Consider the following 71,738-nt stretch of genomic DNA (forward strand, 5'->3'; position numbering starts at 1 on the left):
TGATGTTACCTGCCCGACCAACCAACCAACCAAACAAACACTGACAGGAAATGCACGATTCCATAGTTAGCAGGAACATTTGCAAAAATATTGAATAATTTTTAAAACATTTCCACAAATTCTCAATATTTAACATTTGTCAAAATGTGAGCTTGTAGATCTTCTATTTCCATCTTGTCAGTTTTCACATGTACACACATTCAGATGGATCTTCTTTCGTCCATATACTCCTTCAGTTTGTTCAAAGTCATGCCGTTTATGGTCTCCGTCTCTCTCAACGGCCTGAGGATGACCTCCTTCCTGTAGGAGAAGCGGGTGAGGTTGATCCTGTTGGACAGCCTCTCTCTGCACTGCAGCAGACGGTACAGAGAGAGGGTGTGCTTGGCCAGCACCACCGTGAAGACGACCTCCACCACCAACAGGGTGGCGTAGATCACCATCTGCCTCTTGCACTGCTGCTCTTTGCTCACAGCCGCGTGAGTGTGAGACGGTAACGCCTGCTCCAGGGGGCAGGTGAAGATCACTGGAGTGGTGGGAGGTGGGGCTAGTGGTGATGTTGCTCTCCTGGTGGTGGCTGGGAGAGTTGTCTTAATAGTGGTTGTTGAGGTTGTGGTGGGTGTTGTTGAAGTCGTCGTGGTGGTTGGTAGTGTAGTTGTGGTTGGTAGTGTGATAGTAGTGGTGGGTGGTGCTGTAGTTGTGGTAGGTAGTGTAGTGGTGGTTGGTGCTGTAGTTGTGGTAGTAGTGGTAGTAGTGGTGGGTGGTGGTGTAGTTGTGGTAGGTAGTGTAGTGGTGGGTGGTGGTGTAGTTGTGGTAGGTAGTGTAGTGGTGGTTGGTGCTGTAGTTGTGGTAGTAGTGGTAGTAGTGGTGGGTGGTGGTGTAGTTGTGGTAGGTAGTGTAGTGGTGGGTGGTGGTGTAGTTGTGGTAGATAGTGTAGTGGTGGGTGGTGGTGTAGTTGTGGTAGGTAGTGTAGTGGTGGTTGGTGCTGTAGTTGTTGGTGGTGTAGTGGTGGTTGGTGCTGTAGTTGTTGGTCGTGTAGTCGTGGTTGTTGGTGCTGTAGTTGTTGGACGTGTAGTGGTGGTTGTTGGTGCTGTAGTTGTTGTTGTATATGGAGTGGTTGTAGTTTGAGTAGTTATCAGTGCTGTGGTTGTGGGTGGAGCGGTGGTTGTAGTTGGAGGGGGAAGCGTGGGACATATCAACTGATCCTCTGTCAGCAACATGATCTCCAGCCCCTTCAAATCCTCTGGATGCTCACAGACTTCAGGCGAGGTGGACTTGATTTTGTCAGAGTTGGCCTTCATCCACTTGTACAGATGAATCAGTTTGCAGTTACAATGCCAAGGGTTGCCGTTGAGATAGACTTCGGTAAGTTTTGGTAAAGGTGTGAATATATCCTCAGGAAGATTCTGTAGGTTGTTGTTAGCTAACCTCAGGGTGGACAGAGATGCTAGTTTTTCAAATAAGTCTGCGTCCAGTGACTTGAGCCTGTTGTTCATTACATTCAGCTCTGTAAGCTTTTCAGGGCCCTTGAAATATTCAACAGACAAGGTTTCAAAGTGATTTTTAGACAGGTCTAGCTTTTTAAGGTTCTTCAAAGCACTGAATATTCCATTAGGAAGAGTGCTAAGGTTATTTTCTTTAAAACTCAACTCAGTCAATTTGGGCATTTCTCCAAAGAGCACTGGAGGTAAACTAGTCAGTTCATTATTGTATAGAGTCAGTGTTTTAATCTGTGGGAATCCCACAAAGAACTCTTGAGGTAACCCAGTCAGACGATTGCCGTCCAAATACAGCTTAGACAATTTAGCTTTATGTCGAAACAAGCTGGGCGATAATTCCATTATTTGGTTTGCCTGCAAGTTAAAATCCTTCAAGTTGGGAATGTTGTCCAATATTCCCTCAGGAAGGGAGGTCAAGTGATTTTCATAGAGTCTTAATGTCTGTAGTTTTTTCAGTTTTGAAAACAGACTTGAAGATATGGCAGTGAGATTGTTCCTAGCCAAATGTAGGAACGTAAGGCTTTCTAGATCATCAAAAGTCCCTTCCTCTATGTATTCTATCTCGTTAATATGCATTTGGATATCAATTAGGTTTTTAAGGCCATCAAACAAGCCTTTCTCTAGGCGACGGATCTTGTTGAGTTTTAAGATAAGATGTTCTAGATTGTCGATGCCCCTAAAGACTCCCACTGGGATAGATGTTATTGGAGTACTGGAGATCTCAATCTGTTTGAGGTTCACCATGCCCTCAAAAGCACCAGGCTCGATGGATATGAGTGGAGTGTCCATGATCTCCACCTTTTCCAGCTGGGGGCTTTCATTAAAGACTCCTTCGGGGATGGCAGTGATCTTACTTTTCACGAAGAACACTTCTGTCACCTTTGAGTCCAGAAGTCGTGGTATGTCAGTTGTACGTGCATCAAAAACCTTCTGATGTTCTTTGGGACAGTCAAAGTCAGTTTGACAATCTTCAGATGAAATTGAATATTCAAACAACAAAGGCAGAAAAAATAGGAGAATTTTGATTCCACGCATGCTTCTTCTAGAGAGAGAGAGAGAGAGAGAGAGAGAGAGAGAGAGAGAGAGAGAGAGAGATTGAGTTGGTTATTGAGTTTGGGTAAATCCAGTCATTTCAATGATGGAGTTGACAATGTAAACTGTTCTATACTGTTCTATGAGGCAGCTTAAAGCACATCTTTCTCTCACTCTTTTAGACCGAAATCACAAGCCATTATAATTAGTGATGTCCCAATCACTTTTTTTTGCTCCCGATCAAATATTTATAACACGTTTATTGGCTCCCGATTCTGATCATTTGAAAATGACGTGATCGGCCCCGATTTCCGATCGGGACAACCCTAATTATATTATAATAATATTAAAGCGTAGCAAATGAAGATTAGATCAAATGTAACCATTACACTTTTTTTTTGTTATTTCAAACACCCAACATATCACCTACCTCATTATCATTTGCTGCCCCAGACGTGTAATGGAACGTTATTTCAGTTAGAGAGAGAGAAACAAACAAGTGCAGGGCTATGTTATCTATTTTATGTACTGTATCGGGTCAGAGGGCCTGGAGTGTGTTGGATGCCACTGTGAGGCGTGGCCTCTGCTGTGTGAGATAAGAGCATTGAAGGAACATGTGCAGCACTTTCAGTATTCAGTTCATTTATCTGCCTTATTTGCAATAATCACTATCAATTTCAATCCCTTTCAATGTATTTAAAGAAATGTAATTAACCTTTACATTTGTTGTTGTTGTTGTTGTTGTTGTTATTATTATTATTCAGTAGCAGTTGCAGTTCCTTTAATGAATGTTTGACCGTGTACATTTTAATAGTTTACTAAGCTTGAATGCTATTCACACTGAGCACGATAGAATATAGTATAAAATCATTCTATTAAGTCAAGTGGATGGCACAGTTCACAGAAACAAACAAAAAATACATGGGTGAACTATATAGTTATTGTAATATTTATAGTTATATAGTGTTTATTGTGAGTGTGAGTTCTAGAATTGTGTGTTACAGGTATCCAATCCTCTCCTACAATAAATGGAAACAATGGGTCCATTTTAAAGGTCAAGCTCTTTGTGTCATCCTCCATACTGTAATGACCTAGTCAGCTTCCGCAGCATGCTGTAAACAGGTCTTATCATGCAGAACAGAAACAACAACTTTAATTCCACCAGCTCACAGGCGTGTGTAATTAGTGTGAATGATTGTTTGGGGGTTTTACTTCCTGCATGGTTCTCCACAGGCCCATTTTCCATCAGGGTTGAACCAGTTCAGTTATTTCTTCCTGCATTGAACCAGTTTACTAGAGTGTTTCTACTGAAAATGAATTGGTTCAGAACCCTAAAAGTTTGTGAAAGCACCAAGGTTCCAAGAATTTAGAACGGAACCAGTTCTAGAACCAAAGTTCTTTTGGTGGAAAGGGGGACACAGAGATGTCTTCAATAATTAACATTTACATATCACGGTGTGATCGCTATGGCGTTTTGTGTGTAAATAATGCAGATAATCAACTATGCCGAAAAGAAAAAGTTATTTTAGTGCGCCATAGAGTCGCATTGACGATTTTCATGCATTTGCAGTGTGTAGAACGGACTTTGACATCAGCAGCAAAGGAAGTACGTAGCCTACAATAATTGAAAGCACTCTGTGAAAGTTGTACTGGCACCATTCTCTGTCCCACACTGAAGACTCCACTTCTCCCTGGCTTCTACTAGTCTACTTTATACTTCAATTACATAGTTTGTGATTAGATTAGATTTACATTGGGACAAGTTACGTTGAACTGTATAAAAAACCCACAAGAATAAGATTAAACATGAAAAGAAAAGGAAAGAAATTGATTATAAAATGATTGGACATTGTGGTTCCCTAAATAAAGGTTAATTTAAAGTTAGCAAATATATGTTTTCTGTCGACACAGTGCTGGAGAGGCTGGTGGTGAAGATCAAGTGCAATATTATTATTATTATTATTATTATTATTATTAATAATAATAATATCTGGGATTTATATAGGCCTATATCGCTTTTCACACAGCGAGCCCCGAAACATTGTCCTCCTTTCTGAGGTCTTGCTGGTGGCCACCCTAGTTATGATACAGGGGGATTCTAACAAATTCTTCTCAAATGTTTTCATGTCAAAGACACCCAAAGTGTTATTTATTTGGGACCCCACTTTAAGAACCACTGGTTTAGGTGAAATATTATGCATACATTATTTCAGTCACTATTCTTTAAGTGTCATAGGAAGTACTGCATCATATTAAATACACTTTTATATTAAGTGAAATGTTCTGTACTGTTAATTCACGTATATTGAAGCAAAGTATGGGACTTGACAACATTCTTCCTCTAGATGGCAGTCTTTTGCATCAAAATCATAGTGGTGATTTCTGAGACCAGAAATTGTGAAACCAATGTTTCACATTGTAGTAGTACTGTATGTTGTGCTTATTGAGTATTTCCTGTGATCCCTGGAGGAATGAAATTAAAAAATATATGGTCCATGTGTTTTAGAGCAGTTTTTGGGAACCAGCATTTTAGAGAGTATAAGTTCAAATAATATAATTTCTGTTGGCTGTTACCTCGTTTATTTCACAAATTGTACAGTAGGCCGGTCTGTCTAGTTCTAATGTGCTTCTAGTTTTTAGTTTGATAAAGAATAACTAAACAGAGCGGACAATGGCTAGATCATAACACAGAAAATTACATCACCGCCAGTTTACTAACAAAATACAGTTGCAAGAGTGCAAATTGAGCATGTATAGTATCGTGTCTCTGAAGCATTTGGTGTTTTTAAATGAAATTTGTGGACTTTCATTGTGGATTCCAAAACATTTCCATGCCACCCTAATACATTATGACATTAAACATTAAATGCACAATCACCCCCCCCCCCTTGCCTTGCCCCTCTGGTGGACCCCTGGTGACCATTGACCATGGCCCTCACTTTAAAAACAACTGCTCTATTAGAGTGTAGATATAGACATGTAGAGATAACTGAGATGGGTGTGTGGCCTACTACAGTACATTCCTTCACTTTATGTATGCTATAAACCATTCTGACATTGTAAAATGCATTAGAGTAGTACCAGGATCCTCCTCGCGGAAAGGTCCAGTTATAATATCAGGCTGTCATGTGAGGCTTCCCTCATCCTCAGCATGACCCATTGAGATGTAAACACACTGAATGTGTTTGAACGAAGCAATTACTCATATCTGTATAATGGTGTATATAAAATGTGGATGAAATTAATGTATTTTCTATACAGTCTTTCCTTGTAATATCCATGTAGCATTACCCTGATTCTATGTTTTGTGCTACTTACCATAATTATCAGAGAATACTTTATAGCTATAAACTATCATTACAAAAACAAAAGAGTTACTCCACATTACTGTCCATATGTGATAATACAGCTGTTACAGCATTATTTCATAATTTCAATCGGGTAACTCTTCCAATTTAGGTATTTAAAGTAATTATCTAAGTTTAGAATCATTTTAATTTCAAGACATAAATGAACACACATCTGTTGATTTCAGAAATGATTTCAGACTGATAAAATGTTGAGCTTTTATTCAAAGCATGGAATATTTTTGTTAAATATTAAAACCATTGCCTGCATTACATCATGGTTCATTGGAAAGGGAAAATAAAATTAGTAGTTCCATATGTAGAACCATATCAATCAGCTTGTTCCATAAATCCAAAGATTTATTTTTTCCTTTCTCTTTTTCCAGTTCTAATGTTAAGGAAAAGTGGTTGTAAAAATGTGAGACCTGTTGGACAGTATATGAAAGCAGTCTTATTCAGGTACAGTGTCCCGACACATCATATAAATGGAAATCCAGACTAAAAGCGATTGAGATTATATCCAAGTGAATGATATTACAGTTCATCCAATGTCTGTTATGGATTATTTAGATCTAGACATTAAATGCTAATCAGAAGCAAATCTGTTTTCTTGAGCTGTGTAATTATTGGTCATGCTGAACCGATCCGCCAGGCACTTGTGTTATTAAAAATCATGGCCATTTAGGTTCTAAAAAAATATGCATTTTATGGTCCTTCTCGTCTCCAACAGGCCACAGCACTAATGATCCTTAGCCACAGTAATCAGAGAGATGTTGGTTTTAAAAGTTCACTGTTAGCTGAGCTGTAGCCTACTTGGGTGGTCTGGTCTACAATACAGAGTTCTTGCTTCTGCGGCCCAGATTGCGGCTTTCTTGCTTGTTCTTCCGCCAACACACAAGGCCAATGATGATGCTGCTGATAATGGCGGTGCACACCACCGCAATGATGATGATCTGAGTGTTCCTGGACACGGCCCCTTCTTCCCCGTGTCCACTGCTGGTGTCCTCCCCCTTTTCTGCGGTAGGCGTGGCCTCAACGGCAGGGGAGACGGTGCTCCTCTTGGGGGGAGGTGTGCTGGGTTTCCTCCTCTTATCCGTCGGGATCACCGTAGGCTCGTCAGTAGAGCTGAGAGGTGGCAGATCCTCGTCTGTCAGAGCGGTGATCTCGCCACCGTTCAGATCAAGGGGCGTGTCGCACACCACCAGGCTGTGGTTGGCTTTGGAGGGGTGCTGTCTCAGCCAGTCCCTCAGCGGCAGGATGTCCCGGTCACACCTCCAAGGGTTCTGATGCAGGAGAACCTCCCTTGTCACATTGAGCTCATCCAGGATCGCCCGAGGCAGACTGGAAAGGGAGTTGTTCCGCAGGTCAATCTGGCCCAATTGGCTGACGCCCTGGAGGAAGCCCAATGGGAGGGTATGGATGAGGTTGTGCTCCAGGGAGATGTTGACCAGGCTGGGTAAACCTCGGAAGGTGCCGGCCTCCAGCTTTGTGAGCAGGTTGGTGTGCAGGGACACCTCACTCAATTTCTCCATACCTCTGAAAGCCCAGGGAGACACGTAGCTGATCTGGTTGCGGCTTAGCACCAGCAGATTCACTTTTGTCAGGTTCCTGAAGGTGTCATCCTCCAGCCGGCTCAGCCTGTTGTCATACAGCCATAGTTGTTCGATGGGCATGGGCCCAAACACCCCCGGGGAGAGACTCTCCAGCTGGTTTTCATAAAGGGAGATTTGGGATAGTCCAGGCAGGTTTAGGAAGAGTCCCTGTGGAAGAGCTGTGAGCCTGTTATGGGATATGAAGAGCTTCTGAAGTTTCTGAGTTTTAGAGAACATGTCAGGGTGGAGGTAAGAGATCAGGTTGTCTTGCAAGGACACCTCTTCCAGGTTGACCAACTCATCAAAAGCACCAGCAGGGATCTGCTGGAGTGAGTTTTTGTTGAGACGTAAGGTCTTCAGGTGGGAAAGGCCTTTAAAGGTGTCCCCGGCGAGCTGGCTGATGTTGTTCCCTGCCAACATGAGAGACTGCAGCTCAGAGAGCGGTCGAAACGTTTCCACAGGTACAGATGTAAAGAGGTTTTTGCTAAGGTCCAGGGTTTTCAGAGCAGACAGAGAGGAGAACCAGCCAGGCCGGAGCACCAGGAGCTGATTGCTGCTTAGAGTCAGATACTCCAACCTCGCAAGGTTCTGGAACAAGGCCCCAGGAAGATCTTGCAGTTCAGTGCCAGTGAACGCCAACGCGCCCAGGTTAGGAGTTGAGTCAAATGTGCCTGGGCGTACCTCCCTCAGTACACCATCTTTAACCACAAAGAGTGAAAGCGCATTGGCAAAATCTGTGAAATCCTCTGGTTTAAATGAATAGATATTGCCCTTGGAGATATAAAGGCTGTTGGTGGAAGAGGGCAGAGCTGTGGGGAACTCTGATATGTCATTGCAACGGATTTTGTTCTCATTGCATTGGCATCCATTAGGACAAGCCAAAACAACAGCATTGAGGGAACAGAGAAGCAGGAGCAGGTGAAGGCTGTTTGGCAGTTCCATTATTTCCCTGAGAGAGAGGAGAAAAAAGTTGAATTAGCTTTTCAGTCACATAAAGGAATACCAGTGCTATGTTCTGCTGTACATGATGTGGTACAGTAGTGTGTCTCCCATGACTTGAAATAGTATCCTTTAAAACTTGCTATGTGGAGTATTCACGTTGGGTCCGGGTGACAGTATGCCATAAAAAGTCACACTATATTTAGAAACCTCTGTTGTAACCTGATATTCCTCACAAGCTGTTTTGTGAGACATTTCATAAACTAAATAAAATACAAAGCCATGCAGATGATTAATATACATATACACATACACACAATAACCCACAAAGCATTTTAAACTCAATATTGTTATATTGTTTAATTTGTTTTATATTAGTGTTGAGATCATCCTGTATAACTCACAATTAGCAAAACAAACAAACAAACAAGAATCACACTTTTGTGAAGTGAGCGGCATCTCACTCCTTTGGTATTTATATTATAACCACATGATGTCACATGACGTTTACGGCTGTAAAACGAATTAAAAGTACATGTAGACTTTGGCTGCCTTTTTAAGTGCTCTAAACAAACATTATAAGTCCATATACTTGGCTGCCATATGATGTAATTTCGAAAGAGGGGATAGTGCCCCTCAAAAACAAAAATGTCAGGTAAATATACAAAACAACCCACATATAAACATCATTGTAATTCCCCTTTCTGTGGAACGCGCCATTCATGGGCGATGCTGGATTTCACTGCTGCACCCAAACACACATGTTGAAGAATGTGTGCGTGTTTGTGAGTGATGCGCTACAGTAGCTATTTGCATTGTTTTCATTGTGCTGCTGCATTATTATCTCAGAATGGATGCACAATGTTCCTTTGTTTTCTGCATCGGAAAAGAAAGGAATATGGTGTGGTTGTTTTTCCTCTCCCAAAGGGAACAGTTGGTTAAAAGTAACATCCTCACTGTATCTGCATTTGCTTTTTGCCATGCCATATCTCACTGCAGTGACAGTGAGACAGAAGGTAGCTGAAATGGCCAACAGAACCTATAAGTGTCTTAAGCATTAATTAAATAGGAACCTCTATATTTACCCAGAAATATAGAATTACATTATTTGACATAGTCCAATTTGTTACCTGTTGCTGGAAGTGTTGTACAACATTGTCAAAGCTTTGTCATTTCTTATACAGTAAAGTAACTATGTAAACCTGTCACATGATACTGCCTATGTGGCATCATGTTCTACCGGGCCTGCTTCTTTACACAGACAGAGGATTACTTCACACACCACCCAGCGCTGTTATGAACACACCAAGGGTCTTCTAAAATCACACACTACTCTTGACAATTAACCACAATGCAAATGATTTACTCTATTTTTGAACTGTGCCTAACAGCTCCAACACTGTCTGTCTGTCTGTCTGTCTGTCTGTCTGTCTGCCTGTCTGCCTGCCTGCCTGCCTGCCTGCCTGCCTGCCTGCCTGCCTGCCTGCCTGTCTGTCTGTCTGTCCATTTCAGCACAGACAGCTGCAGTAGCGCTATGTGACCTGGGATGGCACAGTAGTACAGTACGTAAAGTTACACCGCTCAGTTCACACAGGTGTGATTTTTAGCTATAAGCTAAAAAACAGATTCCTATAAAAGAGCTCTGTGATATGTCCTCTTTTAGTCTTTCATCATGGACATGGGGCTCCGTACCCAACAAGTGAACTGATTCTGTGGAATAGCTACATCAGCTAGACACACTAGTCTCTCCGCGCATGCTTGGGCTGTAGCTGTGTTAGTAATGGCACAGGTGACAGAAACGTACACAAAGCCTCGCCAATGTAATGATGCTTCTGGTGAGCTCTGCATTCAAATCCTGCTTGGGCATTAAAGTCTTGTTGGCAGGCTCAAGTTATTTCCTCGTTGACTGGGGTGCTTTAAGGTGCAGACAGATCTGTCTTATGGAGAATTCTAAAGAGGTTACTTTGGCCTTCCATTGAGCTCAATTTTGGATTACTTTTTGTTTTGTTATACATCAAAGATGATGATGCTTATTATTAAAATTATGTACAATGTGTCATTTCAATATTGTAACACATTTCATGATGTCCTTTAACAACAACAACAACAAGTCCAAGAAGAAAGGTTATTGTTATTTTGCTACAGTATCTCCAATCTTTCCTGTATGTCCGTTAAGGAAGGACTGTGTCAACACTGCTTCTCTGACTGTACATGTGATTTGAAAGTAAACAACCGCAGAGATAAGCGCTGTCAGGAATTGGGAATTCTAGAATTTCCGAGGAGCTAAGTTCTCCCAAAAGTGACACACTCCATTCCCAGCTCTGTGGCTGTCTGAATCAGTGGAGGTTACTATATAACCTCCACATCTGGAGGACTGTGTATACTGCCTTTGGGTGAGCCCTCACCAATGTGGATTTCATAAGCCAAAGCATGCTCCCCCCCCCCCCCCCCCCCCCTCCTCCCCCCACCCACCCGGTGTAAAATGTCCCAGTCAAACCAAAACCACTGTCTGCTGTGGACTGGGCCTGCATGGCTGGAATGTTCTATGGTACACTGTACAGTGTAATGGCTAAAGCATTTCCAGTACACCATTAATTGCAGTGATTTTCCCCCTTTCCGTTTCCATAATGACGGATCAGCACTTTGCCTCTCATGACAAGATGGAACTGAGGAAGGGAGGTTGAGGGCTTAGCAACCGATGCCCTAAACTGAGAGGGTTTGTTTTCAACATTTAACTTTATATACTTTAAACTTTTTCCCGCTTTTTAACTACTGTATCTTTAGGCTTCAAGCAAGTCCTGTATTTCCTTTCATGTACAGACTGCATAACAGTGGACCGTATTTAGTTTAAGTAATGTTAGTATTCAGACCAAAGCACACTATGAAAATACAAAATTCTTTACAATGCAACTTTTCAACTTATGTTTGATTGTTTTACTTATATATATATATATATTGCTTCTTCGATGTGTTATTTCTGTCTCTTATTTCTTTACATGATGAAATTCCTTAAGATCAACAAAAACCTAAGTTGCTCGCCAGGCGCCATAAATTCTCACTCTACGAGCTCACAATGGGTCACATCAAATCCTGCATAACTAGATCCACATGATGTTTTGCAGAACTTACCTTACTTCTTGTAGCCAGTGCTGAGTGAACGAGAAAGCGAGTTGCTGTGGAGTGAGTTATCTTTTATCCTCTGGTGAAACTCCCCTCCTCTTCTCTTCACCTTCATAGAGGCTATGATCAGAGCTTCCAGTCCTCTCTGAAACCTCACATCCTCACATTTTTCTGCTCTTCGTCATCACTCTATTATCCTCATCAGTGTTTTTCCCCCTTAATCTGATGGTCCTCCTCAATCAAAACTCTAGTACTGTAGCAGACTGTTTAGAATTCCGTCTGTCTGCCCCTCTGCCCCCTCTGCTTCTCACCGCCTCTCGCGTGCTTGCAATGTGGACATATGCTTGCATGCATTTTTGGGAAATGGTGTGTGTGTGTGTGTGTGTGTGTGTGTGTGTGTGTGTGTGTGTGTGTGTGTGTGTGTGTGTGTGTGTGTGTGTGTGTGTGTGTGTGTGTGTGTGTGTGTGTGTGTGTGTGTGTGTGTGTGTGTGTGTGTGTGTGTGTGTGTGTGTGTGTGTGTGTGTGTGTGTGTGTGCGTGCGTGCGTGCGTGAGGGAGACACCCCACCCTTTTGTGTTACCCTGTTCATGGACTGTGTTTGTTTTGTCAGATACTACATGCGTTGGACTACTTACACTTACACATACACGCTTTGGACCAACTTGGTGTGTGTGAAGTGTTATGTGTGTTTTTACCATCTTATACAATTCAATTATCACAGTCCCGCAAAAGTGATGCTGCGAGAAAGGACCAGCTTTTCCAGGTTTAAGGGACTGCAGGGTCCAAGTTAGATTTCGTTTTTTTGTTCGTTTGGTTTAAGGATTCATATCAGCCATATCAGAGTTATACTCTAGCCAAGGCACTGGGCAATTTCTGGATGTTATAAAGCTGGTCCTGCTATTTATTTGGCCACCCCCCAGATTTAAGGTCTGGGGATTGCATGTTGCAGATCCACCCAAAACATAAACGACCAAAATGAAAAAGCTATGGTGAGATTGTTGAATGCAAGAATATTGGGTAGTTGCAGTGCACAAACTTCATCATGATAGTTGTTGGAATGGGAAAAATTCGACCCCATAAAATAAATAATCAAATTGATTGCAATTCCCCACGGTGCTGAAATGGTGCACCACTGTATGTTCTTCATTAAATCAGTTAAAGAAAGGTTGAACCGTTATTGTGCTGTTCCTATTAACATTCCAGTGTTGCTTTGTAAGTAAATCCATGTGTTCCACATGAAGAATGTCCGGCAACAAACCCTGCTTCACCAGAAATGAGATAGCGAGGGTGGAGTTAAACGTATATTATGTCGCACATGCAGCCTCCGGCACCCAAAACCCTGACTTCATGGACAAACATCTTGCTTAACAGATAATCCTGTAAAGATACTGTAGACCAGGGGCCAATGACCACTTAGCTGAGAGAGAGATGAAGCAGGGACCCCCACTACATGTGTTTTCATAGATTGCTTCGTAGACGTATTTGACAGCACTATATCAATGTGTAGTGTTGGATTCATGTTAATAATTACACCCTCAATAGTCGTTCTGCATTCCCACTACATCAAACCTTTTTGTAAAAAAGGGGGAAAAAATAATATGCTAAAGATCTGCAATGTTTGGCTAATGTTCCCCTCAGAATAGGGATGCTATAGGGTTCAAGTGCTAAATGTAAAAAAAAAAAAAAGTCCTATCACACAAAGATTTGGCGCCTAACTATGCGGTAACTATGACGACCCCCCTAGGGGTCCCGGACCGCCTGTTGAAGACCCCTGCTGTAGACTAGAGTAGAGAATAAGCAGTGGCAAAGTTTCACTGCCAGTCCCGCTTCATGACATTTTGTTTTCATCGCCCGAATGGTCGTCTACAAGACACAACCCACCGTCACAGTGGCATGAAATCCTTTACTGTATGTCACAATACACAATCGGTTATTTCTCAACCTTTCTGCCTCCCAGTTGTGTAACTGACGGATGTTCTCCTATGACAGGAAGCATTTACCCCTGCTAAAATGTACTGTATTTCAGTTGTGGTTACTTAATGTATGCCTCTATGACATTGTTTTTCCACTCCACAGTTTTGGAGTTTATTCAAAGGGCAAATGCAGCCCTTTTAATGCACCAGACAACTCAGCATTATATTACTCTAATAAGTCATATTATTACTTTACTGTTCTCATGAGGACAATCAATCACAGAGCAAAGAGCACTGGATTGATGTCAGGTTAAAAAGGGCGTGAAAAAGACTTCTGATAACAGGTTCACATTAAAGTTAAAGTTCTAAACTATACTTACAGTAGTTATTTCCTGTTTCCAGAAACTCACTCCATTCTTCCTTCTTGTAACACCCTCTCTTGTCCTCTCCCCTGTGTGTGTGTGTGTGTGTGTGTGTGTGTGTGTGTGTGTGTGTGTGTGTGTGTGTGTGTGTGTGTGTGTGCGTGTGCGTGTGCGTGTGCGTGTGCGCGCACACTGTAAAGCCCCTGAGTGTGAAGTGAACTCAGAGAGTGTTAACATGGACCAGTTAGGATCCATCAGAGTACAATTAACTCTCAGTATTTTACAGCACGTGTGTGTGTGTTGTCATTGGTGCCCACCGTTGTGTGAGCCCAGCGTACTGGAAGGGCTTAATCACCCGTTGTCATAGTGATGAACTTGGGATCTGTTCACCAATGCATCCTCTTTTGTGTGCTGTTTGCTTAACAGTCTAATCACTCTTCATGAAATGTATGGTGCTCATTGCCAGGCTGAGCTCGAGGCTCAGTCAAAACCGCTTTGAAAGTTTATTTATTTTACTATAAGATGAACTTTGTCATTGTTATGCTGTCAGATGATAAATGATGAAAAACGCGCTGACCACTTGCCATCCTTGCATAAAGGCACATAATATGAGCATATCAGTGGTGGTGTGACGTAGGTGTGAGGGTCGCATAGCATGCCCAGATATATTTCATAAATCCATGAAATGTAAGAAGATAGTTGAATTAATAGGTGTGGTGTGGAAGAAACCGATTTAACCGATTTAATTGAAATATGCGATGGGTCCAGAACTAAAACAAAAAGGTTGAGAACTGATCTATTCCTATCCCACCATTACCCTTATTCCATTCTCTTACTTTATCCAACCTTCCATTAAGCTCATGTATGTACAGTATGTATCAGTGAGCAGTACACATTACTTAATCAGGAAATCTGGTACACTTCTTGAGATTCTAACTCCCTTTTCTTGACCTCCCTGTAACTGACAACATTGATGCGTCATCATCAGAGGTCACCAGGTCATTTAGTGCATGCCATATATGGACATGGAACCTTTTGTGCCCTTATGTGGAGCTGAATGATTCTCCATATTTGGGCGTAGCTGCATTGGGAACTTATATGGTTATGAGTCGACTGAACGTGATGTCAGAGATATGCCCATCAGCCGGAAAAATTAATTTCCCAAAATCTATTATTGAGGGGCGCCAGTACTTCTGATGCCCAGCTTTGTGTGTTTGTGTGTCCCACATAGTGATGATCTGATTGGCTGTGCATGGAATGTGATATATATGGTGATAAGACCGCCCCTCACTTCACACAAGTGTGATTTTTTAATTACACCCTACTCAACCCGAGGTAAGGGCAGCTAGGTAAAAGAGGCAGTTCACGTTGAACACAAAATCAAGCGTCCTGCTTCTGAGGATCACCAACAACCCTCAGACCACGAGAAAAACAAGTAAAAAAAGTATAGAACAAAGAAACTAACTTGCCACAGATGACCTCCACACACCCAGCCCAGGCGTATGTGCAGAAGAGAATGAAAATGAAATAGATAGCAAGAAAAGTACAAAACGAAACCCACAATGAAATAATGTGTGTGTGTGTGTGTGTGTGTGTGTGTGTGTGTGTGTGTGTGTGTGTGTGTGTGTGTGTGTGTGTGTGTGTGTGTGTGTGTGTGTGTGTGTGTGTGTGTGTGTCTGTGTGTGTGTGTGTGTGTGTGTGTGTGTGTGTGTGTGTGTTCGTGCGTGCGTGCGTAACACAGGCCTGTACAGTAAAACTCGAGATCTTACAGTGTATAAAATATATAACCTGATCTTCTGATCTTTTGTTTGAATTCTTTAAGAGCCCTGGATCTGCATTAAAATGTCTTCTATCATCCTCGATACAATTAATGTCAAAATGGGATTAAGCTTTTACTGTCAGGGCCCCTAAACTATGGAACATTCTTCCCGAACAGCTCATGTGAGATAATCTGAGATAAACGAGTACCTAAAATCCACTCTTTTGGACTGGCTTTTATGTAAGCCTTATATTTTTCCTTTTCTCTTTTGCTAAATTAACTTTTAAGTCATCTTTGTTGAACTGACACTATTTTATGGCTTTGTTGTTTCTGTTATTTACGATTGCATAAAGCACTTTATAATTTCTTCTTTGAATTATCTAAACAACGTTAATCTCCAAGAAGTGAAATTCCAACAGTATGTGCACGTCATTGTCATTGTCATGGAGAATGTGAAAATACAGAGGCCCTGAATCGACCCAAATCATAGCAGGCCTACATATTCCTGAACTTTGGCATCCTGTTTTGAAGATTGTTGAAGATGGAGGGTCATCTAATTCCTCTATCAGACCATTGTGGGTCATGATTAATGCTGGGAAAGGACATGGTGCACACACATCTCAGCGAAGTATGAAGTGAAGTATGACTAACTTCCATCTTTCAGACCTTACTCAAAGGACAGCAGAGGGCGATATAGACACAGCAAAAACCAGAGCATTCATCTGAACCCTTAAACTTCAGTTAAACAATTCATTTCTACACCGCACAACCTTAAAGTGATATGGTTTCTGCATGGTAAACGGTCATTGGAGAATGAGGGATAGCACAACATGATTGTTGGTTAAATATTGGTTAAATATTCATAAAATCCATAAAAGAAGCAAAGATAATCGACCGAAGCTCATCGAGAAGCTGTGAGCTTGTAAATAGTCTATCTTTGGAAATAGTCTATCTTTGCTTTGCTATAAAATCCATAAAATAACAAAGATAGAGTATTTACAAGCTCACAGCTTGTTGTGATATGAGCTTCGGTCGATTATTTTTGCTTCTTTTGGGGCATTAATTTACACAAAAACTAAAAGTTGGTGAAACATGGACGATGAAACAATAGATAGAATATGGTTAGATCAAAATAGACCTCATAGAACTCCTGTAGAGGTAGTAAATTGAAAATGTGTCTATTTTCAAGAAATGTTTATACATATGTAGGATAAGCCAAAGCCACCCCCTATTTTTTGGTTGTTTATTTAATTATAATTCATATTCTACTCAAGAATTCTACTAATGCAGTTAATGACATTACAAGTCAAATACTTAAAAAGATACAAGTTCATGCATAAGTGTATTTCATTTTGTCATTGTTCTATGTAATGTTTAATAGTCTCAAATACAAATAGTCACTGTGTTTCTGCCCTGCCAATAACAAAACAGAGCGATTGCTCCTCTAAGCCACAAGGGGGCAATATACTCCAGTGAGTCAGCATGTTTCTGCCAGTCAGGCAATGAGGAAACCAGTACATCCTGTATATGGTGATTGTGCATATAAGCTGGACAACATGTGTCTCACTCATTTTGTGTGTTTAACTGTCTTGTTGCAGGTGAGATATAAGAGAGTGGGTTAATTTAGACATACTGTATAAAGTAGCTGAACAGGGGATATGTGATAGTGGGAAAAGGTAGCCGTGTGTCTCCACAATGTTTTAGAGTACTGTCTGTAGTCAGGTTTTGCTTAGCAGCTTAGCAGCTTAGCTAATAGCTAGCAGCTAATGCTAACTCTGTGATAGTGACTGCAGGAGGCCCCAAGCTACTATACTGTCTGTCTGATGTTATTGATAATAATTCCAACTCACTGTGATAGTAATATGCTATTGTGGAAACAGAACTATTTGGTGTCATGTCTTTTTGTTATTTTGTTTAAACTGAATGTGTTATTATGTATTATTTTGTTATGTCCAGTGAGTCAGCATGTTTCTGCCAGTCAGGCAATGAGGAAACCAGTACATCCTGTATATGGTGATTGTGCATATAAGCTGGACAACATGTGTCTCACTCATTTTGTGTGTTTAACTGTCTTGTTGCAGTTCCTTGATGTCCAGTAAAACGGTCATAAAATCAAACCACACTGATATGGACTCATTCATTGAAGTGTGTAACAAAAATTGGTGGCAGTGGTGGGATCAGCGGTGCTACTGAGACGCAGTGAGGGATCACAGACTCAACACACGACAGACCATGGAGCTGGAACAACTGCACGATCGTCTGAGTGAGATCCTGGTGAAGTTGAAGTTCGAGCAGCTACAAGAGGTGTGTGTGTCAAGTAAGATCCCAGCTGAGAAAGCGACCAAAAAGCACACGCTGATCAGAACAATAAGTGAAGCAGTCGATGGAATCATCGAAATTGAAGATGAGGAAGTGGCACATGCATTCTTGGACCGTTTAATAGCATGTGCTGAAGACAAAACACAGAGAGATGACCAAGCACAGCGTGAAGGGGAAAAGGCCAGTCAAGACGCTGCAGCATTGGCCAGTCTACGAGGACAATATGCAGACCTGCAGCTCAGCTTCCAGGCCTCTACAAAAAGATTGGAGGAGGAAATGGCGAGGCTGACAAACAGAATGAACTATCCCAGCCAGGGGCCCAGTCCGCTAACTACCTCGTCAACAATACAGCCACCTGAGGTAACTATACGCAGGGAATTTAGAATTAATGGCCAAATTGGGGAAAAGGGTCAGAAAGACAAGTTGTCATATTCTAATTTGACCCATCAAATTGAAATGGGACGGAAAAGAAATCACTGTGAGGCTGAAATTATTGAGGCCGTGGTCAGAGCCATTAGCCCAGGTCTAAGCCTCCGTGATATGCTAGAGCTCAAAACAGACCTCACCCTTCCCCAGCTCCGTACAATTCTAAAGGGCCACTACAAAGAGGATAGCTCCACAGATCTCTATCACAGGCTGATAAATATCACTCAAGAGCAGAACGAGTCCCCACAGAACTTCTTATTCAGGGCAATTGAGCTCAAAGAGAGACTCCTGGCTGCATCAAGAGAACCAGGCGATGATGAACAGTACAGTCCTGCATTGATACAGAAGAAGTTCCAGAGAGCTGTGGGTACAGGGTTAGTTAATGATAATGTCAAATATCAGATCAAAAGCTGCCTTGATGATCCCACAGTGACTGATGATGTTCTGATTGCTAAAACCAATGAAGCCGCCAGCCTGGAGTCGGAGAGACAGCAAAAATTCAGAAAGAGCAGCAGAGAAGCTAAAGTGAGGGAAGTAAGAGCTGAAGTGCAACCAGTACAAGAAGCGTCAGTTGGAGCAGTGGGTGGGCGTGAACAGTCATCCTTCATACCTACCAAAGACAAAATGGCTAGAGCACAACCAACAGTGACTCACAAAGAATCAGAGCTCCATCAGATCATCAAACAATTAAAAGAGGAAGTCGCTGAAATAAAGGGTGCCATGCAAGAGTCACACAGGCCGTCCCCCCAGCACCGTCCCATTAGGAAACGGGGCTGCAGAGACTGTCAGGACAAGAACAGAGGGGAAGAGTGTGACCATTGTTTCAAATGTGGACATAGTGGCCACTTGTCCAGAGGATGTAGGATCCGGAACAAGCCCACAGACAGGTCAGAGCAGGTCCATATGTCATCTAACACTGTAACACCCCTCCCATCCCCCTCAGTTACAGAATCTAGCCAGAGTCAGCACCCAAAAGATGTCTACAAGCTAATCACCGACAGCATTCAACATCTAGAGGCAAAATTGGCAGCTAACACACAAGACAAGAGAAATGAAGTCGTCTGTGTCAGTCTCCTCTCCCCAAAACGAAGAGCAAAGTTACTTAACCTGATTGGAAAGAAATACACCATCACTTGCCAGTTGGATGGAGTGAAGACCAGAGCGTTGTGGGACACTGGGTCACAGGTATGTCTCATGAATGAGAAATGGAGACAACAAAATATGCCCCATACCACAGTTAGGAGTATATCGGAGATCCTGGGGCCTGGTACGTTAGATGGGAGGGCAGTAAACCAGACATCAATCCCTTTCTCTGGGTGGGTTGAAATCAAGTTCAAGTTACCTACAGAAGAGGCCACACAGTTAGAGCTTTTAGTGCCAGTTTTAGTAGCTCAGGAAGATGGGGTGGCGGAGGAGCCAATCATTGGGTTCAACGTGATTGAATATCTGTTGGAGAGAGGCATAGAACCACCACATGTGGTAACAGAGGCAGTCAGCACAGCATTCTCCTTTGATTGTAAGAAAGCTGAAGTTTTTGTAAAAGTGATGAAGAGTGGAGAAGACAGACTAGGAGAAGGCACAGTGAAAGCAGGGAGAGAGCTCACAACTATTCCAGCTGGTCAAACAAAAGCTATTAAGTGTAGTGTGAGAGCAGGTCCACTCCCTGATTGCCAGGATGTCCTGGTCGAGCCAGATGTCCATCTCCAGTTGCCAGAGGGGTTGGAGTTCAAGGAGAGTGTAGTGAGTCTACAGCGAGGTCCCTGGTCCCGCATCACCATCCCTGTCACGAATAACACAGCACATGACATCTTATTGCCACCAAGAACTGTACTCGGGCAAACTCAGATGATCAAAACTGTGTACCCAGCTGACACAAGACCAGTCGAAATAATCCAGACTCAAACAATGATACTCACCACTAACCAAACATTGACAGGAGAACAGAGGACGGAAACGGAAAACAGGAAAAGCGCAGGCAGTGATGACGTCTGGGACCCTCCTGTCCCCCTTGATCACCTTCCCCTAGAACAACAACAGGAAGTGAGACAGCTACTGAGGGAAGAGAGAAATGCATTCTCTCGTGATGACTATGATGTGGGGACCATACCCTCACTACAGCTCCAGATTCGTCTCAATGACCCCATACCGGTAAGGCGAACCTATATCTCAGTACCAAAACCACTCCATAAAGAGGTGAAAGAGTATCTTGAAGACCTGTTAAACAGGGGGTGGATAGCTAAGTCAAAATCTCCCTATTCCAGTCCCATTGTATGTGTGCGAAAAAAGGATGGGAATCTCCGCCTGTGTTGTGACTACAGGGAGCTAAATAAGAAGTCAATCCCTGACCGTCATCCAATACCACGCATACAAGACATGCTCAACACCTTAAAGGGAAGCGCCTGGTTTTCGGTCCTTGACCAAGGAAAGGCCTATCACCAGGGTTTCATGGAGGAGTCAAGCCGCCCTCTCACTGCATTTATTACACCATGGGGACTCTACGAGTGGGTGAGAATTCCCTTTGGATTATCATCAGCTCCTGCAGAGTTCCAGAGGTCAATGGAAGAGTGCCTGGTGGGACTGCGTGATGAGATATGCCTGCCTTACTTGGATGACAACTTGATTCACTCTCAGACATTCGAAAACCACTTAAATGACCTGAGAAAAGTCCTGCAGCGTTACCAGAGCCATGGAGTGAAATTGACATCAAGAAAATGTGAGCTCTTCAAAAATCAGGTGAGATTCCTGGGGAGGATGGTTACCGAAGATGGTCATACGATGGACCCTGCAGACATTGCCCCAGTCCAGTCTTTAAAACAGAGAACTCCCACCACCATTGGAGAAGTGAGAAAACTATTAGGATTTATTTCATACTATAGAAACTACATAGCAAACTTCTCACGTATCGCAAAGCCTCTGTATGACCTCCTCTCCACAGAAAAGGCAGTGAAAGAGAAACAAAAACGAAGAAAATCAGACAAAAGAACAAGCAAAGGGGGCCAGTTGCCATCGTCTCACCCCATTCAGTGGTCAGCTGAACATCAAAAGGTACTCTGTCAGCTAATTGACTTTCTCTCCCAGCCACCAGTTTTAGGATATCCTGACTACGAGCAGCCATTTATCCTACACTGCGATGCATCACAAGAGGGGCTGGGGGCCGTGATTTACCAGAGGCATCAGGGAAAACTGGTTGTGATCGCATACGGGTCCAGGACTCTAACTGCCCCTGAGAAAAACTACCACCTTCATTCAGGCAAGCTGGAGTTCCTGGCCCTTAAGTGGGCCATATGTGAGAGGTTCAGGGACTATCTTTACTATTCTCCACCATTTATAGCCTACACTGACAACAACCCACTCACATACGTGCTCACTACAGCCAAGTTGAATGCCACCACCCACAGGTGGGTAGCTGAACTCGCCGACTTCCAGTTCTCCATTAAATACCGACCAGGCCGAGCCAACAGGGATGCTGATGGTCTCTCACGCATGCCATTGGATATGGAACAGTACATGCAGACATGCACACAGGCAGTGGCACCAGAGGTCATAAGCAGCGTGACCCAGGCTCTGGCCATTCAGATGCATGAAAGTGAGCCCTGGCTGTGTCCTCTGACCATCTCAACAGTGTTAGCAGAAGAGAATGAGGAAGTGAGGATGTCAGGGTTGGAGCTCACAAAAACATCTCTGAAACAGGCACAAGAGGAGGATCCTGTAATTGGAGAAGTGCGGAAGTATGTCATCTCAAATCACTGGCCGAAAGGTGGAAAACAAGCCAGTAACAAAGACATTTCTGCCCTGGTAAGAGAAAAACAGAAACTGCACATTAATGATGATGGTTTATTGTACAGAAAGACGGCCAGCCGGTCACAGCTTCTCCTGCCTAAGAAGTTCCATGGGCTGATGTATAAAGAATTACATGAAGACATGGGCCACCTAGGGGTAGAGAGGGTCCTGACACTCGTCCGAGACCGTTTCTACTGGCCTCACATGCAGAGAGACGTAGAGCATCAAATAACACAGGTGTGCAGCTGTCTGAAGAACAAACGTCCAAACAGGCCAACCAGAGCTCCCCTCGTCAACATAACTACCACATATCCATTCGAGCTTGTCTCCATTGATTTCTTACATCTGGAGAAATGTAAAGGAGGGTTTGAGTATATCCTTGTTGTGATGGACCACTTCACACGGTTTGCCCAGGCCTACCCCTGCAAGGACAAATCTGCCAAAACAGCTGCAGGCAAGATCTATGGTGATTTTATGTTGAAATTTGGATTTTGTACGAGGCTCCACCATGACATGGGTAAGGAGTTTGAGAATAAACTGTTTGCCAAGCTGGGAGAATACAGTGGAGTAAAGGGGTCCAGAACCACACCATATCACCCACAGGGAAATGGCCAGGTCGAAAGATTCAATAGGACACTGCTGGCCATGCTCAGAAACCTCCCAGAGACAGCCAAAACAGATTGGAAAGCATCCCTGGCCAAAGTGGTCCACGCTTATAATTGTACCCGCAGCGAGGCCACTGGGTATGCACCCTACTTTCTCTTGTTTGGACGGAATCCCAGGCTCCCTATTGATCTGATGTTTGGCCTCACGGCAAAAGACCAAAGCTCATCACCCAGAGGCTATGCTGAAAAATGGAGAGCTCGAATGGATGATGCTTACAAGCTGGCCTCAGCCACAGCCTACAAAGAGGGCAGAAGAGGGAAAGCTCTGTATGACAGGAAAGCCTATGGTGCAGAGTTGTATCCTGGATGCAGAGTGCTTATCCGAAAGCTTTCTGAAAGAGGCGGGCCAGGAAAACTGAGGTCATATTGGGAAGATCAAGTACACATTGTGACACAGAGAAAACAGCAAGACAGTCCAGTGTATGAGCTCAAGCCAGAGAATGGAAAGGGCCGTATTCGAGTCATGCATAGGAACCTTTTGCTGCCATGTGAATTCCTGCCAGTGGAGAATGTGGACCCCTGTACAGAAAAAAAGAAGGAAAAAAAGAAAAGCAACTCACAGGGACAAGAGAACCCAGAACAAGAACACAGTTCAGAGGATGAGGAAGAATGGAGAGGAATCATCGGATGGAAAGCAGACGACAGAGAACAGGTGGAACAGCATCTGCATACAGAGCATCAGCAGCCAGATGTCTATCCAGAGGCTGGAGCAGCAGAAGAGGAGGACCTGGATGGAGAGGATGATGCAGAGTACCAGCTGGACAGACAGGAAGAAGAGAATGATACACAAAGCCCTGAGAGGTCATCAGATCATCAGTCTGCCGAGTCTGCATGCAGTGCCAGTGACCAAGACGATGATGACCTTGACCAATCACCTGTCCGAGAGAACCGATATCCTTTGAGACAGAGAAAACAAAAGTTAATGTTTACTTATCATAGGTTAGGGATGCCCACGGTGTCACATGATTGAATAGATTGATTTAACACAGATATTAAGTACTGAGATTTGAGGATTAAGTGATTTTAGTTAGGATAAGAAAGTTTTTTTTTGTGTTGATAATGAAGTGACCCACTATGACTACAGTCTACTGCATGTTGAATTACATAGGAAGTTTTCGCTACAGTATGTAAAAGTACTTTACTCAGAGATGATGCAGATATACCCATTCTCGTGATGGAAGTGGCAGTGGAATGTCATTGTGCACAATGACACCTTCTGCAAACATAAGGCATTAAGAGGAGCTACATGTCATATGGTTTACTGAAATGGACAGTAATGCATCTTCAAGTTCTTGGACTGTTTCTGACTCCTACTTGGTTATACTCCTCCTAGATGCAAGGCATAAATACAACAGGTGGACTGATGATCGTAATGTCGGGACGCCATTTCATTTTGGAGGGGAGAGTGTAGGATAAGCCAAAGCCACCCCCTATTTTTTGGTTGTTTATTTAATTATAATTCATATTCTACTCAAGAATTCTACTAATGCAGTTAATGACATTACAAGTCAAATACTTAAAAAGATACAAGTTCATGCATAAGTGTATTTCATTTTGTCATTGTTCTATGTAATGTTTAATAGTCTCAAATACAAATAGTCACTGTGTTTCTGCCCTGCCAATAACAAAACAGAGCGATTGCTCCTCTAAGCCACAAGGGGGCAATATACTCCAGTGAGTCAGCATGTTTCTGCCAGTCAGGCAATGAGGAAACCAGTACATCCTGTATATGGTGATTGTGCATATAAGCTGGACAACATGTGTCTCACTCATTTTGTGTGTTTAACTGTCTTGTTGCAGGTGAGATATAAGAGAGTGGGTTAATTTAGACATACTGTATAAAGTAGCTGAACAGGGGATATGTGATAGTGGGAAAAGGTAGCCGTGTGTCTCCACAATGTTTTAGAGTACTGTCTGTAGTCAGGTTTTGCTTAGCAGCTTAGCAGCTTAGCTAATAGCTAGCAGCTAATGCTAACTCTGTGATAGTGACTGCAGGAGGCCCCAAGCTACTATACTGTCTGTCTGATGTTATTGATAATAATTCCAACTCACTGTGATAGTAATATGCTATTGTGGAAACAGAACTATTTGGTGTCATGTCTTTTTGTTATTTTGTTTAAACTGAATGTGTTATTATGTATTATTTTGTTATGTCCAGTGAGTCAGCATGTTTCTGCCAGTCAGGCAATGAGGAAACCAGTACATCCTGTATATGGTGATTGTGCATATAAGCTGGACAACATGTGTCTCACTCATTTTGTGTGTTTAACTGTCTTGTTGCAGTTCCTTGATGTCCAGTAAAACGGTCATAAAATCAAACCACACTGATATGGACTCATTCATTGAAGTGTGTAACACATACAACCTGTGAAATGGGCATTCTGCATATAATACTTTTGGTATAGGGGGATACTAGGGGGCATGTGTGTCATAGGCTCAATATGTCAGTTTGTCACCTCCCCTTTCACATTAAGGATGCTAAAATTATTACCCAAGAAAGCCTGGCTTGATGTTTCCATTGGGGTCCTGTGTATTCAATTCATCGAAACATTTAAAGATAAACAATAACACTATAGCCTACACTACTGACTGGACACTACTAAGATAGATACACTTACTGAATGTCTGAACATAGGCTATACACACCGACAAATATGCCTAAAATAGCAGATATATGGCTATTTTGGGAAGTACTGAGTTAATCAGGCTTTTACTGTTATGCTGTATTAGGTTTTTTCAGTTCACTTAAACTGCTAACTTAACTTAACTTAACTTTCCTCTTCTGCCCCGGATTTGAACTCGGTTTTGCTGCAACTCCTGACATTTTTACCATTGAGCTAATGGAGCCTGCCTGCTTGCTCAGGGGATAAATTAACTCTCATGTGTCTATAGGTGAGACATGACCTTTGACACGATCTAAATGTCTCAATAGAAGAGCAGGGAGACCAAAAATACAACCACCTCAATTGTATAAGTTATTGCATTAACATACTCTACCATACAGATACATACAACATTATATTTTATTCATAAAAATAATTAAGTTATATACTGACGCTTTAATTATTCTACAGAATGTTTGCATGTACAGTAGAATACAGTTAAGAACGTTATTGTACAATGGAAAACTATTTAGGAATTAGACTATATCATAAATGTTATATCAATACATTACATTTCTTGCACCATTTCTGGCAGCTTCACGGTGCAACTCTTCTTGCAGTTGAAGACTTAAGGCTCATTCATAGTCTGGATTGGTGAGGTGAGGTTTGCTCTTCACCGCGGCTCGTGACATCATGTTGTAGTTCGGGGGTCACCTCACCACCGAAAATCCAGACTATGAATGAACCCTAGAGGGAAGCAAATACTGTAGTTATACTGTAGCATATAGTAATATGCTACATACTGTATAAGGTTGATTCAAAAATCTACTTCTACTCTATGCACAATTCAAATTTCTTTGCAATATAATACAAAATAAAAATGAAACAACCAGGAAATATTGTATTGTAAAGCATAGACTACTGTACATAATATTGCAGTTTACAGTTCATCTTGACTTTTCTGCATCCGGCCAGATATCAACATGGGTTTCCTTTGTGCTTGTGCACTCTGTGCACCAAGCACTCGTATGGCCTTGTCAAGGCGATACACGGCATATGTGGATGCAAGAATGAGAAATACGCCTAATGCTAACAAAAGGACATGGCAAACCATGAGAAACCCAGTCAAGGCTTCATCTGAAGGCAGAGTCCACACATACACCCAGCCCCGGTGACGGTTATTATGTACATATGCAGGTCCCTGCTCAAACACCAGTTTGTCATGGAAGGGATGGGACAAGTAGTGAGTGGGATACTTGTCAGTAATGATCTCAGTATCATCAGGGATAAGCAACTCCGGAACAGTAGTACCGGTATGTAGATTCCCGAGAGACGTAGATGTTGATGGCATTGCTTTGGTGACCACTGACCTTGTGGTTGGTGGCGTTGTTGAGGTGGTTGGCAATATTGGTTTAGTGGCTGAAACATATTCAGCTGTTGTTGCTTTTTTCAGTGTGGAAACTGAAGGGGTGGTAGGTGGTGGATCAGTGTGTCTCGACGTGTGATATCTTGAAGGAAAGTAGGTCATTTCAAAATCACATGTAAGAATTTCCTCATCATTAAGAGATCCAAGTGTGCGGAGTATGTGGTAAATTGGACTATGACATAGCACATTATCTTTATCCTGAACGACCCTTTGATTGTGTCTTATCCATGCTGCAATACCTCTGATGCTGCAGGTACAGTCCCACGGGTTGACACTCAGTGTAAGAGCCTGCAGTCCTACATTTGAAGAGAAAATGTTCCCTGGAAGATTCCTGAGATTGTTGCGCTTCAGGTCCAGGGTAGACAATCCTCTCAGGTCCTTGAAGGTGTTTTCATTAAGAGACTGGAGCTTATTGTCTTGCAATAACAATGTTCGCAATGTGGTCAATTTGGAGAACAGGTCTGGATGTAGGTTCTGGAGGTCATTGGACTTCAGGGAGAGCTTATCAAGTCTTGGAAGGCAACAGAACAGGCCTAAAGGCAATTCTCTCAGCTTGTCATTGAGATGGAAGTTGAGCCTCAACAGCCCCGTCATGTTTGCAAACAGATTGCCAGGAACAGTGGTGAGGTTGGTGAAAAACAGATAGAATTCTTCCATGTCAGGCATGTAACCCATCAGCTCATCTGGGAGAGATAATAATGGGTTTTGGTAAAGGGTGAGCTTATTTAGCTTGGGCATGTTGTAAAAACTCTTTTCTGGGACGCTGGTAAGCTGGTTGGAGGACAGAGTGAGGACCTTGAGATTCCCCAGGGACCAAAACTGCTCTGGTGGAAGGCTGGTGATGTGATTATTGTGGATTTTGAGTTCCTCAAGGTTGGCAAGTTCATTAAAAGCCCTAGTTTCCAGCACCTCCAGCTGGTTGTGGTAGAGCATGAGTTTCTTAAGACGAGTCAAGGTGTGAAAAATGGTGGGCGGCAGTGTCCTCAGGAAATTTCTTCCAAGGTTCAAGAAAGTGAGGTTAGTCAGACTGTTGAAAACATCTGAGGCCAGGCTAACGATTTTGTTGCTGTTGAGGTCCAGATCCAACAAACCCTCAATTCCTTCAAACATCACTGGTGAAATGGTCTCTAATTGGTTCCCATCTAAATGGAGCTGCTCCAGTATGACTAATGGGCTGAACACCCGAGCTGGAAGGCTGGAGAGATCATTGGAGGACAGCTTGACAGACTTGAGCTGTGAAGCAACATGGAAGGCTTGAGGGTGGATTGTGTGCAGGTGGCTGTGGATTAGGCCAAAACGCAACATGAGATCCAGGTTTGCTAGACTCTCCTCATTTATGACGTTCATGCTTGTGGAGTTGAGAAGCAATAGGTATGTGTGGACATCCATTGGTTTGGGTACATCTGTGATGCTGGAGCCAACACACAGGACAGCACCAGCTGGCGTACACCTGCAGCTACTGGGACAGAGCATGCTGTGAGTCAGATATGGCAGTGTAAAAAGGAGGAGTACCAGCCACATGGTTCCTGTTGAATCAAAACGGATACAGATATTTAATCATACAAAAGTTGTTTTTCTCTTTATGCATTGTTTGATGGTTTCCCTTGCCCATACAAATGTAATTTGATTTGGTTGCTGTCTATTTGTGGAATCAATAAATACATTTAATACAAAATCAAACATCCTTGTGACTGTTCAGATACTATTTATTTCTGCTAAAAATGCAACCTACACACTATTTCAATATGAACGTGTGATACATAAGAACGTTAAATATACGTTAAAGAACAAAGTCCAAATCTTTAGATAATTCTTTGGAAAAGAAACAAAACATACTACTTGCCTCTTAAGTAAGGATCCATCACTGGCTGCATTGTATGATATTGTTATGTCTTTCTCTACGACAATAAGTGGCACAGAGGATGCACGCATCATTTCCTTTCATTTATCTGAGTGCACAATGCTCCGGTCTGAGGTCTGTGGTTTGATCTGCTCTTAGTGAGATAATACCATAGTCAGACATTCATGAGGTTTTGTGGAAGGCTCTCTTGGTCATGCAACAATTCACTGGGATAATGTACATTATTCTCTTGTTACCATGTAGGAATTGTCTCTGGTTATGGTACTAAACTAAATGAAACATACACAATTACTCAGATTTTACAGAGGCCAGTTTCGAATTGCAGCCATCCGTAGGTGCCCTTTGAGAGCGGTTTTGAAGGAGTCAAGGGATTCACATGTCTTAATGACTGTTGGTAGGGCGTTCCACATTTTGGTGGCATAGGAGCGAAAATAATTTAGACCCTTGTTTGTGCCGAATCTGGGTTGTACATGGTTAGTTGCACTCCCTCTGGTGTTGTGGGTGTGGACTTCGTTTACATTAAGGAAGTATTTAGACAGGTACATGGGTATCTTGGTGGTGTATCGAATCTTGTGGACCAGACCCATTGCAAGATGCTGTACTCTGTTGTCGACCCTAAGCCATCCCAGCCTGTCAAAGTGGGCAGGGGTGAGGTGAGTTCGGGGGGTGAGGCCAAGTAGGAGCCTGACCAGTTTGTTTTGGGAGGTCTGGAGCCTTGTTTTAAGGGCCTTTGAGGTGCTGTGGTACCAAGAGGTGGATGCATAGTCAAAGAAACCTTGTACGAGGGCTCCTGTTAAGGTCTTCAAGGTGTTTTTGTTGACCAGTGAGGAGATCCTGTAAAGGAATCTTGTTCTTTGATTGACTTTTTTGATTACGTTGGTGGCCATTTTATCACCGGAAAGATTGGCCTCCAGGATGGAACCTAGGTAGGTAATTTGATCTTTTCGTGTGATAATATTGTCACCCACTCTAACCAAGAAGCCATCTGCCTTGCTGAGATTATTATTTGATCCGAAGAGAATGGATTCAGTTTTTCCAAGGTGTAAGGATAGTTTGTTATCAGCGAGCCAGGTGCAGATTCTACCGAGTTCAGAGCTGAGGGTCTTTTCAACCTGCAGTTTGTTCCTGTCCGAGACCAGCAGTGCTGAGTCATCTGCGAACAGGAACAAGTTGCAGTCACAAGCTGATGTCATGTCGTTAACATATATTAGGAACAGTAAAGGCCCTAGTATGCTTCCTTGTGGGACGCCACAGCTCACTGGGAGGGGGGGGGACAGTGTTCCGTTCACCTCCACCATCTGTTCTCTCCCCTCCAGGTAGGATTGCATCCAGCTCACTGATGTGCTATCAAAACCAATAGCTTTAAGCTTGTTAACCAGTATGGAGTGGTTCACGGTGTCAAAAGCCTTTTGGAGGTCCAGCATGACCATGCCGCAGTATTTTCCAGCATCCACCTCGTGTTTGATGTGGTCGCTCAAATAGAGGAGGCATGTGTCAGTGGAGTGGGATGTTCTGAAACCAGATTGGAACTCGTACAGCAATTTATTAGTGGCAAGATACTTTTCAACCTGTTCATAGACTATTTTTTCCATCACTTTCGAGATGGAGCTTAGAATAGAAATAGGGCGGTAGTTGCCGGGTTCTAATTTACTCCCTTTTTTGTACAGGGGGGTTACTTTGGCCAGTTTAAAATCTTGGGGGACCTGTCCCTGTTTGATGGAGAGGTTTACTATGTGGGTGATGACTGGAGCTATGGAAATGGCTGAGTCTCTGAGAAATTTGGAGGGATTGTTGTCATGGCCAGTGGCCTTGTGGGGTTGGAGGGCACTCAGTTTTTTAAGTACCTCCTCAGTTTTTGAGCAGTGAATACATGTGAATGTCACATGCTGCTGTTTTCCTCCTGTATGATTTATAGCCCGATTACAGCTGTACTTTTGTTTAGAGTGACCCTCTCTATCTATTTTTCTCTCGTCTATAATATGTTTCTATTGTTTTCTAAATAAATGGATGTAGTTCGTATAGCTGGTGAGTCACTTATTTAAAAGCAAAAGTGGACACTTTCTTTCCCGCTGCCGTTTTGGCAGTGAATGCATGTCATGTCAACGTCACATGCTGAAGCCATTCTCCTCCTCCTGTATCATTCAGATAGCCTCATCACAACAGCTGTCCCATTGTGATATAAGACCCAGACTATGACTCAGCTCACGAAGCTTCCAAAATGCACAGTTAGCTGCATATATGTGTCATTGTAGTGCAGTTTCCTGACTTCCAGTAACACTTTTTCCCCATAATTATGTGTGTGTGTGTGTGTGTGTGTGTGTGTGTGTGTGTGTGTGTGTGTGTGTGTGTGTGTGTGCGTGTGTGCGTGTGTGTTTGTGTCTGTGCGTGCGTGCGTGTGTTGTTTTCCCAATGTTATTTTTCTCAACTAGGCTACAGTTGAACATATCTCTGCTGTTGGGAAGAAACCACCTAACTCCAAAATGTAATTCTTTCAGGAAATTAAGAAAACCTTATATTTTTTAAATAAAGCAATACTGCCTCATCAAAGTTGGTGTACTTCCATGAGAGGGGGAGATGTGGAGTTAATTGCTTTAGCAGACAGTTTGAGGGTCCAATGGCGTTAAGATATTTTTGTCCTAAGCGTTTTACTACTTTCCATTGGTTCTATTTACCTAAAAATGGAGTTAGGTGGTTTCCTCCCGACAGCAACGAATCATAACATACTGTATAACTATTAAAATTGCTTAGAAGGCAAACGAAAAAAAATAAAGAAATAACATGTGAAATTCCATTTACTGTACATATTCACAACGTAACTTTATTTTCTTTATAAAATAAAGGGCAATTCATTCCTCAAAGCAATTACATGTTTTGTAAGTATGAAGTGGTAAAATAAAAAAAAGGAAAGCAAAATAAACACTAGAGGGTGACATAATAGCACATGCTCAGTGCCAAATTACTAATCCTTTAGCAAAATTTCTAAAAAACTAAATTAGGCAGAGATGATGAGAGATCTTGGTCTCTGGTCTATGTACATTGTCTTATATGGTAAAGGATAATTTCCTGTAGTTGTCTCAGTAGTCAAGTATAGAAGTCACAACTGAAACTCAAGTATTCCCAGTTTATAATCAAATTTTACAAAAGAATGTTCTTGAACCAACAATCCTTAGACTGCCCAGGCAAGCACCACAATGTAGAATTAATAAAATAACCAATATTGACATAATGGCATAACTTGTTGGAATAGATGCAGTGGGTGTTTACAAGTGGTGTTTTATGTCATGTGGTGTGAGTCTTAAGGCTATGTTGGATTCTGCAGCTTGACTTCACCGCTGTCCTCTTTGTCTCTCCCCCCAGGGTTCAGACACAGTACTTCCAGAAACAAGCTGTAGAACAGACACAAGACATGAAATTTAATGGAAATGCCAATTGACATTATATATAAACCAAAACTACCGTAAGAACATATTGTCTTATCATGAACAATGATAGCCCAGAACCATATCCAAAAGTCAAAGATCATTCAACATTACCATTAGCAAGATTGTAATGTAACGTGGAAGAAATTCTAAATGAAACCAATTTTCTGTTTTACTGTTATTTATGATGAATTACCGGTACAAAATGTATTTTTAGTAAACAAAAAGATTACATCTATCTGTATTTACTCCCTTTGGTTAGATGAACATGAAAGATGTTAATTGTGTTGTAGTACTTTCTGTTTGGCATATTTTACATTTCCTATTTTATTGATCTACTATTCATTTAACACATAAAGAAAAAATAATAATACCATGGGCACTCCAGGAGAGACTATCCAAATTGAATATACTGGGACACTCGACTGGTCTGCACGTGTTTTATTGTTTTGCAGGGGTGACGTTTCCACTTTTCGTCTTCCTCAGTGTCTAAATGTTTAGATGTCCAGTCCAGTCGAGTGCTCCAGTATATTTGGGTATATATTATTTTGGGGTACTAGTCTCTCCTGAAATGCCCAAGTATTATTTTCTCTGATGCAAGTTGTTCCGGTTGAGCAACTTCTACCATCTACTGGCTGAAGAGCGCTGGACTTCTCTTTACCTCCATGACCATGAGGAAACTTACGTTCACCTCTCTTTTTGGGCAATGATTTGTCTGACAAGACATTGGCTGTGATGTCACTGTCCAGCGCCAAATCCTCTCTTAGAGCCTGCAGCTAAATACAAAGATCACAAGGATTGAGCTATTCTCTCTGCATCTTACAGTGCACACTGGTTAGCAAAAGTGATAAAAGTACAAATCCAAAAAATAAAACACACACACACACACACACACACACACACACACACACACACACACACACACACACACACACACACACACACACACACACGCAAACACACACACAAGAAGATTACAAACAAATTAATATGAAAGAAACAAACCAGAATAAATACATGAATAAATAAATTAATATTAATGTACATGCAAATAAACCGGTGAAATAAAAATATGAGAGGATGAGAAATGCATTGCCAAGGAAAAACAGGATCAGACAAAAATAATAATAATAAAAAATGCTAAACTGATATAGCTCAAAAATATATAAATATGCTTTAAAGATATGTAACAAACAAGTAATTATCCCTGAAGCAACAATGAAATCCTATCCCGCGTGCGTGCGTGCATGCATGTGTGCGTATGTGCGTGACTGCGTGTGCTGTAGTGTCTAGTTATAATCCAGTGCCCACTATCCGTATTCTATAATGGAAGTTGAGGAGGGAAACGGTAATGAATCATGATGCCCACATTCCACTAATTACTAAAGGCTATGCATATAATGAATAGTGAATAGTGAAGTAAGATTTTGTTCCCTTCCCTCTCAGTATAACCAGCAACTATATGCTAATTGAATAGGTAAAAATAAATGACCTTCAGGGGTCTAAGGCAAGGTGATAATAGCCTTACCTCTTCTAACTCTGCTATTTTATTGGACAGCTCAAGACCTGCAGAGAAGAAAAACAGCTACCATCAATCCACCATTAAATGTGTAATTTAAACACTTTCACTCGTTCTTTTTTCATATCTTACCTAGAGCGTCATTCCTTTGGTTAGAGGCAAAGCCTTTATGTAATAAGAGCGCTAGAATTTTACTCTCTGCGTCTGTGTCATCTTTCAGATTAAAAATGTGGTTTCCTGCAAATGGAGAATAAATACATTTTAAAATTGACACTAGTAAACAGATCGAATTGTTACACTCTCAAAGTTAAACTAACGCAGGAACGTACAGTTCCATCATGTACTGTACCCACCAGAGTTGAATATGCTCCTCCCCTCTGCGATGAGAGCTCCCTGCAACAGCAACAAGACCAAGAGTCCTAAGCCGCAATTCACAGATGCAAACCTATCCATGGTACTACTAGTTGAACAAGTGCTTCTCGATGAACTCTCCCTCAAGCAAGGTAAGCGATCCACTGCCTTTGGGTGAGAGCGAGACATGACATTTATCCCTTCAGGGCAACTGGGAGGAGTTGAGGCAGGAGGCGCTGACCAGCCCTCTGACACACTTAATCAATAGTCAGTCACCATTGTCAATAGGCCACCTATTTTGGTCGACCATGTTGTGTCTTTGTGAAATATGACAATTCTAATGTTGCATCCGGGGCCAGTAACCCTAAATCATGGTGACAGGGGGGGATGAGGTGGGGGTCAGAAGAAGTATGAGGGCATTCAATCAGCCAGTTATTCATGAGAAGCCACAGTCAGATGTTCTTGGCACTTGTGACTGCATTTCGTTTACATTAATTAGTTCCATAAATAGGTACAAGTCTTAGACGGGGAAGAAGGAGCAAAGTGGATTGATTCAATCCCTGAGTCCATAGCACGAGACAGGGCTATGTCTTTCAGTCTTGTCTGTAGCTTTGATTTGGAGCTGTCAGGTCATCAATCACAGAGACCAGCTCCACCACCCAACCCCACCTTGAGTACGGCAGTGTATGTTTGTGCATCAAGGAGATCACATGTCACATTTCTGTCTGAGTCATGGGTCTAGGGAATGAATGAATTAATTAATTAAAGTTTCACATATTTTGTGACACTTACGGAGATGCACTTTAAGGGAAATGGGGTGTCTGGCACTTTGTTTGACTTTTAGCCCCACATAAATGTTATTGGCTGCAGCTCCATTATTCTTCACAGCATCTCCGGAGCCAGTTGACAGCTACACATCTCTCATCCCAAAACCGTTCAACCCCTTGCCATTCAGCTTTCAAAAGTAAAGGATCTCAAGGTCTTGCTGGAGTGACCCACCGTATGATTGAATCCTAAACAGTGTGGAGATGCAAGCCGTTTAGGCCATAAATGCATAGTCAACTCGCACATACAAGTATACTTCTCTTGCACATACATATATATTGGTACTTCACTTGCACATACATGCATATCTCACATACACATACATGCATACTTCACTTGCACATACATACATTTTGTTACTTCACTTGCACATACATACATACATACTGCATTCGCACATATATAAATACTTCACTTGCACATACTTGTGCGTGTATGTGTGTGTGTGTGTGTGTGTGTGTGTGTGTGTGTGTGTGTGTGTGTGTGTGTGTGTGTGTGTGTGTGTGTGTGTGTGTGTGTGTGTGTGTGTGTGTGTGTGTGTGTGTGTGTGTGTGTGTGTGTGTGTGTGTGTATGTGTGTGTGTGTGTGTGTGTGTGTGTGTGTGTGCGTGTGTGTGTGTGTGTGTGTGTGTGTGTGAGAGTATGAATGTATATGCACAAAAGTATGTATATAACAGGAAGGCAATTCCTGGAACAGGAAGCTCGCAAGATGGTCACATAATTCGCCACGACACCATTTTTGCCATAACAAATTAATTTCAAATTAAAAGCTAATGGAAATGCAACAGTCAGGAACAGCCTGAGGCCTGTAATTGCTGAACTGGAGGTAGTGCAAAAATGAAGACTGTCCACTTGATTTTTTTCTTTTTTTGCAAATCAATGTCTTAAATGGCAATAGACTTTGTTATTAATTTTTTCCAAGGTTTATTGAGATGCATCGAGTGCACTACAGAGAATGATACAGCCCTGGTCCAGGGCCCTGGACCAGGGCTTACAGCGAGTCGCTGTAAGCCCTGGACCAGGGCTAGATACAGCTAGCCCTGGTCCAGGGCTTACAGCGAGTCTATCTCTGACAGACTCGCTGTAAGCCCTGGACCAGGGCTAGATACTAGCGAGTCTCTCTCTCTGACAGAGAGAGACTCGCTGTATACAGCTAGATACAGCTAGCCCTGGTCCAGGGCTTACAGCGAGTCTCTCTCTAGAGAGACTCGCTGTAAGCCCTGGACCAGGGCTAGATACAGCTAGCCGTGAGAGAAATGTCAGACTTCTAAATGACTACACTCAAGCCGTTGGCTGTTTAGCGCTATGTGATTAAATATTTGTAACTTTATTATTGCCATTGAAAAAAAATGCTGCTGTGACGATGATGATGATGAAGAATATCCGTCTTTATATAATTGGCTCAGTTATCAAACCATGACATTGTTGTCAGAAGCTCAAACACTGATTCAGATTGTAAGTGTAGTGCAATTCTTAAGACAAAGCCAGAGTTTGCAAACTAAAGTAGCATAAACACAACACCAGCGCCATAACAAATGTATACATTCATACTCTCTCACACACACGCATACACGCGCGCGCGCACACACACACACACACACACACACACACACACACACACACACACACACACACACACACACACACACACACACACACACACACACACACACACATAATTGTGCAAGTGAAGTATGTATGTATGTGCAAGTGAAGTATGTATGTATGTATGTGCAAATGAAGTATGTATACACGAATGAAGTATTTATATATGTGTGAATGAAGTATGTATGTATGTACAAGTGAAGTATGTATGTATGTGCAAGTGAAGTATTTATATATGTGCGAATGCAGTATGTATGTATGTGTATGTGAGATATGCATGTATGTGCAAGTGAAGTACCTATATATGTATGTGCAAGAGAAGTATACATGTATGTGCGAGTTGACTATGCATTTATGGCCTAAACGGCTTCCCATAGGTTTGGGAAGGTAAATGCATAGCATGGATTCGATTCATTTCAGTATAGCATGAAAATCAACTTGTAGGGACTTGAAAAGTGCTGCGATACAGTAGGTAATTCTGCACACTACAAATCTTGTGGTTATTTTTCAGTGTTGATTTGCATTTTGATTTAAAGTCAGATTCTGATTCATTCTTATTGTCTTCCACAGAGGACATTCACAGTCTGTAACACTCAAAATAGGTAAGGCTTAAGACCATAGATAGACCGGCATAGACACGATCACAACACAAATTTGCTACAGTGTGCATTTAGTATGCACTGCGGCCAGAGAGGAGGATGGTGAAGCATGGGTTGAGGGGGTGTAGCAGGGGCTGTGTGCTATGTTCAGTGCTCAATGAATTGTGGCAGTGTCAATGAGGGCTGAGAGGTGGGAGTGGGGAGGCCAATTATCAATGTGTTAGAGATTTTAGGCAAATTTAGAGTTCCATGACCTGACTGTGAAATTCAGTTTGCCAATGATTGACTCAGTTATTCAGATACATCTTGTAATGTTTTTGTGACTTTGAATAAAAAGTTTAAACAAGCACAATATATAAAAATAAAACCATTAATGTTCATGTACAACAACAAAGCTGTGAGATGCCAGTATTGTCTGTTAAACATGAACACATAGCATGTTATCAGACCTATTGCAAGTTAATAGAATATTCAAAATAAAATGTGTTGATGATGTTAGAGCCATGGTCACTCACTGGCCACTAAGAATGAAAAAACATTGCGTGGATGCACCTGGGACGTATCCTCAGTGATGTATCCCATTTCCAAGGTCATCGGGGTTTCGGGTCGCAACATCATACCCCTCACTCAGGTGACCCAGCCGGGGTGATCAATTCAAGTCCCGACTTACGTCCCAGTAGCTACCCACGATCAGTCCCATTAGGGAAAGACCAGGGCCACACAGTCCGCCGCTCCCGAACTGCACTGCCGGGACTGGGAGGTCTGGCGCGTGGAAGGACTAGGCTCTGCTGGTTGATTCCTGTCCGGGCCCTCCTGTCATCCGTCTCTCCGGTGGTCGAGACTATATCCGGTTGTCACATCGTCAAATATAAGTGAAAAAAGCAAGATCTCGAGAGCAATGGATTTATAAAGGCATGGTATAAAGTGTCTAGTGTGATGATAATTTTATCATCCAACATGGCAATATAATGTTGCCATGGTGCAGATAATTCCTAACAGCAGCTTGTGGTGGCTATAGTTAGGTAATGTGTGACTGCAACTATTCCATTGATTAACTTCATGGATCAGAAGACAATCAAATACATCCATACTTCCCATGGAAGTATAATTGGCACTAACCAATGGATAAAGTGGATGTGTCAGTGTGCCCCCCATGGTCTCTCCCAACCCAGTACAGGGCTATGCACACGGTTGAGATATTAGTCCCTAGGGAAGAGAGTACATTTAAGAACATGCTCACCAGGACAGATCATTTTTAGAATGGTCAGGCCTAGAGGTTAAAGGACCACTTCACCACATTTTAACTTACCTTCATATAATTGGTCATCACTAATGTTCATGATAAAATACCACACATTTTTTCGACTCGCTCTGTGTCTCAGAGTCATAGGATTAGGAGGGCTGTGGGGCAGGTCAGAAACCCGCCCACCAGTGTCATCATCGTTAGGCAGATTTGTTTATTAACAATGTTTTTTTCAAATACGTTATTAACGTGAGAACAATGGCTTACATTTTCGCATTGCAACTTTTCAAAATAGAAAGCCTGCAGTTTTTATTAGCTTGGATTCCCCACCGAGGATGTCACTGGTGGACGGGTTTCTGAACTGCCCATAGCCGAGCAGAGCAGATAATCAGTGTGCGGGCGTATCTTTTTCCTTATCATTGATATTTTATCATGAACATTAGTGAGGACCAATTATATGAAGGTAGGTTGAAAAGTGGTGAAGTGGTCCTTTAAGACCACAAAATGTGCTGTTTTGTATGTGTAAGTATAAAATTGAACATAATTGGTATAATGTATGTTTTGTAATTATGATCTAAATCTACAAAGACTAAAAAGTGCAAAAGGCCTATTTGCTTCTGAAATGTAGGGCAATAGAAGTAGCCTGTAGCCTATTGAAAAATGTTGTAGGCCTATAGTATATAGCAACCTCTGAACCAATATAGGACACAAGTATAGCCAACTTGACTAGCCACCGCCTACTTTCATAATTACTTTCCACCGCTGTCGACTCCACAATACAATCCACATCCTGCAAAGCGATCCTGTGTCTGTCTGGCTGTGGAAGATGGCTGCATTTGGAAATGTTTTACACTAGTGTGGAAGATGGCTGCATTTGGAAATGTTTTACACTAGAGGGAGCAATTAGCCCATGCAGTAGGCTAAACGAATATTGTCAGCTGAGCCAGGGCATGTCCTGTGTATGTGTGTGTGTGTGTGTGTGTGTGTGTGTGTGTGTGTGTGTGTGTGTGTGTGTGTGTGTGTGTGTGTGTGTGTGTGTGTGTGTGTGTGACTGTCACTGTGTGTGTGTGTGTGTGTGTGTGTGTGTGTGTGTGTGTGTGTGTGTGTGTGTGTGTGTGTGTGCGCGCGCGCGTGTGTGTGTGTGTGTGTGTGTGTGCGCGTGCGCGTTTTTAAAAATGCCCCACTATTTACAAACCATTTTTTATCTGATGCAGTGGTTTTCCTTGTAGGATCAATTTCACTTAGTCACAATAACAAAACTGGGAGCGCGTTCGGAAATAGCGCACTGAGCGCACTAGTGCAATGCAAAGTTTGCAAACTAGGCGACGGGTGGCTGCGGTATTTCCGAACGCGCCCTAAATGTCTGAAATAATGCCTCTTAGTCTTCTATCAAATAAAATAAAATACCTACTGTCAGTCAGTCTCTTTTAATTTAAACCAATGTTTTCCCATATCAGAGAATAATTTAAATTGGTTGGATTCAGTACAGACTGTAGTACAGTACAGACTGTAGTACAGTACAGACCGACAGACTGTACTGAATCCAATCCATTTAATGCACTGTAGGTTACAGTAGCTGTACTACTGATGACCACCAGTGACAACAGCACAGGTTTACCAAGGGACGACGCGTCGGGGTGACCAGCCTGGCACTCCGTAGTAAGCTATCGCAGCTGTCAGCTGGCCACAAAGAACAGATCTACAAACTAGCAACGCGGCGCACCGCGACCCGTTGCTAGTTTGTATATCTGTTTTTTTTTTTGCCAGTAGGAGGCGGGTCAGGGGGAAAGGAAGCAGGGAAGGAGGGATCGAGGGATGCTCGCGGAAAATCTGACATGCTAGCTGGAGGAGTAGGACAGCTGCTGCTGCGACCCGCGACGGTCACCGAAACCAATCAAAGGAGGGCCGTCTGTCCGTGCAGTGACCTGAATCAATCGGGGTTTGTGTGATTAAAGTCGATCAATCAATCAGACCGACACCCCCGCGGCCCACCGGTCACCTTTGGAAGGAAGGGAGGAATAACGCAGAAGGAAGGAAGGAGGCGTAATTCAACGTGAAACGGGGTTTGACATAATATTGTCACTGTCTGTGACAACATGGCTGAATTTACCATCGACCAGAATAAACTGCCGGGAGTGAAAGAGGGTAATAACAATAACGACATGTTTGCTGAACCCGAGTAAAGCTATATATAATCTATGTTTATTTACCTCTGACGTTAGCTATAGCTAATGTTATCGGGAGGAAATGTAATGGACGCAGGTGTGGGTGTTTAGCTAATAGCTAAAGCCGCTAGCACAGCAGTCCTGTTAAAGGTGATTTGATAACAACAAAATCGTTTTTTCGTCATGATCTCATGGCCGTACTGAGTGTTGTTGCAGTTATGTGCTTTAAGCGTAATCGTCTTCATGCTCATCACGTTTCATGTTTAAATTCCAAGGGATTTGCTCTCTCAAATGACACCTTGTCTCTGTAATGTATCACATTCAGTGAAGGTGTCGCCGACCTTTTAAATGTGCATTATATTTTTAAAGAGATAATTTACCAGACTTTGTGTGAATCACACGAGGGACTGGTATGTTTTGATCTCTGCGAACATTACACGATGTGGGACATGCATGTCAGCTGATAGGCCTCACAGTGAGTATTAGGATTCGAGAGCTGCAAGTTGCAACAAACAGATTAAAGCATGTGGCCAATAGTCCATTACATCCACAGACTGCCCCCTGCATCCTCCCTCCCCTTGCCATGGTTTACTGAGCCTATTGTTTCCATTTCTCTGCAAAGACATGATAGAAAAGCAGAGATTTATGCTGAATTTATGGCTTGTTTATGCTGATGGAAAGAAGATCCTTGAGTGGGAAACAGCTGCTCCCTGGAATGTTTGGGATGCTGGAATGGATGGGCTTTTCCACTACTTAGTTGGGCTCCAGAGAGTTGACTCAGAAAGTGTTTTCCTGCCTCACATTTTCGGGTTACTTTTTTTTTTCAAGCTTTGTTCCACATCAAGTGACGTGGAATCAAGAGCAAATAACCAGTAAGACGCCAAGGCGAGGTTGTGTGCACGTATCCGTCTGGGTGACGGCAGACTGCTGGGTCGAGCACTGGTGCTTTGGCATGGGGGGTCAGATTAACATATGGAATGAATTCTGTACTGGCCATATATAGAGATGAAACCAATAATTTGGTTTCAGGTTTCTTTGCCTTGTGTCGCCTGATGCTCTGTCTTGACTTCTTTTGAATGAAATGTTTGGTCCAAGTATGTAAGTCGACAAAGACACGCACCAAGTGCTGAAACTTTTATATGAACCCCTCTCCTCCTCATCTGTTCAACAACTCACTCACCCAGTCAGCCACGTCATCCAGTCTGTCTATCCCAGCCATCTACTATTGGGTATATTGGCATACTATTTAATACTGGTTCAGCATCTGAGTTGACTAATGTGTTCTCCATTTTAAGAACGGAACTCACATGAGCCAGAAATGATTCCAAGCTGTTTTTCTGGACATCAATTATATTGGCAAATGTGCTTTCAGTTTCTTTTGAAAAAAAAATCATACGCAAATGGTGAACGCTGGTGATACTTTGAACTTGAAGTAACCCACAGTTGTCTTGTCCTCATGCTTATTAAATATGCATGTGGATGAGGTAATCTCTGTGAGAGTAGAGAATGGGTTCTGAGGCCTTGTGGTGTGAAGTTGTTGAGTGATGCCACTGGGTTTATATATGTTTAATGAAAGCTTGGAGAAAAGTAGTAAATACAAATATAAACCTAAGACTGCTTTGCTCAAAGGCAAAAAGCAATAAGCATAATTATTTTTATTTTGAAAGTATAATTTGATAGCTAGACAGGTACTGGTCAGAAAATTCAGCATCGTTTTCAGACCACAGTGAATGGTTCTGTAACTTAAGCAAAGTTCAGAAATGTATCTTTCTTAAAACTATTACAATTCCACATCTACAGGATCTATTAAAAAAGGCTAACCCTAACCAGATGCCCGAACCAAAGCTGGCTCCTTCCAAGCGAAGAATAAAATATACATGATTATATTGAGTTGGGCATATCTTTAGTCACAGTGGTAAATAGTGAGTGAAAATAAAATAGTAAAGTTATCATTTAACTTTAGCATTTTTGGGTTTCTATGTGCATGACACGGATATGGTAAATTCACCGGTAGCTCACATCCATTATGAGATGATTATGAGCCTGTGAGAATGTTCTAAATCTAAAATACACCCTTAGGCCTCTGCATTCCCTCCATAGAAGTCAATTAAGCTATTCTGGGGCCCATTGAAGTTGAATGCCTAAAGGCACTAAGGCAGATCCAACCATAGTATTTGAATAATCATGTCAAATCAGTTCATAAATAATTATGTCTCAGATTTAGTGTATTTTTGTGAGAAAGTTGAGTTCTACTATGTATGCTTGTTTTAATTAAAGTGTTATATCTCCAGGGAAGGCTGGAGGCTACTTCTCAGCAACTCCCTGTCTAGCATTATTCTGCCCACTAGTAGAAGCACTGTCTTCTACTGCTGGTTACTGAGCATTCATTGCATGTTGCTAAGTGCACATTAACACTACTGGCAAAATCATCAAATTTTACACTCAAGGTAACCCTGAGGATTTTATTGTGAACCTACTGTACATCTTTCTTTTCTAGGAATTATTTAATGTTGACCATTGTCACCCTGTCACTCTTAATATGAAGGCTGCCGCTGCTTCCTGTGAACAGACTATAAAATATCATAAAAAGAGCACATGAACGATTTTCAATGTGTTCTGTGTATCCAGATCTAACTCTCAAAAGCAAAATAATCAGCGAAGTCGTCCCAGTGATTAGCCCAAACTAGTCTGAGGGTCAGCTTGCTCAACCAGAGTTTCACTTCGTGTTTTATGAAGATGAAAATAGCCTATTGTAGACTCGTCTCGTAGCGAGACTGCCCTTTAACCTCTGAGTGGTGACAAACACTCTTGGTGGTGGTGACTTCCTTCCTGTGCATTAGAAATGAAGTCTGGCCTGTATTGTTGCTGAATGGGGAAATTCTTGGCCGAATACCGACTATAGGAAACTGTTGGCCGAATAGCAAAATATGATTAATATTATATATAATTTGTACCATTGCTGTCATGTACCTTTGTTGTAGAGCAGAGCTACATGATGATGGAAAAAGCCATGATTACATTTTGATCACGTCGTCACAACAAAACAGTAGGGTTAAGAAAGGTAACCCCGGTTCTTTGACTATTCGGTTTCGGCTCTAAAATCAACCGAACCAAATGCCGAATATGCATTTTCTTTGCCACTATTCGGCCAAAGTAGTTTCGGTAGCCGAATAGTTTTGGTGGTCGACTGTTGGGTTACAGTAGTTGTTCTAATCTTGGTTGTCCTGCTCAGACTGGCTTCCTGTCCCTGATTGTTGGCTGGGTGATTGTGTTGCTTTGTTTGCCACTGTTGCTGTAGTGTGCTGTGTAGGCTTATATATGGGCGATGAGTTTAGAAAGTCTGAAACAATGGATATCATTCAATAACATACAAGAAAAGCCTAGACTCAAAAATCTAACACTCTCAGATCTATCAGCAAATGTCTAGGCTAATGCTTAAGTTGATTCTGGATGTTGTATCCTGTCCTAGTCTAATATTAAGTGAAAGCAGTGTTTCTGAACAGCTCTCTGTTTTTCCGCAGTATGTCGAGATTTTGCTGTGCTGGAGGACCACTGCCTGGCCCACAGTCTTCAGGAACAAGAGTGTAAGTAACGCAATACTCTGTCGGATGGTGTTCATTTTCCTTTTTGTGGTGCTGACCAATAACCCCAGGGCTTAAGACATTACAAAAACGGAATGTTTTGCAGCTGCACTGCAATAATAATGACCACCTCTGTCTGTTGGATTTGGTTGAAATGCATGCCTCTATCTGTCCTCCTCACACTCCTCCTCACTCATCTCTGACAGCTTTGACTGCATGTCAACAATGTCTTCTACTATTGGACACACTTGATAGACTGAGGGATGCATTTTTAATTACCGGTATACACCAACAGTTTGTTGAACCTTACTGTCTGAGAGTCATTCTGATGAGTGCCGAAATCTCACAATGTAGCACCCAAAGACCAAAACACATCCCACTAAATTGTTAATTCGTATTGATGGATGACTATAGTAGTAGTTTGTTATAGGATTGTATACTATAAATGAGTTATAAGTGCCCTACTTCCATGTTGATAGCCACTGATTTCGCTTTGATCATGTGACAATTATGCTTCCAGTCTTGATACCGGTATCATAACTTCTGGAATGGTGGAAATGGCTTTCTGTGGTTATGAATGATGTTTAGTTTTTTATGGAATTGATATTCATTTCTGATGGATTGTTGTTGTTCCACTCCTGTATTTTGTGTTCCTCATTGTGTCCTTGATATCTTAGTCCAAACTATAATCTAGATTTAGAATCCGCTTCAACCTTCTGTGTAAATAAATAAATTACGTTATAGTTAATGAGTGGACAGCTGTTTACTATGAATGTGCTGAGTGCTCTGGCGTGACTGGTTTAGCTTACAAATTGATTTAGACCCATTACCTACTGTATTTCCGGAAAGTCTGCTTCACAGACAGTTTGGGTACCTTATTGTTGTTCTTCCGTGTCACAGAAATAACAACCAAGCCTACTGCATTCCTGCCACTGGGGCACATCTCTCTTACTCAACAGGAAGACAAAATATTGTGCATTTTCTTAACACGTCAGTGAGAGTAGCATAAAACCGAAAACTACACCAACAATCCAGTTTCTTCTACATGCAACAATATCAAAACTCTGACAGTGCAAACCGCAGTGTGGCTGATTATGCCTGTATAAAACCCCGCTTTGCTACTGTGTGTGCATTTATGCCAGTACTGCAGAATGCCATAACAATGGAAGAGTAATGTTGTGGAGCGCTATGGTGGACTAGGAGGGTACTGTACTATTACCATCTGCTTTGTCTGGATCACATGAATGCCTGTCTGTGTGACTACTGTAGCAGCAGTGCACAGCAGCCATGGCTAGAATCTTGATTGAAATTAAAAATCACACCTGTGTATTAACTGAGTGGTGCAATTCCCCCCCCCCCCCCCCCCCCACACACACCTCTCGCTCTCTCTCTCTCTCTCTCTCTCTCTCACTCACTCACTCACTCACTCACTCACTCACTCACTCACTCACTCACTCACTCACTCACTCACTCACACGCACACACACATATATTAGCAGGCACAGCAATACCCCTCTCTGTTTCTGGCGCCCCTACTGGTATTTTTAAGTCACATACTCGTGCTCATGATACAGGTACACGGACATTGCTGGTTGTAGGAGTCGTTGCACCACTCAAAAATCAGCTTAGCAAGCACTCTTCTACATCAGCAGGAAACGCCCACTGAGACACTAGTCCTAGCTAGCCCACTAGTGTCTGCACACACACGCATGCATACATACTGTATGTATTGTGCACACAGTGAAATGTGTCTCAACTCTCCAACTCTTAGTATTAAATGGATAAATTAAGAGAAGATGAGCATTTTACTGTCTGTTTATTACACAAACGGGAACATATATAGTGCTGGATCATAATGACGTGACAACAAGATATGAGACTAAATAACGTGCCTACTGCAGCAAGGCTGACCTTGCTGCCGCTGAGATGTCTCTCGTAGCCTATCTATAAAGTATGCTACAGTTCAGGCAGTACACAATACATATCAAGTACACTGTATCTCAAGTTCAAGTACACAGACATGGGCAACTCATGATTATTATAACAAGTTATATTGGGATTTAATTCGTAAATCAATCTTTTTCAGCTATACTTTTAAAAGCAATCCATGCTTTAAAATGCATTCAAATGCAATGTTTCAAGTTCCTGCTGAAGTTGATTTTCATATTGTACTGGAATGAATAGAATCCAATGGCTTCCTCGATTCAAATCAACCATGGTATGCTTTGGAAAATGGTCAAGTATACCATCAGTCGCATAGGCTAAACATGATGTATGTATGGTCTGTTTCCATCATGGTGAACTAAGATGGTAAGACCCATCCTACTCCTTTAGGTCAAAATGCACACCCTTCTGCTCAAATTTGATTGCAGGCTCTGAGAAAGACATAAGCAGGACTAAACCCGAATAAACCCAGATGGCCAGTGTGTCCACAGCATCACTGCTCATGTCCCTCACCTTTTACATGAAAATGACAGGAACTGAGATAAAGATAAAGTAAAACTGATTTTAGAAAGATACTTATTATTATTATTTTTGTTTTATCTTCATGAAACAAATGAAAGGGCAGGCAAACAATCGGAAAAATACGTAACCGTAGGCCTAAAATTCACACAAAATAACATGATTTTCAAGGTTGCTCGCTTGAAAATGAACTAAATTCAATAGGCTTGTTCAAGAACGAAAGGTCTAAATGATTCATATGACTAATTCTAAGACTAGGAGCTAGAATCTGTTGACTTTTTTTAGCCTCTAGCTTGTACCCCTTTTATTTACACAGCCAACAGTTGGGCTTAGACTTATATGTCTAATATGGGAGGAAATGTAATGTGTCATTCAATTATGCTTTCTTCAACCCACAAGCACCTGTGGAATTTGTCTGATTCCCCTGACATGTGACATGCACATGTTTTCTTTAGAAAGCAGCCTTAATGACTTCTCCAGACTACTGATGGTCAACGTGGGGTCCAGGGACTCCCAGGGGTCCTTAAGTGAGTTCATAGGGTGGTCCCCAGCTAAATGATTTATTGATTGATTGGAACCAAATGGACCCTTACAGGTCTGTAAAATTAAGATTGATGATTTTATGGTGAGATGAAAACTGTATCAAATGGAGGTCCGTGGCCTAATGTATTAAATGCATATCAAGCTGGGTGTCCTTGAAATGAGAATCGGTGGCTCTAGAACTTGTTTTAATGTTTGTTTTTGAAATATGGAGGGAAACCTGAGTGAGAAACCAGATGTCACCCTGTGATTTCCCTACACCGCAAAATCTGGACTGTTAATTAAACTCTTGGTGTTGGCCAAGGACTGTCCTTGTGATCATCGTTAACACTTTTTGAGGTTTGTTTAAAAATCCATAAAAATCCCTGAAGCCTTCTGCCGCCAGGTTAACTGATCTGGTTTTGAGCTGGCAAACCCATTTGTGCCTCCTTTTTGACCCCAGAGGTCACACAACACAGGATGCATTGTTGATTTTCACAGCCCAGCTGTCTTGTTTTTTCACTGCCTCACATCAACAGATGGCGACCCACTCTGTCAAGCAAAGAAAACATTAAGCACATTGTCTTGAGTGTCCAGTCGGTATTGTTTTGTAGATAAAAAACACAGAGGCCAACCGGGTGCTCGCAGGAGATAAAAATGTATAAAACGAAGTGTATTAAAGGTGCTTCTAGGATCAGCGGTAATATAGACTTAAAAAGGAAGAGGAGATACGAGCACCCAAAACGTGGAAGAGAGGAAGTAAAGAGAGAAAATTGCATGATCGAAAAAACATGTTTCGACCAGTTAAGTTAAGGTCTTAATCAGAGCAAGAAAGAACTGGTATTGTTTGATTTTTGATTTGGTAAGTTTTCCTGAGGCTGCATGAAAAGTCATCTTGCCAAGGTTGTGTAAACCAGTTGTTCTCAACGTTTTTAATGTCATGAATCCCCCGTTTGATATGCATTAGTCCACACAGACCCCATTTGATCAAATTTTCATCTCTGACCCTGATCGGCAATGGAAAACCCTCTGTGTTCATTTAAATCTTGAGTGAACAAATGTAAGGGCCCATTGAACCCAGGTTCAGATTAACCACTGTAAAGAAGACCTTCTTCTCCTTTCATTCACACCAAACCCCTAACTATAACTAACAACTAGGGATGCACCGAAAGGGAAATTCTTGGCCGAAACCGAATACCGAATATAGGAAACAGTTGGCCGAATACCGAATATCTGAATATGATTAATATTATACACCTTTTTTCCTACCATTGCTGTCATGGCCGTACCTTAAAGCTACCTGATTTATGGCAAAACAAATGGTTATGGCAAAACTTAACTTAAATAATAATCACTATTATGGGTCCATAAAACATTTATTCAGCCCCTTTGAATGCCTTTAATTGCATACACTATTCGGTGATATATTTTCTGCCTATTCAGGCCGAAACCGAAAAGGCCGAAAATGAATTTTTAGCCATTTTCTGCCGAACATTTTCTGCGGCAGAATATTCGGTGGATTACTAGTTAAAATAGTATGTTTACTTTTATACAGAGTAAGTAAAGAATAAATAATCTCTCAGTCACCTGGTAATGACTGTGACACAGTCCTGTAGCTGAAAGGTCAGAAGTGCAGTCCTTGCAACCACAATGTTTCCAGCCAGACAGGTCTAGTCCAGAATGCCACTTAATCACTATATACTTTGTTGTACAACAAATAGCAAAAATAGTTGACCTACAAGCTTGTAGATGTTTGGTAAATTTGAAAGATTTAGAAAGCTTTTGCCTATAATGCCATGTTGAAAGGGGTTATTACTTAACAATAACAACTATAACATTAAAGATATTGTTTTCAAAATCTCAAGTAGCTCACAGAGTCCACACCACAACTATAACAAAGAATAGTGAACGATATAGTTAGTTATAGTGCTTGTTGTGAACAGCACTTTTGACAGTCACCTTTTCTTCCCCTGTGTGGAGTGATGTCAGACATTTTCAAAGTTGAAAAATCTAGTGTCATAATGCCCCATACTGTCGTTCATTCTTTTTTATTTTTGGCAAAACCTCCTGTGACGTCAAACTGACGTTTGACGTCAGTCTCAACATCAAACAGCTTTTTTTGGGGGGTTTTTTTTTTCATCTCGAAGTGTCATAAACCTACACGATTGATCAGCATCATCCAAATAAAATCGATGCTCGCCCCTTGGCTTTTTATCAACCGTCGTGGCTGTGACACATATCTTCCTCTTCCCTTCCTTCAACGATGAAGAGGGAAACTTTTATGAAGCCCTTCTCGGGGGAAATTGTGGGATGTAATTTGGCCCCTTTGTCACAAGAGAGGTGTGAGTCGATCGATCTGCAAGTAAGGGGGAGCTGTGTGAATGAGTGAGTGATGCGTCCTGTACGTACCGAGACGCCGTAGTGCGTCAGCAGACAGGATTTATCACCAGTTATGCCGAAACAGCCTTGGACTGGCACCTCGGCTTTAACAAATCACTTTTCAGTCAATCAGTTGATGGATAAAATACAATTTTTGCTTAGCCATTTTACCAGTTATTTAGCCTTATTTGTAGGAGCTCAATGAGGTCATTATATTTTAGCAGGCTTTCTAATTTAAATTAAATTGATTGAAGTTGATATGCCTAATATAATGTGGCCAATTATGGAAGCGAAAAATGTGCCATATGACTGCACAGTGCACACAGCTAAATGTATGATCTGTTACATAGTGCATGCTCTGTGTATCTTCAAAGGCCAAAGCGGCACTTTGTTGGTTTATCTCTTTCTTCTACCAAAGCAGATCTCAACAGCACAGCTGCCCTTTTCTTTAAACTTCAAAGTGTGTGCATGTGCGTGCGTGCGTGCGTGTGTGTGTGTGTGTGTGTGTGTGTGCGTGCGTGTGTAAATAAACCTGCACTAAGAGACGGAGTGGAATCCTCATATTCATCCTAGCTCAAGTACATGGAGTCCAACCACAAAAACAAACTTGACGCATGCAGGTTTTCTCAAAGTGTAATTATCGCCACCCCTGCCCTCTCATTCCTCAGTAGCAGCAAGCAGTGCAGCCTGGCGAGCCTGACTTGCTGTGCTTCGGGTTGTGTATACATGCAGTCTTGAAGAGTGTGCACTTGTGCTCGTTACTGGTGTGTATTTATGCGTGCCGAGCTTGAGGATGTTGTTTGTGTGTTTGTGTCTGCAGTCGAGAGCCACTTGGCGTCCAACGTCCATAAGAGTCGCCTGGTGCAGCAGGACCTGCAGGTGGCCAAGAAGCTCCAGGAGGAAGAGGATAAACAGGCCAAAGTTCAGAACCAGAGGCAGTTCAGAGACATGTGAGTGTCCATCTCTCTGTCCTCATTGGCTGGCATGGCCAGATATCACTTTCGAGATATTCGTTTTGGAATCTGTGTGTGGAACCTGCATTTCCAAGGGGCAAATTAATAAAATGCCTCTGGTGATAAACCCGCCCTAAGAGTCTTAACGATACTTCTCACGTTACATGGACGATATTGGCTCATTATGACTATGATTCAATGAATTCATATATATATATCGATTTTTCGATGCAGTTTGAAGTATTTATTAATAGTTTGGAGAATTACAGTACATTTCAAGCACAACTTGATACAAAGACTGTTAACTGTGGTCGACACCATAAAGCATTACACTTGTTTACAATAGGGTCCACACTTTTCAATTCATCAGAACATTTAGAGACGTACAAATGTACACAATTATACAATATAATAGTTACTATTATCGTTACACCCCTAACCCGCCCCATATGTCTGCTTTCCAGGCTATGTCCTCACTTCTCATTGCCTCCCCACCTCTCTGTCACACTCACGCTCATATTATTTGACATCCTAGGTCGGTGTGGTTCCTAACCCATTGAATGTCAAGGACCCCCTGAAGAGGCATGGCCTCTGGCTGCGGCCCCTTATTGCGAAATAACTTTTAAAAAGAAAATAGACAGGGGGGCACGGTGGCGCAGTTGGTAGTGCTGTCACCTCGCTGGAAGGTCCTGGGTTTGATTCCCACTGGGGACTCAACGGCCCATAGCCTGTGTGTGGTTGAGTTTGCATGTTCTCCCTGTGTCCCCTAGGGTAGTAGGTACCTCACAAAAACATGCAGTAATCCTTGTCTCTAACCCCCTGGTCAGCCAGGGCGCCTGATGGAGGGGAAAGGAACTGGTTGGAATAACGTGTTCCTTCCACGCACCACGTCCAACCGGGGAAACTCCCCCCTATCAGGTGAAAAGAAATGGCTTGGATTCGTCATGCATAGAGGTCAGTCCGTTGCTCTCCCCAAGTTGGCAGAGAGAGTCTAGCGCCCAGGATGGGTACAGGCTTTAGTTTAGACATACTGTTAGTCCGACTGTCATCAGACCGACAACCTACCTCGAACACTAACCCGACCAGGATTACATTAGATAATTGATTTACTGGGTGAAAAAAATGGGTTGCAAAATCGTGGGATAAAAAAATAAAATAGACGATCTTCATAATTACAAGCTTGCACACTGAATGAAGATCATCCGTTTTCTTATACCTTTTGACAGTAATGCAGTAATGACATGCTCAAAATGGCAACGTCAACAATCTTAACTAATTCAATTTAAAATAAAAAATATTTTCTATTATATATATTTTTCCTCCTCTTACCAATTGGCCCTCCTGGTGGCCGTCTTTGTAAACCACTGATTGTCTCTTTATCTCTGTCTCTCGTTGTCCATATTTATGTCTCTCTTTGCAAGTGTTGCTATTGCCAACTTCCAGAGAGTGTTCAGCTGCATCAGTATGCTCAGTACATTAGATACAAATTGGCATTATGTAATGGAGGTCCGTACCGAGGTATGTAACCCACAGCCATCACGTCTGCTAGTATCCACCACTACTGCTAGCGCCCAGCACCCTGTTGTCCATCATGTGCTACATACAAGCCACAAAGAGGCTCCACTCTGCTCTCCAAGTTTGTAAAAATGTGCTGACTCACAGTTTCAGTTAGCCAAAAGTAATTTTCTCTCGTGTGTCTGTGCGTGTACACACACACACACACACACACACACACACACACACACACACACACACACACACACACACTCGCTCTCTCTTAAAGATAATTGGCATGTAGAAGTAGATGCAACCATTACATAATTTTCAATTTCAATCAACTAATAAACTATCACTTTATTTAATAATGCCTCAATTTCAGTGCTTCACATGCAGATGCTCTACTGTTGATACAAGCGGCCAGTACCACTTGGCATGCTGGAAGCTCCTGCCCTTGCAAATGCCACTACACACACACTCAGACACACACACACACACACCTTCAAACTAGAGGTCTTCACAGGCCCAATTTGACCAACCCAAATAGACCCGCAAAAAATGGACCCGGCACCGAATGGACCCGCTGCTATTATTAGAATTCTAGCTCCTCACCGAAAAACAGAGAGCTGTCGGAACCGGAGCCGAAAGGACCCGCCTATTATAATAAATATGAGGACCGTACCAATACAAAGCCTGAGGAACCGAATTTGAACGAATGCCGACGCTATTATTAAAGTTATGTTATTAAATAAGACTTCTTTCTTTCTTACCTAAACGTAGTCTGCTGTTGGTGGTGCTGCAGCGCCGCTGCATGGCTATTAACGTGTGAATGTATAATCCCAGAGTTTTAGACCAGTCAATCATTGTGAAGTGCGGACAGTTTGTAAATAAAAGAATAAATCCACGTTTTCTTTAGATGTGTAGGTACTAGTGTGTGTAATCTTTCTTCTTAGCCATTGATAATCCACCGTTCATTCATGTCACAGCAGTTGTTTATAATTATCTTCGGCTTGGAGTTTCCATTGTGCTTTGTAGAGCATAAGTTAAGACATGCTATGACAACTCGATTGTTTTACCAAATTTGAACCATTTAACCAAAACATTACCTGAGGAGGGAAATGGGGGGGGGGGGTCATTGACAGCTGGGACAGCCAATCGCTGGGTCCACTCGGGTTGTAGTCGTTACCCGAGCACCGAGACATACGGGAGCCGCTCTGAAAGTACCCGGGAGTTACCTGTTCTAAAACGGAACCGGACCCGCTTTGGGTCGATTCGCATATCGGGCTTACCCGAAGACCTCTACTTCAAAGTCAAACACCTACGCCATAAGCCATATCACACCTACAGCAGTGTAATTTGAGTACAGTGTAGTCTATCTGGTGCTGTATCTCACATGTACTAGGTGCATAGGTACACAATCTTTCTTGATTCTTTGTTGGGTCTTACTCATACACACGCACTCTATTTCAATCTTTCTCTCTAGTTCTCCGTCACTTGCGTGCAAAGGTACACATGCACACACACACACCCACACACCCACACACTTGTACTGTACCTACCTCAGTGGTTACCAGTCTTCCAGTTGGTGTCAATGTTTCAGTGCTCACTTCTCAACGACATTGATGAGCTGATAGTATCAGGATTTATTTTAATTTTTTAAAGATTTTTGGGGCTTTCTGCCTTTATTGATAGAGGTATAGTAGGTAGACAGGAAATGGGGAGAGAGATGTGGGGGGTGGGGAGACAGACAGACAGACAGTAAAGTTCGTCGGGATTGAGACTCGGAACACACAACACACTCTCATGCTGGATTACCAGCCAAGGTGCCTGGCCCGCTAGGTCGGCCCAGGCCTTAGGCATGTCATCCCTGACCCTGATAACTTGATCCGATTGATATCTGATCTGAAAACAAGAGCAATGCTCCTCCGCCATGTGTTGAATCTTCCAAGACAGATTGCTGTTTCCCAGCCTCAAACTTCCACCTCTTTCTATACTTACATCATTATGAAATGAAATAGTGTTGTGAATGTTATCCCCCCCTTTACATCAGCCTCAAGGTAAATTGATGCAACAGAAAGATTATTTAATGTAATGTGTATCTAGTATTAATAGTTGACTGTTCTCCTCCTCCCTGTACACATGCATACAAACTCGTATGCACACACACAAAACGCAAACATGCAAACTCACACACACACACACAAAACGCAAACATGCAAACTCACGCACACACACAAAACGCAAACATGCAAACTCTCACACACACACACACACACACACACACACCTCAGCGAGCGCCAAGATAATGAGATTGCCCAGGAGATTCAAGGAGAACTGGTCCGACAGGCGGAGCAACAACGACAGCAGGAGGAGAAGGATGCGGTAAGAAACACACACACACACACACACACACATACACACACACACACACACACACACACACGTGAGGCATGACCAAATATGGAGGCATGACCATATATGGAGGTGTGGGGTGACGGACGGACTGACGGGAAATGCACGACGTGCTGTCGCAATAACATCCATCCTTCTAAATAAATGTCTTTGGAATATACGAAGTGTGCAGAAACTGTATGTTCATTTTCTGATAGATGAAATTGATTAGTTTATTGACTTTTTTTACTCAAAAAATGTCTTGCTGTAATTGTTAATGTCCACAATGCAAGCTAACATTTCAGTACAACTGCTGTGAATTGTGTGTAACTGTGTATATACCATAGACAGGAGAGCGTAGATAAAGAAATGCGACCCAGTTCTCCAGCAGGAATGGAACCTATTTTGTGGAAGACTTGTTTATTCTGTTATCCTTTTTATTTGCCTCATGTAGGCCATCGCTCGTAAGATGCAGGAGAAGTTGATGAAGGAAGAGCGAAAGAGACAGAAACAGCTGGAGGCCAACTTTGAGGAGGAGTACTTTGAGGATCAAGGAGGTGAGTGTGTGTGTGTGTGTGTGTGTGTGTGTGTGTGTGTGTGTGTGTGTGTGTGTGTGTGTGTGTGTGCGTGTGCGCGCCTGTTGTGCCACAGTCTGTTTTCCAGGCATGTGTTGGTGTATGATTGTGCGACTTTGACACTGTACAAAGCTGGGTACTTGGTTGGTTGCTGACCTGGGACTGAGATTTTCATGACTTGATGATTTTCTGTTCTAAGAATTATACTGTAGTTAACCTACAGGGAAAGCACATCATTTGTTATCTCAATCTTATCTTCCCCTTTCAAGTACAAACACTACATTAGTTTTGGAATGCTTAGCGTTGACTGCAGAGGTTTGTGTCTCATCTCTCATGTGTTCTGAACGATTAGATTAGGATTAGCTGGTTTAAGATGCCCTCTAACACTTTCAGATTTGCACCAACAATGAAGTCAGGAGATAAATGCATGGATGGATATATTGATTGATTGATTGATTTAATTGATAGATGTATACATGGTCATCTATGTCACACCAGCGGTGTCTAAAGCATGCAAGATGATAAAATGTGGTGTTCTTGTCCATTCCTTAATATGCACACATAAAGAATGGATGTATAAATCCTGTCCAGGAATCAGTGACACATTGTCTGATGGTGACTGTGATTGAAGCTGTGTGCAGCTATATCAATCAATCAATCACTTTATTGTCACAACACATTACAAGTAACATGGGTGAAATTCTGGTTGTGCAGGCACTCATTGCAATTAACAATCAGAGTTACACAGCTGCAGCCATATTTCGGCGCTGCTTGTTTGGTTTGGTTCCATCACACATCACTTGGCAATCACATTTTGGCCCGAGACAGAAATTCACTGATATGGTTGCCAGAGTTCTCATTGTGCTGTACTGTTGCGTATACAGATCAGAGAGAGAGAGAGATGTTTTCTGGCTTTTCTGAAACAACAAAACTAATGGAAAGAGGATGTGTTGTCAGTTGCCTTTTGTTTTGCTCTGCGGTCTGCACATTTTGTTATCTTTAGCAAGGTAACACTAACACCCACAAACTATAATACTGTGACAGAGCATTTTAAGTGCAGCAAACACAATTTGAGTAATGTACTGTAGGGCTGAGTGCGGCACTGAGTGATTTGAGGGTGCTACATGTGGCCAACAGCGTGCGTGTGTCCGTGCGCGTGCAACTGTGTGTGTGTGTGTGACACACAATCTTGTCAGCACTATCTCTTCTATCTCTATCTCTTCAGCGATGCACTCTGTGTGCATCACTGAAGACTGAGATATTGCTGACAAGATTGATCGATCTGATTTTGTGTAAATGGCTAACAAAAGAAGGTTGTACTTGTACAGTCTTGGGAAAAGAACTTGCTTATTAGCACAACCAGAAAGCAAACTTCATTTGCCCAAATATTTATTTTCCATGCAAATATTTATTTTCCATGCACAGGGCAATCTTAATGTTAATGGCAGTTGAATGAATGTCGTGTCGGTAATGTAAGACAGTTTTGTTCAGCTGAATGATAATGTAATGTGAAGGGAAACGGTAACAGAATTCAGGCGCAGAAAGTTCACGTAGGGTAGGCCTACACACACACACACACACACACACAATGGCCTTAATCACTTAAACCATGCCATCCCTAATTTGGGCATTACATTATTAGCAAACATTTTTCAAAATGTAAAAATTATTAAATAAAAAACAGAACTACAAGCTCACATTGCATCGCAATGTATTGTGATGAGCTTATAGATCAGCTATTTTCACATTTTGCAAAGTGCAGTATGACATGGGGCTTAAGAGTTGTACATGTACTTTGTTATCCATACAGCAGTGTTTCCCAACCTTTGTACTGTATGGCATACAGTACAGTGTCAGTGTTTGAAGTCTGTTGACATCCTTGGCCAAAATTGGGTGATTATGAACGACTCCTGTGTACTGCACATGCGTATGATGACATTACCCATCTTCCACTTTCTCTCTGTGTATGTAGCTTTTGGCTATTTGCAGTGTGCAACACCATTTTATGACTATGTATAGATCAGGCATAACGCTGCAACTTATGCAACCTCTCCCGTCTTAACACCCTAGCTATGTGCTTCCATGTGCACATAACACCTGTGTACAGTAACTGGCAGCAGGGTGGCGTGCCGTGAACGTGTACACAGCATAACAAAGACTCTGATTCAGCTGCTTCTATTTGTTTTTGTCAAACCAAAGCTGTTGAGTTCAGCTGAGGCGCTTGTGTAGGGTCAATATACTGAGCTTTTGCTCAAAGCAGTCTTATGTTTGTTCAACTTCCTATGAAGGGATGATCTGTTTTGAATTACTGACGCTGTCATTTAACCCATTCTGACCTGAGATCAGATTCATACGAGGTTTCCACTGGACACACACTGGTCTGATTAACCCATTCTGACCTGAGATCAGATTCTAGAAATGTCAGTCGCTCTTCGATTTTTCAAAAATAGCAGACCTACAAGCTCGTATCGCGCCACTCGGTGGCGCGATATGAGCTTGTAGATCTGCTATTTTTCAATAGCTAAAGCATAACATGATGCTGACACCAAAATGGGTGCCCGTTCAGAATGGGTTAAAATATATACCGGTAATCAAACCTGTGTCACTTTCATTATCCTCTTTTGGAGGACGATAATACAATTGTGAACACACAGTAAAACACACACGCATACATATGCATGATGCATGCATAATTGCAAATATAGTGTATATATGGGTGCTGAGACACACTTACCGTACATACAATATGGATGTATTCTCAATCATGTATCAGTGATGTATCTATCTGTAGCGATCGGCTACTTCACACAGGAAATTAGGTGATGCTTGCAGACACTCATAAAGCAGCATGATAAACCGACAGCAGAAAAGATGCATTGGTTGAAAGGTACCAGAAGCCAGAGAAATATGAGACAACATGTAAAAGGAAGATGGCAGAAAGGATTCAAGGAAGTGCCACTTAGATTTATAATGCAACACTTAAAGTCGTCGATGGTGTCGTACAGTTGTGTATAACAATCTAACAAAGAATATGAACCCATTGACGGTCTTAATTTCCTTGTTGACTTTGATCAAAAATATTCTTCCAAGTCCTGTCACTAATGGAAAGTCTGAATTGTATGCAATTTTGAAATGGAGAATGGCACAGTCAGCAGCAGAGATCAACGTCCTTTAGGGGAACCCTGTCCACTTTGCAGGTAGTTGGTAGGTTGTCTGTCATGCCCTACAGTAGCTAGCTACTCATTTCAAACATTTAAAAGTAAACGGTAGAAGTGAACCAGGCAGGAGATGACTATCATTCCATTCCGCTTACAGGCTTGTTCGCTGTGTGCTTCCTCCTCATGCTATTCCTTTCACTTAATGTTGGCCAATCATATGTGAGTTCACAGGAGGGTGGTTTACTCTGAAATGTGATTTATTCTACAATTAACTTTAATAACTATTAGCGCGACTAGTTTGTCATTTTGTTTTCATTCTTAGTTGCAACAGCCTTATTACAGTAGCTGGCTTGATGCCAAGACTTGCTTTGTCATGTATTGATTTTAGGCTAAGATATCAAATGCCACACATTACGACAGGGCATATTGTGTGTTTCATATTTAATACGAAATGCCTTCGCCTATACCAGTGACGTTTCCATTGTTGTCATAATGAGGCCTGCACCATAGACCTCAGTCCTGCTAAACCTGTCTTCCATCTTGTCCAAATCCTGACCCCATTTCCATTCCTCTGCTGTTCTTCTATTCTCAGGGTAGCCTGGTGTTTTGTATTTGTCATTACTTACAAACCCTCTGCTCAACAGGTACTAACTCTGTGCATACTAACCCTAACCCTTAGCTTTTAGCTCACATTGTGTCTGTGTTGTTGTTCCCGTCTCTATGCTCTCATCAACCATCATCCCCTCTACCATGTCCATCATCTCCACCTTGCCTAGCAGCACGAGTGCTGCCCCATGACCTGGACAAACCCAGCCGTCATGGCTCTGGCTCCTCTGATAGACATTCCCCGAGCCGGCACGATGAACCAATCGGTTCCCATCGCGAACACTCACCAGAGTACAACTCTGTCGAGCCCAAAAGGAGCAGGGACCCAAAACAGGACCCTGTGGCGCCTCATAGCCGTTCCAGATACCCGGAACACTACCCACCGGCTGATGGTGGACGTAGTAGGCACGCAGATCCATATCCCGAACATCTACTCTCCCCAAGAGGCAAACACAAGGATAGGTACCCAGACTACCAGCCTACAGAGACTGGCAGAGTCAGGGGTCAGAGGGGGGATGAAGTGGAGAGGGTAGTGAGGAGGAAGGACAGGCCTGCCCGACCGCCGGCGCCACATAGCCCCGTAGAGAGAGACAGGGATCGGCGGGAGAGAGACTATGACAGAGAAGGCAACAGACTTGGAGACAGAGAAAGGGACAAAACTCGAGACAGAGAGAAAGGCAGGAATGTAGAAAGGGACATGGGAAGAGACCAGAGGAGAGATAGAGATGATCCCGCCAGGCGAGACAAAGAGAGAGATATAGGCAGAGGTCAGAAGGGGGACAAAGCGAGGGAAAGGGACAGGCAGAGGCAAAAGGACAGAGAAGGACACGGAGGGAGAACAAGGAGCAGGGAAAGGGTCCTTGAGGAGGAACCAGTGCCTGGCCACAGCAGAGACTTGTTGAGGGAGGAGGTGGAGATGGTGGATGACCTTGGTGATGGTGAAAGGGAAAGGAGGGCCAGGGGCCGGCATTGCGTCTACCCTGGACCCGGGGAGGTCTTTGAGGAGCACAGGAGCAACGATGGGAGAGGGGAGAGGAGGGAGCCTTGGGACCCTCGAGACGGGGAGGGTCCCAGCAGGGAGCGAAGTGATACTGACTCTTCCCGGGAGACAGGTACAAGCCCGGCTGAGCCCACATCCGGCACCCGGGTCCATCTTGGGTGTCTGTGTGGTTTGTTGGTGTGTAAAGGTTGGGGCTGCTTTCCCACTGGGGGGACATCTTGGGGCTTTGGGTGGTGGTGCTGTAAACCCCTGATGACAACATTCACTACAATCAGCATTCTCTCTGAATTTACCTTCCTCTACATTGCTATTGTCCTAATCTTTAATGGTGTTAAAGTTGGATGATGATGATGATGACAAGGAAGATGATGATTCAATTTGAGGCTAATGATTACTATTCCAATGATCCTAAACTGATCTTTGATGGGGTTGAACCAGTGCTGTGTGTGTGGTGGCTTGCTTAATCTGCCATTGTCGGGCTAATAACATCAACCCTAACTATGCTTAGATAGAAATATTTTGAATTTGTCAATATCTGGTTGCTACAGTATGCTTCATCATTAATGTCATGCCAGTACTCTCACGTTTGATTCCCAAATGCAATATTACTCAAGAGCTGCCATGTCAGTGGGCTGGTTGTACTGTTCATTTCTAAAGTAGAGTTTAAAGAAGAATACCACTCATTTTCAACATTGAACTATGACATTAATATACTTAATTTCCCCCCTTCTGTTTAGCCTAGAACTGGAGGTCTAGAACTTGGGGTCATGTGATCAGTGACATCACAACGAGGCCAAATAGTACACTGTTGTGATGTCACTGATCACATGACCCCAAGTTCTAGACCTCCAGTTTTAGGGGGGGGGGGTTCATATTCCCAGGCACATAAATGCATAAAAACCAAAACTACAAGGTGCAAAACCAACAGACACAGCAGCTATTTTGGGTATGTTGGGAGACAAACATGTACTCCTGTTGCGTCCATCTTTTAATGGACGCCATTCCGTATGCAGGTCGCCTTGTCCACCGAGGAGGTGGGCCAGTGGTAGCAGCGCTGAAGGAGGCCACCCAGGGCCTCACACGGCTGGACATCAGAGAGCAGGAGATCATAGACATGGAGGTCGCCAGGAAGCTACAGGACGAGGAGCTCAAGGTGAGGAAGGGGGCAGTAGTAGATTTTATTAACCCATTCTAACCTGAGATCAGATTCTAAAATGTCTTCTACATCCTGACAGTTTTCTGAACAAGCTATGTTTCTATGTCAGTCGTTCTTCGATTTAAAAAAATATAGCAGACCTACAAGCTCGTAGCGCACCACTCGGTGGCGCGCTATGAGCTTGTAGATCTGCTATTTTTCAATAGCTAAAGCATAAAGCCTAATGCTAACACCAAAAAGGGTTCCCGCCCAAAATTGGTGATCTAACGATTTTCAATTTAGTCATTTAGTAGACGCTCTTAATTCAGAGCTATTTACAGTAGGTAAACACAAGGTGTAGTGCCTCAGTATAGGATCATAGGTAAACCAAGAACATAGCATCAGTCTAAACAATATAATGTCAAAAATAATAAACAACATGATGTACATTGAATCTATACAAATGCCAGGTCAACAAATGAACCTGGCTGGTATCCGTCTAAATTACATGCTATATAAATTATGTTAACCAATGCAAGCGCTACAAGCTGATTAAAATCACTACTCCACTACTACAGCCATATATTTTGTGATTAATTTGCATGAATTTAAACAGCTTTTTATGATGGGACGTTATTCTTTTTCGAAATAAGGTCTCTTTTTTTGCGTGAATAAAATCATAAACCTGTATGAATGTGGTGTCACCGAAATAAAGATTTTGTGAAATGATCGTGACATTTTATATTTTATATTGATTATTAGTGCCACTGCTGGTGTGAAAGGACATAACTCTTGAAATATTGCTTTTCTAGTGCAAGTGATTTTTTTATAGTCTGTAATACAAAGCTTGTGTTCCTAACCAGACCACCTTTTAAATAAATTACACAATGGGTATTTAATGTCTTAAGCCATTTTCTGCCAACTTCAACATCTGGAACCATTAGGAATAAAACAATGGCTCAGCTTAATTTGCTGTGTGGATATAACTTCAGAGCTTTGAATGTCTTTGAAGCCATTTGTGACTTTAGATGTCTGTTAAAAAAAGGTTGTCACTTCCCATGTTATATAATGACAGTCATGGGAACGGTGTCTGGGGAGAAGTTTGATTGTTTTTCTTTTTTGTTTGTTTTAGGCAAGCAAGATCGACAAGCGCGCAGCCCAAGTGGCTCAGGATGAGGTTAGTAGCCGCCGGTGCCAAACCAAGTCTGGAAACGTATTTTGAATTTATTTTCACACAATCTTCTTTTTCATCCTCCATTCTTTATCTATTCTTTTCCGCTGTTCAGTCAACTATACAACTTTTTGTTGTTTTGTAGACGTGTAATACACATGCAGTGCACACACACCCATTATGTTTTTAACCGTTTGTACCCCAAAATAATAAGTAGGTCCTCAAACCCCATTGAAGATCTTTGTCAAATACTCCTAATGATAAACTAATACTAATAGAATCTAATAAAAGCAAGATAACATAGAAGTAGGGACAATCAAAGTAAATAATAAATAACTAATGTAATATACGCAAAACCCAAGTACTGTACTTAAGTACAAAATGTGTACCGTACTTAAGTACAACATTTGTACTTAAGTACTGACTTGGGGACAAAATTTGTACTTGGGTTAGATTTACAAAAGTAAATGTCCACCTCTGCTTATGACCCAGGTATTCATCATTGCCTGGTGATGATTTGTTTACTATGATGATTGGAATCAAGCATTTGATCAACATAACAACCACAGCAGCCATGATTGACGTGCTGAGTTCCTTCTGGACGTGGTGGCACTTCGAAGCGAAAGGGTGATAGTTAGTTATCACCCTCTCTCTGTTATTTTATCACTCTCTTCACCTCAAAGCTGTGTATGTTTTAGACAATGTACAATGCTGCATCAATGTGGCAGGATTCGGAAGGACGGTGATGTTTTGGGACTGGTGTGTACCATTAAACTAACTTGGGTTTTTTGCAGGAAATTGCCCGGCTTCTGATGGAGCAGGAAAAGAAGGAAATCAAGGAATACAAGAAGAACAAAGAGAAGGAGCGGGAGAAAGAGAAGGACAGAGAGAGGTTAGCGATGGAGAGAATGGCGATGGAGAGGAGGCGGCATGAGGGAGAATACAGGGTGATTCTTTTTTTCTATATCATTCCTTCTGGTTTTAACATAGAATTTTGCAGTCTGGAGCGATTTATAGTCACACTCTATATGTCAAATAATGCTCTCGGAAACGGGAAGACAAAGAATCTGAACAGTCTTTCCACACACACTGTGGCTTGCTGTTGGCTGCTGTAACAGAGAGCAGCAGACCAGAATTTATTTTAAAACGTGTCACTTTTTTCCACTGTGCGTTTCCAGCCAAGCTCAGAGGAGGTGGTCCGACCCAGAACCCGGGAGGAGCAGGAACACCAGAGCCAGAGACAGAGGAACCACAACAAGCCTTCCAGGTACACAAACTGCTCATGTTGCTTCTTTCAATCTCCTGTTGTTATATATAAAATGTAGGGTGATTTTGTTACCCTTGCTGAAGAATAAAGATCACATACAGTACATAAAACAAAGGTGTGTGTGTGTGTGTGTGTGTGTGTGTGTGTGTGTGTGTGTGTGTGTGTGTGTGTGTGTGTGTGTGCACGCACTTTCAATTGTTTATAGATTGATATCTCTTGTTGTATACATAGCGAATTAAAGACTGTTGGAAAACACACTTGCCTGAAAGCAAACGCCTCCGCCCGACTATTTTATTTACCTTCCATGGGCAGTCGTGCAACCGTTGGTGTCAACCCCATGGATCGGGCTATAATGCAAAATACCGCCCGCTGAACCGCCACTAGAAGAAGATGTGAAACTTCTATTGTGGTATCGCTCACGTTGTCGTTTGTTCCATTTCCTGCCAGGCCTCCTCAGCCTCGTACACATGACTATGAGAATGTGAACAGCTCTCCCTACGGCTACTCAGAGAACCCCTTCACCCCCCGTGCTCCCTCCAGACCTGAGGCTGCTTACAAAGGTTTGTCCATCTACTAGAGAGCAAGGCATCACTTTAGTGTAACACAGCAGTGTTAACCAACCTTTTCAAGACCATGAGCACTTTTTATTCCAATGTGTAAGCTAAGACCTACCACTACAATATGTTTTAAAAACACAAACACCATGAGTAAGACATGTTTTCCAATTTATGACGGCCTCAATCTATTTGCACACATCCACACAAAGGATTGTAGTCTAAATACGAATGAACAAAATGGACATATTTGGACAAATATATATATAAAGATGTTGAAATATTAGGAAGTTGACACTTTTTTTTTTTTTTTTTTTTTAACAAATTAAAACAGACATGAAATACATTTCTATTTTCTAATCTTCAATTAAAGGTATATTCAGTGATTTCACTCAAAAAACCTTAGGTTTCGTTTTTGGCTGTGGGACCCAGCCTTTCGTCCAATCAGGATAGAGAGTCAAAAACGAAACCTAAGGTTTTTTGACCCCCAGGGGGTTAACTGGGGACAGGGAGGAACTCCTTATATGGCCAGCACACTCTATAGTAGGGAGGATTATCACAACAAAACAAAAAAATAAGTGATATTTTAATTAAGTGAAATCACTGAATATACCTTTAACAATATTTACTTTCTCGTCTCATCTGTTCAAATGATTCATTGATTTAGTTTTTATTGACATTTGGCAAAAAATAAATAAAGCATCTCCAATTTCCTATGTTTGCAGTGAACTTAGTGGCAAGTGGTGTTTTCTCATATTTTATTTAGTGTGACACAACTGGTAGCATGAGGAGTCAAAAAGCTTGTGTCAACTCTTATTTTTCGCTCTTTTCCAGGTGCCTATTATAGGCAATGACTGAGGATCCCTGTGCTGTAGTGTCCATCAATTATATCTGTTCTCCTTTGTTACAATTTTTTTAAAGTTGGATTTTTGTTTTGTTTTTACCGAATCCTCTCTGGACTTTGTCCAAGAGCCATGGGACAGAAAATGCATTGGAAATGGGATTTCTTTTTTTTCCTTCCAAAGTTGGACCAGAGTTGAGAAAGCATGTTTTCGAGTGCTGGACCAAGTTAATCTTTTCCTTTTTTTAATTATCTTTTTATCATTATTATATATTTCTTTCCTTTTTAACTGGCTCGACACAAAGTCGAGCTAAAGGAGCTGCTGCCTTGTGAGATGAACTCCAATGGTTCTTAGCTGTTTGAAGTCGAGGAGCCATTCCTCTCTTGTTGTGGTCGTACATGTGCCGATGTTCCGTCCTTCATCTGCGCACCTTTCCGTCACATGGGCTTTAGGGCCTCTGCTGGATTTACAACTCGGTACACGCATCTTCCTCTCTGTGGGACGTGTGCCTGATGCTCAATCCAACATGGCTGCTGCAGTGTCTTAGATCCAACATGGCAGCTGCATGGGTCGTCATTCTCCCAGGCTGCAGCTCTTAACCATCTGTCTACGTGCCATGCTGTGCAACAAGGCTCCATGGGTATCTTGTCCACGTGCCACACTGCATATCCTTTCCAAGGGACATGTTTCTATCATAATATAATGCACAAAACGAACAATACCTATATCATATCAAGATGCTGGGCCTTTTGGCTGACGTGTTTGCTGGTTTTTCTGCTCCAGAGGAGGTGGTACTTCGTGTTCGTCCGTGCATTTATAGCTGGCTGTATAGACTGTCATCCTCTGCTTCTGAGGCGGATTAGATTTCAAATTATCTACCCTGGTGAGAAAGGGTACAGGTGGAGGAATGGAGGACATTCTGTGTGTGACTCTAAAGTGTTTCTATGTGCATGCTTACTGAAAGTGTACACCTGTGTACATGCATTTCTGTTGCTCTATCAGTCTATCTGGCTGCCTGTCAACTATTGACGAAGCCACAACAAAAAGCCAATAATCTACTCTTTGTGACTGAACAAAATATATGCTAAACCAATATACTGCTTTGAAATATATATTTTTTCCCAACAGTATTTGATATCAGCTTGGTCGTTTACGAACCGAAGTAAGTCAGCTATACGTGCTAAGCCCTGTCAGAATATGGAGCAGTGACATGAGATGCATGTACGTCACGGGTCTGTGCCAAAACCTAAATTCATGCTTGTGCTGATGGCATCGACATGGTGTGATTGAAAGGTTGCTGTTGTTGATTTATTTAAATGTAAATGTCTGAATTTGTACACATGCTCCTTAATGGTTTTAACCACTTTTATCCTGGGGTGGGGTCCCTATTTTGGGCAGGTCTTTGAAAATGGCAGAATAATAGATAATGGCAGATCCACAGGGCAAGCTCACAATGCTTCACGTTGTGAGCTTGTAGATCGGCTATTTTTCTTGTACAACGTATAAAAGTGATTAGCGTTCTCCCCCACCCCCCCCAATGTTTTAAGTACATGATTTCATCCTCTGTTTAGTTTTATTTTATTTATTTTATAAATACATTGTAGTTATGTCCTCTTTCATTCATTTCGCTCACCAATCACGCTGTCCCTCTGTCGCCCCCCCAACCATTAATTTCCTTCTTTCTTTCTTGTCCTGCAAGTCTACCATCGTTTCCTGCTTGCAGTAAAAGCAAACATTCCCGTAATAGAACTGCATCTGGATTGGACACAGGGAAAGACTGAAATTAAACCAGAGAGAAAGAAAAACATTTTAATGAAATAACTCCACTCAAAGGGACTTATTTTACGTCTTGTTTCCACTGCTCTGTGGCCAGTAATTTTATGTTCATATTGAATAGGAGTGGGCAGTGGAAATGGAAAGTAACATTCAAACTTTATTAGCCAACTGTTGGATTTTGTACCATGTATTGTATTTTATACCATGCCATTTTGCTAACAGAGGGACTCACTCTAAACAAATCATAGGTATATTTCAGAGGAATCTTCATAAATATTGTACTGCAGTAACCTCTTCTACATTCGTTTTGTAATGAAACATTTATAGCACATGCTTCCACCAGTAAGTCCTTTGCAATTCAGATGGAGAAAGTTTGATTCATATTCCGTCATATTATCCTCTCCCCATTGATCTGCATTGTCTAGAAGGAAGTGTGTTAATGTTTGTATTGACAAAAGGCCAAGATGTAGAGACATTTATAGGTGGAGTTTCTGCATTTGTTGTATGTGCTGATTGTTCTGATGGAATGGAATTGTTTCTACATTTGTTGTATTTGCTGATTGTAAGTGATGGAATGGGTATTGGTGCCATATAGTACATGTGATTTTTCTTTCAGGGACTTTGTTGAAGATGTAATTATCAGCTCTTAAGAAGTTGATCTATGCACAGTAAAATGTGTTAATGTAGCCTTGAGAGTGTAAAGATTGTACACACGGAGTTAAATTAACAGTCAGGATGTTGCTGTGCAGGTTGTAGCTAAACTACCACTCCTCTGAGCTGGTGTTCATACTTTCTTTGATAATAGCCCCACCTTGTGGACATATTGATGATTGAAGGGAAGAACAAAAGTAGCTTGAGGAGGATGCCTTGATCCTGAGTGAGTATTTGATGGGTGCTTGGCTTTGAGTGCAATCCAGAAGGAAATTTGAACGTTGAGTTTTAACTTTTCTTTAATCCAGGGCTTGTATGCAATCTTATCAATCAAGAACCAACACATGTATGTGTTGGCACTTACTGTAACAGAGAAAATGATATGGTAAAAGGTATAGGGTATTTTTCTTTTAATTAAGTGAAACCAATAGCCTAAAAGAATCACTCTTACCGTTATCATCTCAAACTGTAATAAACTATCAACATTTCCCGTTTTCATGAATATGGTTTAATTTATTTTTGCAGTCTTGTATTGATAGCATGGCTAATAAGCCAGTCTAACAAAACAACCATGTTCAGGTGGGTTATACATTTCAGAGAGAAGCCCACAAACATAATAGTTACAATTTTGTCTGCTCGATTATTTCATCTCTTCCCATTTTAATTATTTTTATTTTTTTGTGATAAAGTTTCTATTTAGTTTGAGTGGTGCAACCACTCCAAGGAACAGCAATGTGACTGTGACTATGTCCCGATGTTTAGATTACCAGTAGTGGCGCTGTTGTGCCAGAAACGGAGAGAGAGAGATACTGTTGCCTGCTAATTACAGAGAGAGAGAGGCAGGGGGAGAGTTGCACCACTCAGTTCACACAGGTGTGATTTTTTTTGTTAAAAGGTTTCCCCCACCCCACAGGTTGAACAGCATAGACAGGAAGGATAAGTAAGCAAACGGATAAAAAAAAATACAATACGGCTAAAAGCTGAAGCAAGGCAGGTACTTTACCATTGGAAGAGAAAGAAAAGTCGCAAGACCGAAACGTTGCTCAATTAATAAAATTGCTCTGAACTAGCAAGTGGCAGTGTGCGGATGTCCCTTCTTCCACAAGAGAAAGAAAAGTAAAAGAGAAAAAATAACTAATCGAGACCATAAGTGGATATAGTGTTAATGGCATCATTTAAGTTGATGCCAAATGCTGTGGATAAGATGTCAAGTGTGTTTTCTTGTGCCCCATTGGATCGAGCTATAGCTATAGAGTTCCAGAGAGAACATGTCCATTAAAGGATTAATTGTGAGACCTCAAGTTTGTGGGGAGGTTTCCATCTTAGGACCCGCAGACCAAATTTATATCACTCCCTGTTTGGTCAGGAGAGATATTGTGATATGAGCTTCAAGCTGTACTATTTCTCAAGTACTGTAGGTGTCCTAGTTTTATTAACATACTCTGTCATAGAGATTAGTTAAAATGGTATTGTATTCATTAATTTAGTTTGTGGATTGTGTAGCATTAAAGGAAGTTTGTAGCCTCATTTGAACTCAAATAAGGTGTTATTTTTGACAGCACCATGTCACTGTTGTGCCACTCCTATTGCCAGTATCACAGTAAACAAAAAATGACAAGTCTTCCTGGAGAACAGGTTTAAACCATCCCCAATAAGGGCATAATTTGGTTGCAGGAAAATTACACTGGGTGTTCTCTTCAAATGTTGACAAGGATCTTTCCAGGTTTAAGGCTCAAGGCACACTGCACTTGGTACATGATATACTCATTTACAACTTTTGTCCTGAGTTAAGCTGCAATTGTCACCTAATTAGCACAATAAATCAGAAATGGTTACATCATACAAAATGTCCATGGCCCTTGTAGTCACAGCTTTTTAGCACCGTTCAGTACAAAATTTTGACGATAACCATTTCTTGATGTGATATTTCTGATAATGCTTAATATTTTAGTTTATAGACGGTAGTGATCAAAATGTTCTTATCCAGTCAGGATGGGGTCTGGTAAATGTGTATAAGAATGTTGAACATGTCGATTACATCACAATTGTTTTTTTAATTTGCTGTTGCATTGTTAACCAGTTACCTACTATTGCCATGCATAATCCTTGTCAATACTGAAACTTCCTCAACTTAGGTCAGCCCCACCGAATGAGAGACAAACCTGTTTCAAGAAACCGATGCCTCTAGCTGTGTGCGTAGAGAAACTGAACTATTCGGCTTTGAATCATCCCTAAAGTATAAGTGGCGAAGAACAGTTAATTCAAAACAGCAGAGCTTGCTGGTTTGTGCAATCGTTGGCAAAAAGCAACTGTAAATGCAGAAAATCTTGCAGACATAATAGGAATTTACATGTGCTGTGGTGTGGTCTGTATGTAAAACCTTGGATTTATTCATTGCACAATATACTCCATGTAAGAACCTGGTGACTTTATTACATAATGCATACAGCATAATGAGTGATTGATGGCATATATTGTACTACATGTATAATCATCCACACTTTGTGGCACTCAGTCAAAGTACAGGTTCCCACCCTTTCATGATCATAGAAATCCAACTTCAGCTGGTTGTGAGTGCCTGAGCAGAGCTGGTTCACCAACATACCTGACATATTGAAGGCTCCTCCTCTGCATGTGGCAACACTGAAGCAGCTGCCCACAGCTGCTTATGTCAAGTTACACCCACCCAACCATGGTGGCTGGCACAATGAAATAGTCTTGCACTGAGGGTGGGAAGCTAATTTAAGCATCTATTGGCTACAGCAGCAGCTGGCGCATAAAAAAATAATAATCATACAGCCATTTTTAAAGTGGGATATATTTGTCTGTCATTGTGTGTGTGTGTGTGTGTGTGTGTGTGTGTGTGTGTGTGTCTCCTATATATTGTGGAGACTCAGAGTTAATAAAACAAAAGTTTGTATGAAGTCTTCTAGAATCATGAGATGGAAGAAGGCTAACCCTACTCACAACCAGTTGTCTGGAGCATTTGACTGATTTCAGGTCTTTCTCAATCCAGGGACAGCCAGTGGGCATTTTATCTTCAGCGTCTGAGGAGCTGCCCAATGTATAGCTATCAGTCCAACTTGAGATTCCATCCTGTTGCATAAATGATGTTACACACACTACCAGAAACAATGACTGAAATTCTTGAGCAAGTACATTCCCAGCCAAAGTTTCCAGCGGTGCGGGTGACACCAGTGCAGGACAAACTGCTATCATGCGATGATAACTGTTGTAGGCTATAGCCAGGCCTGCTGCATGTCAGCGTTGAGTGCGGGTTGGAGATGTGTGCCACATGTTACATCATGCATTTTGTGGTCCTGGCTCTGCTACTGTGTAATGAGGAATAGAACAGAATGGTTATTCTCTATAGGCCTATCTCTCGAAATGTATAGGCCTGGAATAATTTCAAACAATGTTTTGTTTCGTTTTTATTAAAGGTGGAGCAGACTGAAACACGTACAGCTAGGTATAACAGGTGTGCGCAGGTAAGGCTGACTAACTGAACTGTTTGTGTCATGATCACCAATGATAGGCTTACATTATGCGCTCTTTTTTAAAATGATGTTGAGGAAAACTGTAGGCCTAAACAAATATACATGTTAGGAGTCAAGGGCAAACCCACGCTCAAGGAATTAAAGAACAAAATTCAACTCACCTGCATGGTTACATGGTCTGTCCGTAAGAACGCGGCTAGTGCTGGTTATTAACGTAAAGTTGCGCTATAGAAAGTGAATTGGCAATAGAAGTTTAAGTTAAAATAACACGACACATGTCATTCTGTGCCTCACCTAGTTGTCAAATTGAGTGAACTGCCGTGCCGTTCCTTCCACGCCGTGTTGAGACATGGTAAAGAAACACGCCCATCATACACGCTGCAACTGTGAGAATAGTGTGCACGCGCGCAGGCGCGCGCACACACACACACACACGGTGCACGCACGCCAACTTCAATATTCTCTGTTTTGGTAATAGTCCTATACAAATACACTTAAAGTCTGACTCTGACATGAAAGTTAAAATAGCCTAATAATAATTAAAAAAAACGCTAGCTTGCCTGGCTGCACCAGTCATACACTGATAACACAAAACACACGCACGCGCAGTTTTAATCCATGCATTTACATTTTTGCTTTTGACCTGATCAGCCCAAGGCACATCTTCAGGTAAAACCGGTAGTAGAGGTAGCACGATGACAATTAACCCATGTCTTCAAAGTCACAGACCAACTTTTACAAACCCATATGGCCATCATTGGATTTGTTTAAAACAATTATTGTAGAATATATATATATATATATATATATATAGCATATAATAATAAACTGACTATACTGTATAAGCTTGTATGTTTTATTTAGTCTCAACAGGTAGCCTACTAATTAAGATATAGTTGATTTGCAGAAGTCTTTATCTCAGTCAGGCCTAGAATGATTTATCTCATATAGGCCTATAGGATATAACTCAATGTGAGTGCCTAAATCATTAGACACTATACTGAAGACTCACAGAATCTCACTACCGCAACCATATAGGACATAGTTTGGGGCTGAACTGCACGGAGCCCATGATGCTGGCCATGCGGGTAAGATTCAGATAGAAAGCAAACATTCCCATCGTCTGGTGTCAAAATAGGCAGGCCGTTTGGCCCAGGGCGCTGTGTGCTCTGCCTGATGCAGGAATGACACCGGACTGGTTTGCAGACCTATCTCTGCGGGGAGTCACCCTTTTTCTGACAATCCGCTGGTGCTTAGTCTCAGCTTGCACAAAAGTGTCATGATAACTGAGCCATAGGCCTATTATATGATTTTTATTTGTTATTTATTAATGCAATTGACCTGATTATAAGGCCCAGT

The 71,738-nt window shown here is 42.0% G+C and overlaps 4 protein-coding genes across 8 annotated transcripts; 1 reads left to right on the forward strand and 3 right to left on the reverse strand.

Moving 5' to 3' along the window:
• Nucleotides 1–6,082: 6,082 nt before the first annotated feature.
• Nucleotides 6,083–11,827, reverse strand: LOC310859749 (uncharacterized protein). Of its 2 annotated transcripts, none has more exons than XM_083766452.1 (2): nucleotides 11,541–11,827; nucleotides 6,083–8,416 (listed from the first exon to the last, which is right to left on the reverse strand). In XM_083766452.1, the coding sequence occupies exons 1-2, from the start codon at nucleotides 11,639–11,641 to the stop codon at nucleotides 6,703–6,705; spliced, it is 1,815 nt and encodes a 604-aa protein (XP_083622578.1). In that variant the 5' UTR covers nucleotides 11,642–11,827; the 3' UTR covers nucleotides 6,083–6,702. The 2 variants fall into 2 exon arrangements, with proteins under 2 accessions (XP_083622578.1, XP_083622579.1); XM_083766453.1 differs by having other exon boundaries at nucleotides 11,536–11,827.
• A 13,995-nt stretch (nucleotides 11,828–25,822) lies between these two features.
• Nucleotides 25,823–28,300, reverse strand: LOC310860507 (uncharacterized protein). Its single transcript, XM_083767458.1, has one exon. The coding sequence runs from the start codon at nucleotides 28,297–28,299 to the stop codon at nucleotides 26,293–26,295; it is 2,007 nt and encodes a 668-aa protein (XP_083623584.1). The 5' UTR covers nucleotide 28,300; the 3' UTR covers nucleotides 25,823–26,292.
• A 3,239-nt stretch (nucleotides 28,301–31,539) lies between these two features.
• Nucleotides 31,540–34,038, reverse strand: uts2d (urotensin 2 domain containing). Its single transcript, XM_083767147.1, has 5 exons — nucleotides 33,931–34,038; nucleotides 33,710–33,814; nucleotides 33,587–33,624; nucleotides 32,744–32,834; nucleotides 31,540–32,025 (listed from the first exon to the last, which is right to left on the reverse strand). Exons 1-5 carry the CDS (start codon nucleotides 34,028–34,030, stop codon nucleotides 32,000–32,002), a joined length of 360 nt encoding a protein of 119 aa, XP_083623273.1. The 5' UTR covers nucleotides 34,031–34,038; the 3' UTR covers nucleotides 31,540–31,999.
• Nucleotides 34,039–40,007: 5,969 nt separating this feature from the next.
• On the forward strand, nucleotides 40,008–67,376 carry ccdc50a (coiled-coil domain containing 50a). 4 transcript variants are annotated; one of them, XM_083767136.1, is made up of 11 exons: nucleotides 40,008–40,344; nucleotides 43,886–43,948; nucleotides 50,127–50,256; nucleotides 54,048–54,138; nucleotides 54,602–54,704; nucleotides 60,500–60,639; nucleotides 61,754–61,798; nucleotides 62,587–62,739; nucleotides 62,971–63,059; nucleotides 63,507–63,619; nucleotides 65,584–67,376. In XM_083767136.1, the coding sequence occupies exons 1-11, from the start codon at nucleotides 40,296–40,298 to the stop codon at nucleotides 65,619–65,621; spliced, it is 1,014 nt and encodes a 337-aa protein (XP_083623262.1). In that variant the 5' UTR covers nucleotides 40,008–40,295; the 3' UTR covers nucleotides 65,622–67,376. The 4 variants fall into 4 exon arrangements, with proteins under 4 accessions (XP_083623262.1, XP_083623260.1, XP_083623261.1 ...); XM_083767137.1 differs by having other exon boundaries at nucleotides 40,009–40,344; nucleotides 64,448–67,376; XM_083767134.1 differs by lacking the exons at nucleotides 60,500–60,639; nucleotides 61,754–61,798; nucleotides 62,587–62,739; ... (1 more) ...; nucleotides 63,507–63,619; nucleotides 65,584–67,376 and adding an exon at nucleotides 58,657–60,220.
• The last annotated feature ends 4,362 nt before the right edge of the window (nucleotides 67,377–71,738 follow it).

Source organism: Protomyctophum parallelum, assembly GCF_964188405.1.
Source record: "Protomyctophum parallelum genome assembly, chromosome: 6".
Classification (NCBI taxonomy): Eukaryota; Metazoa; Chordata; class Actinopteri; order Myctophiformes; family Myctophidae; genus Protomyctophum; species Protomyctophum parallelum.

What these genes read in the sequence shown, in the direction of transcription:
- LOC310859749 (XM_083766452.1), bottom strand. Translation starts at nt 11,641, where the DNA reads ATGAAGGTGAAGAGAAGAGGAGGGGAGTTTCACCAGAGGATAAAAGAT. An exon ending in CTCAGCACTGGCTACAAGAA is followed by an intron (nt 8,417 to 11,540) that starts GTAAGGTAAGTT and finishes CCTCTCTCTCAG; the next exon opens with GGAAATAATGGAACTGCCAA.
- ccdc50a (XM_083767134.1), top strand. Translation starts at nt 40,296, where the DNA reads ATGGCTGAATTTACCATCGACCAGAATAAACTGCCGGGAGTGAAAGAG. An exon ending in CAGTCTTCAGGAACAAGAGT is followed by an intron (nt 43,949 to 50,126) that starts GTAAGTAACGCA and finishes TTGTGTCTGCAG; the next exon opens with TCGAGAGCCACTTGGCGTCC. An exon ending in CAGAGGCAGTTCAGAGACAT is followed by an intron (nt 50,257 to 54,047) that starts GTGAGTGTCCAT and finishes CACACACCTCAG; the next exon opens with CGAGCGCCAAGATAATGAGA.
- LOC310860507 (XM_083767458.1), bottom strand. Translation starts at nt 28,299, where the DNA reads ATGTGGCTGGTACTCCTCCTTTTTACACTGCCATATCTGACTCACAGC.
- uts2d (XM_083767147.1), bottom strand. Translation starts at nt 34,030, where the DNA reads ATGGATAGGTTTGCATCTGTGAATTGCGGCTTAGGACTCTTGGTCTTG. An exon ending in GAGGAGCATATTCAACTCTG is followed by an intron (nt 33,815 to 33,930) that starts GTGGGTACAGTA and finishes CTCCATTTGCAG; the next exon opens with GAAACCACATTTTTAATCTG. An exon ending in AAATAGCAGAGTTAGAAGAG is followed by an intron (nt 32,835 to 33,586) that starts GTAAGGCTATTA and finishes CTTTGTATTTAG; the next exon opens with CTGCAGGCTCTAAGAGAGGA.